Source organism: Oryza sativa, chromosome 6 (genome assembly GCF_034140825.1).
Source record: "Oryza sativa Japonica Group chromosome 6, ASM3414082v1".
NCBI lineage: Eukaryota > Viridiplantae > Streptophyta > Magnoliopsida > Poales > Poaceae > Oryza > Oryza sativa.
Genome location: NC_089040.1, coordinates 25646882 through 25716013, shown reverse-complemented (window position 1 = coordinate 25716013; position 69132 = coordinate 25646882). Strand labels below are relative to the sequence as shown.

The following is a 69132-nucleotide window of genomic DNA, read 5'->3' as shown; positions in this document are numbered from 1 at the left end:
TTTTCACATACACTACATATTTTTTTGTACTTAATTATTTTATTTCACTAACAGTAGTAATTGCACTTCATTATTATACTACTTTAATTATTTTATTTCCAATGCTTATACTTGCTTAATTATTTTATTTCACTTCTAGTGGGTGCTTCACTTAATTATTTTATTTGACTATTTCATAAGCAATATACTATTGATCATTAAGAACATATTAGAGTCATATAGATAACAGACATGTAGACATAAACTACGTACATAAATTACAAAAATAATCCTTCCTCATGGTCGACACGTGCATATTGAACTTCATCTTCTTCTTCCTCCTCTTCTAGAGGTATTTCTTGACCTATGCCGTGGACGTGCTGGTTGTAATCATCCTCGTCTGCAATGTTGTCCAATCCAACAATTCTCCTTTTCCCTTCACGAACAACATGTAGTTTCTTGTTACACGGGTCAACTATGTAGAACACTTGAACAACTTGTTTGGCGAGAACGAACGGTTCATCCTTGTACGCGTTGTTAGCCAAGTTGACAGTGGTGAAACCTTCATTGTCAACTTTTACATTGCGAAGATCGACCCATCGACAACGAAACAACGGGACTTTGAACTTCAAGTAATCTAGCTCCAATATTTGCTCAACTTTACCATAGTATTGATCACGACGACCACCGTCACTAGCAGCCTCGATGCGTAACCCACTGTTCTGCACTGTGCATTTGCTGTCTTGCTTTACCGTGTGAAAGGTGTATCCATTTATGTCATATCTTTGCCAGGTGGTGGCACTCCATTCAGGACCCTGTGACAACCACTGAAGTGTTTCACTAGACAAGTTCTGCAACCTGGCAATTCGGTTCTTCAGCCACTCGTTGAAAGAAGACATGTGCTTATTCCTGACCCAACTCTCTGATCGGCCTGGGTTCTCTTGTCGGATAACTGCAAGGTGTTCGTCAACGTACGGCACCACCTCAGTCATATGCTGTAGTACCGTAAAATGAGCTTTATCGTACACCTTCCGATCCAACCTAATAGTCTTTCTTCCAACAGTACCAACACCGTCAAGCCTCCCTTCGTGATGAGATCGTGGTAATCCAATTGAAGATGTTTCTGACATGTAGTCCACACAAAATTCGATGGCCTCTTCGGTGGTGTAACTCTCGATGATACTCCCCTCGGGGTGTGAACGGTTCCGTACATAACCCTTAAGGATCCCTAGGTACCTTTCGCAAGGATACATCTGCGTCATGAATGCTGGACCACAGCACTTTGTTTGCCTCACAAGGTGCACCGGAAGATGTTCCATTATGTCAAAGAAAGTTGGAGGAAAGTACATCTCAAGATGACATAGGGTTCTCACAAGTTCTGCCTGTAGTTCATCTAGTCCCTCGGGATCAATGATCTTCTGGCCGATTGCATGGAAGAAGGAACACAACCGCTGGATCGTGTGTCGCACCTTAGGAGGCAAAATATTCCTTATTGCAACGGGCAACAGCTGTGTGATAAGAACGTGGCAATCATGCGACTTCATTCCAACCAACTTAAGATCTTGCAGTGAAACGAGCCTACTGATTCTTGATGAGTAACCAGATGGAACCTTTATACCACTCAAACATATTAGCAAATCAATCTTCTCTTCTTTTGAGAGAGTGTAGCAGGCTGGAGGAAGGTAAACCCTGCCGGATTCCGTGGTTATGGGATGTAGCTCCGACCGAACACCCATATCTTCCAGATCTCGTCGGGCGTTGAGACCATCCTTTGTAGTACCTGGGTTAAGCAGTAATCCCATTAAACTCTCGCATACATTCTTCTCGACATGCATTAAATCTATGCAGTGGCGAACTTCAAGATCCTTCCAGTATGGTAGTCTCCAAAATATTGACTTCTTTTTCCACATGCTCCTCTCTTTTGTCTTTTGTTTTTCCACATGCTCCTCTGTTTTTTCCTTCGATGTGCTCTTCTCTTTTCGCTTTCCAACTTTCCTCTTTTTTCCAAACTCGTTGGTTATTCCCATCACTAAGTTGTGCACCTCTGTCCCTGTTAGCTCTGTCGGGGGTCCGGCTGTATCTCTGTGTCCACTGAAATTCTTTCTCATATTCCTATACGGGTGATACCTTGGGAGAAATCTCCTGTAACCCATGTAGACCGTCTTGTGTGAATGCTTCAACCATTTGCTTCTTGTTTCCTCCATACACTCCGAACACGCCCATTTCCCTTTCACAGTTTGGCCAGAAAGGTTGCCAAGGGCCGGATAATCGTTGATGGTACAAAACAGCATCGCATGGAGGTTGAAATACTCTTGTGCATATGCGTCCTATGTTCGTGTGCCCTCATTCCATAGCCTTTCGAAGTCATCGATTATCGGTTCAAGGAACACATCGATATCGTTGCCAGGTTGTCTCGGTCCTTGAATGAGCATGGCAAGCATAATGTACTTTCTTTTGAAACACAACCAGGGAGAAAGGTTATAGTTAACAAGCAGAACTGGCCATGTACTGTGACGACTGCTCAAATCACCAAAAGGATTAATGCCGTCCGTACACATTGCGAAACGCATGTTTCTTGGGTCATTTGAGAATTCCTGGTAAATCCTATCGATTGTCCTCCACTGGACTGAATCTGCTAGGTGCCTCAGCATAGTATCGACTTTCCGTTCTTCGGCATGCCAGCGCACAAGCTTAGCTTGTTCCTTGTTCGCAAACATTCTCTTCATGCGCTCCGCAATTGGGAGATACCACACCACCTTTGCTGGGCCTCCCCTCTTTGACTTACTTCCTTCACCTTCACTCTTTGCTCGTTTGTATCTTGATGCCCCACAGATAGGGCAGACATCCAAGTCAGTGTATTCCTTGTAATACAAAATGCAGTCGTTCGGACATGCATGAATTCTTCTGACCTCCAGGCCCAACGGACATAATACTTGCTTCGCTTCATATGTCGTCTGAGGTAAATTGTTCCCCTCTGGCAACAGATCCTTTAACAACTCAAGGAGTTCTGTAAAACTCTTGTCCGACCAGCCATTACTAGCCTTAAGCTTCATGAGTTCCAACACGCATGACAACTTGCTATGCTTCGACTTGCATCCATCATACAACGGCATCTGGCAATCTTCCACCAACTTACTAAACTTCTCATAATCTCTGTCGTTGTCCTCTGCGTCTTCAATGTCATGCAACATTGTAGATAGACATTGAGTGTCCAAATCTATGGTCTCTCCACCTAAAGGAGAAGGTACGAACATGCCTTCTCGAGCTGCGGCGGTGTTCTCTACATCCTGATCCAACACTTCTTCAGCTGCGACATCAGGCGCCTCTTGCTCTCCATGCTTGGTCTAGCAGGTATATTTCTTCATGAATCCATTCATTATCAAATGAGCATGCACTTCATCCTTGTCTTCGATCATCTGTTCATTCTTACAGTCTCTACATGGGCACAACATGTGCATGCTCATCCTACTTTTTCTGTCATTATCCGGAAATGTGACAAATTCAGTGACCCCCTCTCTATACTCGGTAGACGAACGATGCGCATAGTACATCCATCTACGATCCATCTGAAATCAACAACATACGAAGAAAAATAAATGATGATCGATATGTTGAGAATGAATGGAGAATAATGTATTTTTTACCTTGAATTTTAGCAAAAAAATCGCCCCCTTGCCCTCCCAACCGATTTGTGAACAGTACAATGGTCGGGATGGAAAGCAGTTGGCAGTTTGGGGGTATTTATAGACCCAACACACCTCAAACGAGTTAGATAAAAAAAGCCCGTCAAAGGTATTGCTCATACCTTTGACGGGCTTCTATTCAACGGCCCGTCACTGGTATCCGCTCACCTGTGACGGGCCAGAAATGAAAGCCGTCACAGGTGGCGGCCCATCACCTCTGACGGCTTCTAATGTATCGGCCCGTCACAGGTGAGGGGATACCAGTGACGGGTTGGAAGCAAAACTCGTCACTGGTATACCTCTGACGGGTTTTCCTTTCGGCCCGTCACAGGTGAGGGGATACCTGTGACGGTCCGCGGCCGGATGGCTCACCGGTGACGTTATCCCGTCTGACCCGTCAGAGGTAATGGTCACTAGTGACCAAATCGTTTGCCCGTCACAGGTATCCCGTCAGAGGTGTGAGGATCTGGCGTAGTGCGGCTCGACAAGACAGATAAAACCGCGACAACAATGGCCGAAGAAATAGATTAAAGTAATCAAAGGTCATCACGATAATTAAGCTCCTACGGAATGGCGAGTGGGATTAGAATAGTAATAAATCCCAGCAAATGGTAGCCGACAGTGTTTCCTTTTCTGGATGTTGACCCTGATCCTGATCGATGATGCAATTAGCAGAGAAGATTAAGCCCAACTTGCTCGGAACGCCTCCCTGCTGGCTTCTGGCTTTTGGATATGATCCTCGATCGATCCGGCCATCTCGTCACGTCAAGAGACTAAGGCCATGTTTAGAAGAGCTTGTCCCAGCTACAGCTTTTCTTAAAAGCTGCTTCTGCTAGAAGCTGCCCTAAACAGTCTACAGCTTCTAAGAATCTGTAGTTACATATTATGAAAAATGAACTAAGAAATAAGAAATCAGAAGCTGGAGAAGTTGGGTTTCAGAGTTTTTCCAGATTCTCAGAAGCTGGCTACCAAACAGCTGCTTCTCAGAATTTAAAGTTCCCCAAACAGGCCCTAAGAGAGTATGGGCGGCTCCTTCATGTCAGCTTCGTCTCATAGATTGATAGAGTAGCTTTCATGTACAATTATGTTACTAGTAATTTCGCTGTTATTATAAGACGAGACGAGACGACTTGGAAAAGAGGAGCCAGCATGACGAATGGATTTTACTATTATATATCACTTCTCTTCCCGGTGATCAAGGACGAGATGGTGGAGTACGTGCAAGCGCACGTATCCAAGAGCACACGCGATAGGCAAGTGAGACCAATTGACATTTGTTAAAAGGTGTACTTGTTTTATTCTTTTATTTAGTTGCCAATTACTATAAAATGAATCATGTAACTTCTTTCTTTTAGAAACACAGTACAAACACATACGCTCGTAACATGCGCATATATCTCTGGAAGATTGTGCCGGTATATCTTGAGATTGACGAGCGTCTCGCTGTATACCGGTACGTCGTTTACCACTGAAAATAATGTGAGGACTTGAACTTGGATGGGATGGTTCCACCACAATAAATCTTACCAATTATGCTATACTCACTTCGCATGAATCATGTAACTAAAGCAATGAAAATAAGAATTTCAACTCATTTAAAAAAGAGAGAAAAAAAATAAGACTTTTAGCATATCCAATAATCAGTTAATCGCTATTTTACTTATGACGTCGTTGACTTTTCACATAATATTTGAGCATTCATTTTATTTAAAATTTTAGTATAAATATGTAAAAGTATATGTTAGGCATCAAAAATAATAGTCTTCTCTTTTATTTATATTTACATAAAGTTCACTTTTCACTCCGTTATATTTCTACTCAGGTTCAGTTTTTCAACCAAACAACAAAATCAGGCATGCAAGACCAAAAAAAATCATCACAAATTTTCTACCGCACAGGCACGTATTTTCCTTGGTATGATCCATCGGGATCTTGGTGATGAAAGGAAAAACTTTGGCTAGGGTCTACGGTGGATTGAGGGCGGAAAGGGAGAAGAACGACATTGCTTGCAAAAGGAACTCCAATAAATCTCGTAAATAGGTCTTATAAACCACGAAGTGATGGTTCATATTTCGAGAAAGCCGGAGAAATTTTCTACATAAATTTAGCGGTTTCCTATCTATGAGGGCTGTTTTTTTTTTACCTCAATCCAAATTCAAAACTTGCCAATGTTGCGACCTATGGTCGAGGAGAACTTGTTCAAGGATTACAAGCCTTCTCTAATTCTCGAGTGATCAAATATCCCAGCAAAGTTAACTTTCTCGAATTATATAGCCGGGAACGTTGTTTCCATCATTTGCATTGAGATCAGGGACTACTATCAATGTTTCAAATTAGGTATATTTTTTATACTTGGGTTCGTAATCTCCTAAAATACCGTATACCTATATACGAAGGAGTGTTCAAATATAGGAATGTAGCAGATAATAAACAAAACTCCTTCCGGATCGTAGATCCATAGAAGAAAGTCAATAGCTAGTTGTTGGATAGTTCTCGACGAGTATTAGTTGGAAGGCTAGATTAATTAGCTAGCTTGCTCCACCACTGTAATATGTGAGACATTTTAAAGCTATATATATAAACTAAATTAAGGATATTATTTATCTTGTTGGTCTAAATTGGTAAAGAAATCCCTTATTTTCACTTACTTTACCACAATCTCATGTATACTTTCGTACCCGCATTTCTCATGCTATACTAATAATGTAGTCGGGTACATCCAATCAACAATGTATACGTTATATCAAAATCAAAAATCAACAGAGTTATCTATTGGTAAAATGAAGCAAGTATACGCGAGCAACGCACGAGGGCGAAGAATCCTCTACCAAAATTATTAGTGCAAGTAAAACTTAGAAAATTTGCATGCCAACGGCTAAAGCCGAAACAGAAACGTGCAACAACCAGGCTGTCCGGAGACAGACGGTGAGAAATCCATCCCAACCGCCCGCCGCTAGCGCCGTACGATGCCTCGTCCGCGGCTCTCGCTGGCGCGCAACGCTGGATCAGCAGTAATCAAGCGCCGAGCATCACCAATGATCCTCCTATTTCACCCCAAAACCAATTTTGAAGGATTTAAGGCCGAGTTTAATTTCAATTTTTTCTTTCAAACTTTCAACTTTTCCATCACATCCAAACTTTCCTATACACATAAACTTTCAACTTTTCCATCACATCGTTTTAATTTCAACCAAACTTTCAATTTTAACGTGAACTAAACACAGATCCCTTAATTACTGCCTTGCATGGATTATCCGCTTTGTTGCTATGCAGGATATTCGCTCTGTTGCTAGGCATGGCGTGGCTTCAGGGAGAAGCGCAAGGAGATAGCGCGCCATTAACGGAGGAGAAGGGAAATTCTGTTGGTAGTTTAACAGAAAAATTCAATTTTAGTTTTTAGGATAAAATTTAAGATTTGCTTCGTTCCAATAAAAAATATCTTCAGGTACCGGGACCTCACACAAACAAATCATTTTCAATTATTGGATGAGCATTGTTAGATCAAATGATTGAAAAGGATTCTACCCAGCTAGATCCAACGATCGAAAATAATTTACGGACTATCGCAAAATATGCAGGGGCTATGCTATTTTGCTATACTATCCCCAACCCTATAATTTTGGATTTCTGGAAAAAAAAATGGCTCCATTCCCGACTCGTTCCCAATCCGCGGATATCCACTCTCCACAAGTCGAGAATTCCACGGATTTGAGGGTGAGCTCGGGGGGTCATCAGCAGTAACGGCGTTTGGAAGGATTGAAAAATCATATTTCGAGCCCACATGCATTTCACTTTTAAGAGGAGAAATATGTAGCGCAAATCATATGTATTGTGAAAACCTAAAAAGTATTGTTTGATCTAAAAATAGACATATGGGATTTGTCCACGTTACCTAGAGTAAAAATTTTACTCCCAGATTCAACTATGAGTACAAATTTTATTGAGTAAAATTTTTACTCCTGATAACGTAGACAAATCGCATACATTCATTTATGGATCCAACAATAGTTTTCATATTTTCACTATATATGTGGTTTGCAATATATGTTTTCCCCTTATAAGAAATCAGTTTTAGACATATGTTGGAAAGATAAATATTTTCACACTTCAAATTTTGCTTATGATTTCTGAAAACAAAATTGTGGAGATTGATTTTAGGATATCTCTCGGTGATGCCCTATCCGGTTTAGCGGAGCTTAAAATTTTCTAGTGAAAATTAGGTTGCGTAGCTAGCTTTGGAAATCTGAAAAAGCCAATTCCTCAGTTTAGTACTTCTAGTTTTATTTTTTGGCTTCTGTCATCTGGATTCTACACTTACAATTTTTTTAAAGTTTATGTGAGAATTTATCATGTTTAGAGAAGGTACAACTGGCTAAAAGTTCTCTTAAATATGGCCTTAGTTACACGGCTCCAAAGCAGTGGTTCAATCTTCAACTTGAAAATATTTTTTTCTCTCCACGATCAACTTGTTGCGTCATAGTTCATATGTGCACGTATATACGCTGTGAGCCTATCGATGTATGTATTTACTTGTAGTAATAATAATCAACAACAAAGTCCAAAGGGCATGTGTGTGATATATGTATGCTCTAGGGATAAAATATGAGCATGCTAGTTATGTTAGCATGTGTCACAACTTGATTATATGTTAATTAATTAATCACCTGAAGAGGCAACTATATGATCCATACCCACATGGCAATCAAGGTGCTAGCTACCTAGCTATCAGCTAAGTACATGATAGTAGTGCAAAGCAACACCAAACATCTCTCTTGCTAAACTACTCTCAACTTACATAATACTATAAGAGAAAAAATTAATTAATTAACCATATACCACCCTTACTGTCGACATGCACCTAATTCAGGATACTGCCCTGGCCTAGCTAAAGGTCGACATGTATCTAATTCTAAAACCTTGGCATCCTTGTCGACGCTGGAGTTATGAACAGTTTTAAATTTTGAGAAGGGTATCTGCCTTTTTTTGTACGTATCCTCTTGGTGCTATACACATTTCATTGTCATTGTCATTGTCATGTTCATCTCTCCTCTCTCGCCCAAAAAAACCTTTAAAACACTAATAGTTTTCTTCACCCTATCATACTCAATTTGCCACTTGCAAGTTGCTCAACTCCTTGAAATTTAATCTCCTTTCTTTTTCCTTTGCTTCTCCAACCATATATACCCCCCCTAAAGTCCAAACACCCAAATCCTCATCTCCTCTCTTAGCTAAGATTGTTTGACAAAATAATCTCTAGCTTCTACATCACATCATATCACTTCCCTCTCTCAATCTTTTTCTCTCCTATCCTCTCCTCACACTAGCTTAGCTTAGCTTAGCTAGCTACCATCGTCTTCTTCGTCTTCGGCGAGATATGGGTGAGTGCAGCTACAACAGCATGAGCCCATCGACGCCGCTGCCGCCGCCGCCATCGGCGGCGGCGGCGAAGAAGGGCTCGCCGGAGGCGGCGGCGGCGCACAAGGAGAGGCCCAAGATAAGGATCATCCACATCATTGCGCCAGAGATCATCAAGACCGACGTCGCCAACTTCCGGGACCTCGTGCAGCGCCTCACCGGCAAGCAGCAGCAGCAGCAGCAAGAATCGGCAGAAACGACGTTGCCGCCGCCATCGCCGGTGGCGGTGCTCGACGAAAAGAAGGAGAAGGTCACCACCAAGAAGAGGCCGGCGCCGGCGGAGGACGAGAGCATGATGAGGAAGAAGAAGAAGAAGAAGATCAAGTGCGAGGTGAAGGTGGAGGAAGGCCATGGATTTGGCTACGATCATCCCGATCACACCGACCTGTGGATGGATCTGAATCCGGGAGGGTTCTTGAGCTTCTTGGAGGAGGAGGACGTGTTCCAAGGCATGGCTGCCGACCTGTTCCAATCGCCTCTTGGTTCATCGAGGATGGATTTCGTTGGTGAAATGTACGCATCTTAATTAGTATTTGGGATTAGAGGTTCAATTTCCTTTTGGTTTACTTTGTGAGAATTTTTGCATTTTGGTTGAGAGGTTTGGATGGTCTTCAAAAAAGAAAAAGAGAGAGAGAGAGAGAGAGAGAGAAGGGGATAAACACAATGGTGATGATGGTTAAGTAAGTATTGCACCCATGGTTGCAATAATTGGTGATGTGTATGCAAGGGTTATTGGTGGGATATTTATAGAAGGAATGATCAAATTTGGGTGCTTAAATCTGTCTGCAGGTCTCTCAAATGTAAATATGTAATTGTTCTTTCGCATATGGAGCTCTCCCTCTTGATCACCATTTTTAAGCTTGTTTTCAGAATGGAAATTGTACTCATCCCTTCCATGGCTGGCAGTTGAAAATATTGTCTCCGTTGCACAACATGGATCTCCATGATCTTCCATTTGTTCGATCTTGCACAAGAAATGTGCAGAGAAATGTGGTTTGTTTGAAGCCACCAATTATTTTTGTCTCGCTTTCAGAGTTTCACTGAACACGGAAAAAGGATGGTATGATTAAGTGTTTGTTTAAGTTTACTAATTGCAAAGGGATGTGAACAACAGGTGTCTATGACCATGAACAGCTGGAAATTAATTACCTTCATGAGACTAACACTAGATTTTTTATAGTACTCTTGTATGTGAAGTTTTTTTCTTTTTTATGGATGAGTGTTGGCCTTCACATTTGCAGAGGTGTGTAAGTAAGCTGGCAGAAAACGACACTTACATAGGTTATTAATCTTGCTTGGTTATATAATAAGCATTCTATGTCCTGTAATCTTAAACAAGATCTAGTTGTTCTTTTGATATTCATCACTCAATTTGGAAGATCTATATAGTATTGATACAAGATTTATATATACTTTTTTCAGATGAAAAAGACAAATGGCAGTGCTAAAGGCTATATATAAACTCAGTAATCAAAGGTTTTGGATGGAGAAATTGGCTTTATCTCAAACAATAGCTACAAGCTAACAAAATTCTTCCTTTTCCACATGATTGACTTTCTGTTAATTATCACCAGAAGAAAAAAAATCCTAGGTTGTTGTCAATAACAGTGACCTACCTTTGGTATCATTTTCTTCCTTTAATTGCTTGGAAGAAATTGCTCTCTGCATTTACTAAATTGGTGCCCACATTACACTTCTCTGAAAGAATTGAACTCATCATCATGCACCACTGTCTGCATAGTATGGTATCTCTCTATCTCTCATCTACCAGCCTTTTTCATGGCTTTAATTCTTCAATCAGTTGTGGTGCTAGATTCATGCATCCCCTGCAAGAGGCTAAGAACAGCACATGTATTTCTTCAGATTTTTTTTAATTATAATTGGTGAGGTATACTTCTGCATCCACTCCATTATCCATGTCCCTCCAAGATGTTGGATATCCATCTCCATCCTGCCTCTCAGAAAGTCCAAATGTACATTGCAACTATTGTAGCCAAAAAAGAACTTTTGGGTGGGAGGTGTTTCTTCGTTTTCTTAGTACAGTTGTCACCTCACAACTAACAAACAAAAAGGTTGGCCTTAAAAATTTGCAAGTGGATATTTTCTTTGGCAAGTTTCTAAGTCAGATACTTCTTTTATATAATAAAGTCAGATACATAGGATCCTAAAGTAAGTTGCTCCCAATCGTAAAGTAGGATTTTCTGAACATTTTTAGAGCAACTACTTCTTCTTTTCTTTTGCGAAAAAGGAGCAATTACTTCCTTACAATTGATGACCTTGTTGCCTTACCATTCAGCAATTGCACATCAAATGGACTATCATGTTCTTATCCATTCTTCTTCTTGTTTTGATGATATTTTGTTTTGCTTGCTTTCTGGATATGAGATCATGTGAGCTATATATGGGACAGAAAATGATTGTCGAAACTACCAAGTATTGATTAAAACTACTCATTTAGGGAAGATGGAAGATTAACAAAGAAAACTATATGATAAATAAATTAAACCAACGGTATTTTAAATTACCTAATTAGTAATTGGTTGAAAACTAGTCTTGATTGGAGCACCCCAAGTTGGTGTCCTTTGAGGCTGTACCAACGGCCAACCACTGCATCCTGTCCTGATCTGCTGTGCTAATTGCTATCGAAAGATATGCTAACTTTGTTTTTTTATTGCTAATGCTTCTCTTACATTGGTTGGGTCCATGCCCATCAATGCGAAGTTTTAGAAAAATAACAACAATTATTCAAACCCTCGTGCTCTCAAACTGTGACGTCATGCAGTCGACATCAGCAAAGGACAATACCCTTGACATCCAGTGGACATGAACACAACGATACGCACAGTGCACTAGAAATAAAATAAGCACTACATTATCAATTATTGTATACTATCGTTTGTTTCTTAGCAACGAGAGGTGTGACTTGTGAATAGTAATCCCTCCGTTTCATACTACATAAGTCGTTTGACTTTTTTTAATCAAACTTCTTTTAGTTTGACAAGTTTGTAGAAATATTTAGTAACGTTTTCAATACAAAACAAACATATTATCAAAATATACTCAATGTTAAATCTAATGAAACTAATTTGATGTTATAAATATTGCTAATTTTTTTTATAAATTTGATCATGCCTAGATAACTTTGACTAAGAAAAAACTTGAACGACTTCTAATATGAAAAGTATAGAGTAGAGAACAAGTAGCAACAAGAAATTACGAAAAGGAAAGTTAAAATTACCACATATGGTAGAAAACCTCGTGCACTTGTGAATGCTTCATCTCATTGTTTTTGTCTTGAAAATATCTTCTTTTAAAAAAGTCTTATTGCGTTAGTCTTCAAAACTAAAAACTCATCGTTTTACTTTTAGAGAACTCTGAAAAGGATAGAGGGAGAGAAAACCAGAGACCAAGGGAAGACGACTAGCAACGAAAACAGGACAAAATACCGGGATCAAAGAAGCCTGTTTCTTTTCTCTCAGCTCATTGACCAGCATTGTCAACCACTAATTAATCATGCAAATGTGTGTGCACTATTTAGTACTGCTAATTAAATTACTACCCAAGTTGGTTGCCACTGGGACAGTGACAACCCCTTTCTCTGAATTTCTTTATTTCTTTCTCTGATCCTTCCTCCTGGATTCCTTCCATCCAACTAGATGCAGGCCACCACACCACACACCCAAACCGCCTTCCAGTCGGCTTCGATCCCGGTCAGGTGAGCTTTCCGGTTTCCGGTAGCTTCCGGCGGCGGCGGCGGCCGGACGACGGCGACCGTCTTCAATGTCTCCGGTCACCATCGGTGATTGAGGCAGCAACTTGTGCAAGAAAACGAGAGAGAAAGTCTGGCATTGGAGAGTGAGGCCGTGTGGCGTTTGCAAGGTGGTGATAGATTGACAGGGCACCTAACTGGGGTTAATAAACTGATAAGTGTGGCTAATTGCAGAGAAAAGAAACATTGGTTGTTGGTTGCAAGTGCACGTGGTGTGGTTGTGGCTTTTGTGTGCACATTCCTCTGCTCTTGCGTGTGTGGTGCCTAGAAGGATACATATATAATTACTATGAAATTGAAGGCTATGGATTGGAGTACTATGGTGGATTGATTATTAATCAAATCTGTGATGGAAGATGATCGTAAGTTGTATTTCACATGGATGCTTGTTGGCATATGTTTAGTTGATGGAGGAAACATGGTGTGCTTGTGCTGTTGTATGTGAAGCATTTCGGAAGATGGATTTTTGTTGTTTCGATTACTTAGAAGACACGCTTATACGAATGTGTTCTTTTATCACATGCTAAAGAGACAAAGGCCAACACAACAAACCCCCTAACCTCTACGATGATATTCCGATGAGAACAAAACGGTGTTTGTTGTCACAAGAATCGGAGACCAAAAACTGATGGCTCGGAAGCAACACGACGGCAAGAAACAATGTAATCAAACTAGTTGTCACACACACGAACGGAAGCACGCAAAGCTATTATTTTCCAAATGGAGACATGATTGAGCAGTATGGTATATGCATGTTAATGAAACAGTAGCTTGTACGCTTGCAGAGCCTTGAATTTGATTGTGTGCACATCTAGCTAATGGCAAACAAAATGGACCATGGAAGATTTACTGAAACTCTGCAGCAAGAATAGTCTCAGAAACAGGACGTGTGTAATCTGGATTCTGGACAACCAGCGTACTGCTATATGTTTGGTTTCCACAAAAGAATTGAATTACAAGGCAGATGTCTCACGTATACACATACCGAATGAAAAGGGGTATAACAGCTAATCAAGCACCCCAAAAGTTTTGTCCCTCTATCAAAGGAATGCCTATAGTACATCAAGGTAATCAAGCAGTGCCGATGTTACATCAAGGCACAGCTGCCTGTTCTCAGGTGACGAACTCTGTGATTTGCACACTTGATCTAACACAAGTTTGTTCTCGCTTTATGTGTTCCGGATCTCCCATGTATTTTAGAGGTATGGAACTGGCCAGCTGTGCAAAGTGAACTACAGAGAATACTCGTCGAAGCTCATCGGAAGCAAAACTGGTAGGGGTTTTGAAAAGAACAGCAGAACCTTGTATGCACATCTGAGCTTGAAGGCAACAGGGTAAGATATTCAGATCCCCAATGTTCATCAACTAAAGAAATAAAACTACCATAGCAGTTGGTTGAATATTGGTACAAAAATAGATGAATAAGCAAAATAAATAGTTTGATTGAATTATAGATAGGTGCCAAGAGGAAAGAAATTCAGCCTATCAAATTTATACTACTCCATCCTATAACAGCTTATAGTGAGATTACTTTTGCCTTCATTGAAACAATAAAAATTACTTCTGTATTCTTATTTAAAAGAAACTTAGTTTTCCCTTTCCAGCTTCAGGAAACGCCAATTTTGTCCAAAGAAAAGGCATGGCCAGCTGAAAAGGTCTCAGCCAGCAACCGGATTTCTCAGTGATTTCAGTTCAAATTTGGATTCTTTTTGCTAAAATAGGTTTTGTTTATAGATTATATGGAATCTACATTTTAACCTTTAAATCAAATGTATCGCAAAAATATTATTCATGTCACAAAAAGTTCAAAGTTTATTTGAGTGTTTTGGGTGATTATCGATCAGAGACTTCTGCTACCACGGAAACCAGAAATCTCAGTCTCTATTGTGTTCTCTTTCATAACCGAGATGTAAATCCCTAGCAGGACAGGTGAAAAGACAGGCATATGCAAGAAGGCTGCATACCTTCAAGAGTTGAAAAGGTTCCCAACTAAGACAGATCTATCATTTCTTCCATGAATTGCTTGCCTACGCAATGGAGGTGCATAAACAGTTATTGGAAGCACCCAGTCACCCTTCTCTCTTTTCTCGACGAGAAGTGGATGTTCATACCTGCCAAAAGAGAGAAACCAGAATTGCTGATTCAAAACTAACAGCAGCAGACTAGAAAAGATCACCCTTTCCCAGTATGGCAGTACCAGATAATGGTTGAAACAAATTGCTTAACACCAATAATTAGCATAGTTCTGAAGAAACTAATTGTAGCTGTGGTGATTATAGCTTGTGTATTGCTATGCACATCTAAGGACGATGAGCATAAAACATATCTCCTATTTCTATGAAGGAATCATTCTACTATTGATGTAAATTATGGAAACAGCACAGAAGGTACGAAACAACTCGTGGCCTACTTAGCAATCCAACCCTGCGCTGTTAAGAGACACGGTGTCCAAGATAATGCTATCAGGCTACAGCACATAAAATTGTTAATACTGTTACATACCTAGATGAATCAATTCCTTCGGGAGTTGTGAAGAACTCAAATCGAAGAGACCATTGCACAGAAACTTTTGAAGTGGAAAATGACATTGGTCCATCAATTGGAACTGAAAAGAGAAAGCTTGTCTGGTGAAGATCCGCAACAACTTCATAGTGCTCACTGTGTACCTTTGCAGAGAGTCCAGAGAAAAATGAGTGAATCATTAAAATCAATTTGCTGATTTTACAGTGTAAATGACTAAATGTTTTTTAGACCAAAAGGCAAGCAAAGTAACCCTGCTTCCCGTCGAAAGCAAACAGTGTAAGTACATAAAGACAAAAGGTGGTCTTTTTGGTGAAAAAGAAGCTAGCAGAATACACAACATTTGATATTGGCATGTTACTAGAATGCACTAGATTTATCAATAGCAGGTAAAAGTCTAAGACTCAGAGGTGCTTATAGATTCTTGATGGCCATGACTAATATTTTGTGTTTGAGGGCAATTAGCACATGCCCTTTCCTCGACAAATAAAAGTGTTAAGCACATCCCTACTGTTCGAATGGCATTGTCCATCATGCTTATTGTTCCATAGTTACTGTTTGCTGCAATTGCTGTTCATGCACAGGTAGTTTGTTTTTCCAAAGGTTAGGTTATTTTTTCTTTTGGAAGCTTTACTACTAATGTACTCCATGTGTTTTCTAAAGACTATTTCTACATTTCCTAGGTAGAGTCATCACCACAGAAGGGCATTGCACCTTCTTTAGTCGAGCAAAGATGAGTAAACAAGTTCCTAATCCCTAAAGTCCCATTGTGGTCTCCCTTGGCCAGTGATTGTACTCCCGACACTCCTTCCCCACGGTAAAAAGAAAAAAAGAAAAGAAAAGGTAGGGGTCCTTCATTAGAGTAGCTTATCAGCTCTCCCACCTCCTTCCAACAGATGCTTACCCCATATGTTTACACGGGGAAAAAGGATGGAAGCAGTGTCATGAACTAACAACAAAAATTGTGCAGATGTTATTGTTATCTGATTCATGGTCATCCTTGTAGCTAACCAACATAAGATTGGTTTTATGAGGTTGTGAACACTAGTGTGTATGTCAGATCGCATCAGTATATTGTAATTGTATATAAATGGCTGAGGCTTGAGGAAAATAACTACATCATTGGAATCAAAGTAAATACTTTATGTAGGTAAGAACAGAAGTTCAAACTGATTCCGTACAAACTATTAATCGGACTAAAGAATTGCTCAAGCTACACAAATAAACCATTGACCAGATGTTGGTACATAATATCAAAGTGGTCCAGAACACTAGTGCAGAAAATATACCTTGGTTATTGAGGGTGAGCTCCTTCTCGAAGGATGTATTACACGAGGATTAACCGTTTCTGATGTTTCCAAGGTAACAGATACCTGCAAGTACCAAAACATTCCCAATATGAAATCCCACTCCAATACACATTTTACTCAACTCAACCTTTTACCTCTAGGCATCTTCGTGTTCCAGATCCATGAAAGAAGGTGAGTGCTCCACCAATCTGCAATTAGAAGAACTGAGATAATCAGTTATAAGTTTCTAACATTGATAATGCGGTTACACATGTAATCAAATCAGACAATACCATATCACCAAAGTAATAAGTTGAGTCAGAATTCTTTGGTGAGAAGCGAAGCAACACTTGGTCATCTATTCTTATGTTGTACGATCTTCCTCTCATAAAGCCTTCTGCTGCAAAAAATTGTAATGGCAACTTAGTACTGCAAATCAATATTGACTACATGTTATGTAAACCTATAATAAAGAGAATAGCGAGATATAGTAACTCCAGATCTGAAACAGTATGTGAGGATGGCTTACATCCAGCTGGTTCAACATATTTTGGTGTGAGAGGTGGTCCAGCATCATCATTTGAGCGGTCAGGATCTAGAGAAAACATCTGTCCATTTGATGGATGATGATCTGACAGCAAATGATTTAGCTTCCTTTGAGGTGACACCACACCTGCTTGTGCCATTGATCGATTAAATTAAACGACCATCATGAACTAGAATAAGGATATCTTATACAAATGCTCTATCAGAATTTTGTATTTGCAAATGGCAAAATCACGTCAAAGCTGTGGTTTTAGGAATAGCAAAACAAATGCTATGAGATGCACCACAAATATGATCAATTTGTAAAAGGAAAATCCACCGGACATAAATATTACAATCACGAACATTACTAAAAGTATGACAAGAGCTGAAGGGCAGATTAATCACTAGGAAGAGACTGATAAAGAATCACATAGGGAAAAAAAACTTGAGACTATATTTAATATTTCCTTAAGAATATTGTTGATTTGTACCTCTTGAACAATTCAAAAATTCACGTCAAAAAAATAAATACTCCACCTTACCTCCACCATGATCATCTGAAATCTCTGATACTGATAGTCGAGGAATTGGACTATAAGATGGGAAACTGGGGCGTTCTCTAGAATACAATGGTTCACTAGTGGAAAGACGTGATGACAGGGAGTGCATCGACACTGAGCTCCTGAGGGAGCTTTCTGGATTTGCTTTGTTGTAGGAGGAAACAGATGAAACTTCATCCTTTGAACTATCATATCCTTCTTCTAAATCAGTATTATCATTTGCTTTGCTCTGCAAAAACAATTCGATGTGTCAACATAAGTGCAAAGAGCGATAAATCAAGTGCATGTATACTGATGCACGTTAATCGTTAGACTCAATGGTTCAGATGAGGATTACTAGAATTACTTTGTATGCATAGATGCAAAATATCATCTGTTGGAAAATAGTTCAAGATTTATGAATGCTTTCATCTTTTATGCTTAACAAACTATGATGCATTTCTTTGCAAAATGCTGCTGTACTTCATCAAAGTAACGAAAATATTTGCCAACTCATGTAAGAAAATGTGTAAGAAAAGGATCAAGAAATAATTTAGTATTGTGAAATATGGGAGGTGCAAAACAGCTTATATAAGGACCCACCCATTCTGAATCTTCGTCCTTTTCCCTCCAAAATATATCCGGTTGCTCAATTGGGAGTGGAAAGTTCACTGGGACAGGCACAACATGGTCAGCTATGTATCCCAACAGAATAGCAAGCTCAATGAGCATACACACAAAAATGGAGTGGAGTAAGCATCATTAGAAATAAGAACATATGAAATATTATTGTATCATGATTTTTCAGTCAGTACACATTCACAAACAGTTAGTGAAGTTTCAGCACCTCAAGTTGGTAAATACACACCACTGACCTTCTTCATTTAGTAGGTTGCTACTTTTCTGTGAAACACATATCTGCAATGGGACTCGAGCTTCCTGCAATAACCATGTTGATTTTAGTCTTACTCCAAGGTAGAGTATTTACACAATTGCACTTATATGAAATGCCAGAAACACGGATAGGCAAATTCAGATTGAGTTCATGATTATAAAAATAAAATGAAGAGGTGGCATCAGGTGGTTTCCAATACAATAGTAAATTGTAATCATACACAAGCACTGATAACCTCAAATGTAGCTTAAAAAAACACTGACGCAACACTTTAAGAGGTGGTTGCAAAGAGCTAGAAGAACCAACTCTAAACGTGTGTATTTTATCATGCTCTAAGCCTCTAAACTTGTCTGATAAGAAAACTTAACAAGAACAAGAATGAAGACTGAACGCATGAAACTGAAACAAATGTCTTAAGCACAGACAACACAAAAATCATATTGATCCTTGGTAGTCCACATAAATACTAACGTAATGACATTACTACCAAGATATGGGTTTGATACTGAGCTAAAATCGAGCATTTAGGGCCTGCAAAGCCAACACAGACAATCGCACCAACCAAAACCTACTCAAAAGAAATTTAATGCAAGCATTGAGCACATGCATCTATTTTTAACATATCAAATGAGGGCTGCAGGCACAATTTGATGACAACCCACGTATTCAGCGCTTAGGCTGATACGAGAAATACATAGAATTGTAATCTCATTCTAGATTGAGAAAGAACAAGGCACTAAAAGAGACAAATGATATCCTAGTAGTTTTGAATGGTATTTATACCAAACAAGGTACTGCTAATTCTCTACCTAGAATACTTAGATTGAGGATCCAACTTGATGTCTAACTAGCACATCTACTAAGTATGTCCTCAGACAAGTTCTTCAACACAAGTCACAGCTTCAATAGTTGATAGTAACTTCGGCAAAGAACACACAAATTGATCACTAGATCAAAATTTCCACAATTAAGCAGAGATAATGAAAGCTTAAGGAGAACAATTTTAAGGCTGGAATGGACGTACAGAAAACGAGCATGGAACTCACCAATTGAACTGCGGTATTTACAGGGGCAATATTTTGATCTCCATTACCCAATACAATCGATCTTCCAAACAATATACTTTTAACATAATAAATATAGCGGACACTTATACCCCTATATGATGGTGGTAAAATCTTCGGGAGCTCCACACGTACAATGTCTGCAGATAACTTTTAGCTTAGTTAAAATCCTTGATATGGTTCAGATAATTAAATTCCAGATATTACACAGAAATTCTATAAGCATTTCCTTGGAATGAAGCTACAAGAATAAAACTGATGCTTGCCAACAATCCATTACTAATGGAAGAATATAGCAGGTTCATAGAGGAACTAGAACGACTGGTTAGAAAAACTTAAGGAGAATACTGCTTTTAATATTCACTACTCCTTCCATTAACAAAAGGCATGGTATGATTTGGCATGGCCTCCAACATTAAATTTTGAATGTTAGTTTCTTTTAGAATGCATCAGCAAAATTACCAAATTAGCATAATGTGAAAGTATTTTTTAACATGAAGCTTAACGGTATCCCTGGTACGCTACCTACAGATATGTGTTGTTGGACTAATTGTTAGTCAAAAGTTACAAAGTTTGAACCTTCAAATCAATGTGGGCTCTATATTTATCGACAAAGGGAGTATTAACTATGCCAAGAGTGCATATTAGTCACTTCATATATCTGTCTCTTACGGGCTTGTTCGGTTAATCCACATGAGGAATGGATTGGATGGGATTAAAGGGGATTAATTCCACACCTCAATAGGTTTGGAATTATTCCCCTCCAAATCCCCTTGGGGGAGGGATTAACCGAACAAGACCATAATTAGTTCAAGACTGTGAGGTATGTCTAAAATGAAGAATTTTAATCATTCATATTTCCAGAACTATCATGCAATACTAGGAAAAACTGAACTGAAACACACAAATGAAAACCAATTCATTTTTTATGACATTAAACTAGATCAGTCCTTCAAAACAAGAGATGACTTACATGTTTTTGTTTGCCCCGAAGCAATTATAACTTTAGGGATTAGCGAGGGTGCCGAACAATCCAGAAACAAATGTTCACCTACGTATGTAATGACAATATAAAAGAAGATTATCAGGAAGAAATAAAAACAGCAATTAACTGTTTCCAGAGATGATAAAAGAAACTTAAAGGGATGCATAGAGAATTGAACAAGCATGGCGCAAACTTATGAAAGGGACAAAACTACAATTTCTTAACTTAGTTTCTAAAAACCCCATGCATAATGTTCTACTACTATCCAATGAATAGAACATAAACAGAAATGCTAGCTACAACAAATTTGTAGGTTAATTAAACTGACAGCAAATGCAAAATGGCAAATGGATATAAAATCAACAGAGGTGAAGTACATATGATAGATGAAACGTAGTAGCACTGGTACAGTGGCACTGAAGTCAAAGATGGTTACAATCATGTTTGAAGTCGATTGCAAGAGCGTACCTCTCCTTTGCTTAGACCCTGGTAAGGGCTTTGAAACAGAGAACCACTGGCTATCCAACTTCTCAATCCCTTTGATCTCGAACGAGAGCCCATCCACCAAGAGCGAGGGGGCATCCTCACCGGTCTCCGCCGACGCCGCGTCATCCTTCAACCCAGCTGGGGTGCAGATCTCTATAGTCGCGGTGACCGAATCACCGGGTCTGTACACCTCCCTGTCCGTCTGGAGCTTCAATCTCGGGGAGTGCCGCTGCCTGGCCGCCGCGGCATCGGCCTTCCTCTCCTCGAACCACCCGACGCTTCTCAGGAAGGAGAGCCCTTGCGGGATCGGGAGCTTCAGTGACATTTCATCAAACAGGTTGCCTCCGATTCAACGTATATCCCCACCGCCGCATCAACCTCAAAACGAGAACAACAACCCAATCCAATTATCCAAATCCCCCAAGCTAACAAACCGAACGGATTCCCAATCTGTATACACCACGCACGCAGGGCGGCTCATCAATCGAAGTGGCGCGTACGAGCGAGCGCTACAAGAAGAGAATGGGGATTACCTTCGATTCGATTCGAAGTGGGAGGTCGTCGCCTCTCTCTCCGAGCCTGCTCGCCGGCCGGCCGTGCGCGCGAGGGGCCGGGGAGAGGCTCGGGCGGCCGCGGCGAGGAGGAGGCGGGGCCGCGGGGGCTCGTCGGCGGCCGCGCGCGAGACGCACCGCAGATCGGATCGGAAACAGAAGAGGGGAGAGAGAAGAGTAATGGAGTCGAGAGATGCGGGAAAGAGAAGGACGACATTTGGTCACCGGCCGTTTTCCTAAAGTTCGTTTTTGTTTGAAAAAAAAAAAGAGAATTCTAACATTGTTTAAACCATTGAAATCGATGTGAATTACTCCATCCGTTTCACAATGAATATTTTCCACATTAATATTGATGTTAATAAATCTAGCCATATATATCTATCTAGATTCGTTAACATCAATATGAATGTGGGAAATGTTAGAATGATTTGCATCGTGAAATGGAGGAAGTAGAAGGCAAAATGATTGGACATTAGGTTAGCAATAATATAATGCTTAGTGTGGCCAATTTTAAAACAAAGATTGATGATTTGCTACATTGAAGATTGTTCGTTTGATTATGATACCACTTCACGATCATGGCATATGGGACTATCTGATCATGAGGCAAAATGGAAAATAGTTGAAAACTATTTTGTGGAGTGGCAAAATAGCAATCTCCATGTCTTTGGTAAGGTTTGGCTACAAAATGGTAAGACAATTACACAATTGCAATCAAGAGATCCAAAACATTCTTATTAACATATATGTTGAGCAAATCTCTATTATGCACTAGCTCTTAGATGTGATAAATCAGTGACGTCACTTGCAAATCCAAGAGACATTAAACGATTACGTAGTTTAGTAGCTTCTCTTAGATATGTGTAGGGAATACATATCCTCTACATTACTACATGTCTTTAAAAACAAAACATTAGTACATTACCATAGAGACACTCTACAATAATAGATTTTTTTGGGCTATCACAAAACTATCAAAAAAAATATGTAGCATCTTCTCCTAGTGGTGAATGCCACGCTATTGTTTATATAATTGTTGAGTAGGAATCCGCCAAATTTGTTTTGCACCCTTCATGGTTCTCTAAATTAATCTCAAGCATGCCTATAAACGGATTGGGATTCTCCACCATAGAGGTCCTAATATAGTGGATGAACAATCCTAGCTGCTTATCTAATCAAAATCCGTTAGTTAAGATCGTACTACGTAATTAAGGTGCTACAATATGAACTTGTGAATTAGCCCTTGTAGTATAATTATAGTAACAGGGTTACAATTCACCTGAAATTTGTCTTTTTTTTTCTCATAAACTAACTTGAGTTTGGAGTTGAGATTTGGTGAGAATGTATTTTATATCTACACCTATCTCTAGTATTTTTTTCATAAATTTACGAAACTTTTAGGTATGATTTTCACGAGTTTTCAACACTTGGCTCATTTTCACTGGATATGTCCTCTAATTATAATGCCCTTATAATTGCTACAAGCAAAATGGAACCGCTATAGAGTCATATTATTAATTATGCAAATGCAAAACCTATTGTAAGAGTTGTCTATATATCAATCTATATAGGACATGGAAAGATCATATAGAAACGAAACCAAAATTGAGAGTTTTTTGTCAAAAAAAAATGAAGATCTTGATCACACAAAACTAAATTATTCATAGGCTTATAAAATTTACTATTATGTACAAAATTACTGGCTGTGAAGTGGATGCAAATATTTCCGAGGGCATGGTAGAAATAGGAAATGTAGCGTTCTGGAGAGGCAAACAAACCATTGGCAACCTTTTTAGTGATATTTCGAATTTACGGTTAGTCGCAGGGTAACAGACACTTAAGCATACAGTTACAAATGTCACTTCCCACCTTCTTATAGATGTTCATCTGAACCTACAACTTGCTGTTACAGTTACAATAAGACTAAAAAAGGAGCTTTTTTTTTCTTTTCACATTCTTCAAACAAAACACTTGCCGCGTTCAAATAATGCCAGGAATGCCGGATTGTTATTTCTCAAGTACATGCTGGTTGTTATTTCTCATCTACTTCTGAAGAAAGGATCTGGGACTGCTCTGAGCCGCTAGGTATTACTCTGCAAATATACGTGAATAATAACAGTCAGATCAAATTCAGCTTAAGAAATTACAATTCCTGTTTATCTTCAGGATGCCATGAGAATCGGCTATTACAGAAAATCTGAGATAAATCGGGAAAAAAAATGCTGAAACAGAACTTTAGTACCACATGTCCACAATCCCTTATCTAAAACTTCAACGCACGGGTCTTTTGTCTTTCTCGAGTCTTTTCCTGATAACTTTGACATCCAAAGTAATGTGAAGTGCACAGTTGCAGGTATATTTTAGTCTTTGTTAGCACAAACTTTTTGGTTCCACCTACACTACTGGTGCGTGTTGAAACCATAACATTTACAGCTGGTAAATACTAATTACCTAATATTTTACAGCATTTGTCAAACCATGGAAGTTGTGGATAGTCAGTATAATTTGTTAGGTAATAATATGATATTTTTTCAATCTCAAACAAATTATGGTTAGTGTTTTACATGCCTAATGTACAGAATAAATACCGCTATTAGTCATATAAATTATAAAGGGTAGAGGTGCATCCTCTTTGATAGTTAAATCTGTTAGGCAATAGAATATGCCGTCTGTGGATATCCCAGCTGCTATAGATAGCAGATGTAAATCAGGGATTAGCTACTATAGATAGCAGATGTAAATCAAGGGAATTATCCTTGCCTTGTACAGCAGGCCAGCCGGCCCTATATAACAGAAGGCGCCCCCTCCCATTGAGGCGTGGCCAATTGCCCCCTAATCCAATTCTCTACATGGTATCAGAGCTCCGGGTCCCGATCCCCATCTAACCTCGAGATCCTCTCCTCCAGCGCCGCCCCCTTCCTCCCTCCCTCCCCATGGGAACCCAATCGGACCTCCTCTCTGCCACTAGCGGCGCCCTTGGGGCCAATTCTGCCCCCGTGATCTGCCCCTTCGCCACCATCAACATCAAGCTCCACGTCCCCATGACCCTCGAGTTGAAGCCCTCCAACTTCACCAAGTGGTCAACAGCGTTCCAGGCCACGTGTGGGAAGTTCGGGCTGCTGCATCATCTCGCCACCGCCTCCACCTCGCGCCCCACCGACGAGGCCTGGAAACAGGCTGACTTCTGCGTCCGCGGATGGATGTACAGCACCGTCTCCGACGCCGTCCTCAACCTTGCCATGACCGATGACACGCAGACAGCGAGCGTTCTTTGGACGGCCATCGGCGGGGTGTTCCAGGCAAACAAAGCTCCTCGCGCCATCTTCCTGAATCACGAGTTTCACTCGATGACTCAGGGGGACCTGTCCATTGACGCCTACTGCGTTCGCATGAAGGAGAAGGCCGACGAACTGCGCGACGTCGGGCAGCCCGTATCTGAGCCCAACCTCGTCCTCAACCTCCTGCGCGGACTCAACGAGGTCTACTCCGGCGTCGCCGACAACATCGCCGGACAGCAGCCCCTCACCCTCGCCACCGCACGCCATCAGCTCCTCCTCAAGGAGCTGCGGCTGCAAAACGACGAGAAGACGCGTGCTACCGCCGCCCTCCTGGCTGCTGCCTCCTCTAATGGCGGTTTCCAGCAGCCGCAGCAGCAGGGTGGCCGGCGCCCTAACACCAAAAAGGGCGCCCAACAGCCCTTCCCAAACTCCTCCGGCGGCTTCTCCAACAACTCCGGCAGCCCCGGCACCAACAAACGCGTTCCCTGGGGCTTCAATCCCTGGACCGGCGAACGTGTGGCCCCTGGAGAGCGCGTCACCCCCCCTGGACAGCGCCGCCAGGGAGGTTCTGGCGCCCCTGGAGGTCCTGGTGCCCCGGCTGGGCGCAACCAGGGCATCCTCGGGCCTTCCCCGCAGGCCCACACCGCCTTTGCTCCACTCCAGGCGTCCTCCAGCGGCTCCAACACCTCCACCAGCACCTGGGATGCAGCCGGCCTCATCGCTGCCCTGCAGAACATGCAACTGCAGGGCAACTCGCCCTAGGTCGTTGACTCCGGCGCCTCTACGCACATGACGTCCTCGGATGGTATGCTTACCCAACGCCTTCCCCCCTCCATCTCCTCAATAACAGTAGGTAATGGCACTAGTATTCATGTTACGTCTAGAGGTCATTCCATCCTTCCTACACCTACCACAAATTTCGCTCTTAATAATATTCTTGTCGCACCATCCATAGTCCGCAACCTGTTATCCGTTCACCAATTCACTCGCGACAATAGTTGTTCCTTTGAATTTGACGCCCATGGTTTTTCTGTTAAGGATCTCAGGATGGGACGCGTGATTCTCCGCTGTAACTGCGACGGGGACCTATACACCATGCCTCCCTCCACACCTGGCGCCCCACCTCATGCTCTCCTGGCTGCTTCGTCGACTCTGTGGCATCAACGTCTCGGTCATCCAGCCCCCGCCGCATTAGAGCGTCTTAATAAACTTCATGCTGTTTCCTGTCATAAAGTAGACCACTCGCTATGTCACTCATGTCAGATAGGCAAGCATACGCGTCTACCCTTCAGTTCTTCGCATTCCATAACTCATGCACCCTTTGAACTTGTTCACTGTGATGTATGGACTTCCCCCATCAATAGTCTGTCTGGTTTTTCCTATTACCTGGTCTGTTTGGATTCACTCACTACTGTTGGGTTTTTCCGCTCCGAAAAAAATCTGATGCCCACCAACACTTAGTTGAGCTTGCTGCCTTTGCCAAAACACAATTCAGCCTCCCCGTCAAAAGTTTTCAGGCTAATAACGGCACTGAATTCGTAAACACCGCCACCATCAAATTCCTCGCTGCTCAAGGTACTCACCTTCGCCTCTCCTGCCCCTACACATCACCCCAAAATGGCAAGGCTGAACGCATCATCCGCACACTCAACAATTCCATTCGTACCAAGCTCCTCCATGCCTCCCTGCCACCCACATATTGGGCCGAGGGGCTCATGACCGCCTGCTACCTCCATAATAGGCACCCATCCTCCTCCATTCAGCATGAAATTCCCTACACTCGTCTGCACAACCAGCCGCCAACCTATAGCCATCTGCGTGTTTTTGGGTGCCTCTGTTACCCCAACATGCAAGCAACCTCCAAACATAAGCTCGCCCCTCGCTCCACGGCATGCGTCTTCCTCGGATATCCCCCCTCGCACAAAGGTTACCGCTGCCTTGACCTATCGACCCGTCGCATCATCATCTCTCGCCACGTTACATTTGACGAAACCACCTTTCCCTTTTCAGCCACCTTAGCCGCCTCACCCTCCTCCGCTTCCCTAGACTTCCTCCTCGACGACGATATGGTTTCGGTGCCTTGTCCTACTGTTGTTGCAGGTGGGCTTCCATCCTCGACGCCCGTGGTCGCTCCATCCCACTCGGATGTTGAGCAACCGCCCTCAGATGCTGCGGCCTCACACGGATCGCCTTCTTCGACACCGGGCAGGCGCGGTCCCGTGCCCCCGCCTGGACCCAGCGTGGTCCCCTTCCCACGAGTCTACGTCCGCCGCTCCCGTACGGCGTCTACGTCCGAGCCGGCAACTGCCCCAGCAGCCCCTGTGGCTCCTGACGCCCCGGCGCCACCTACGGCGCCCACACCAGCACCGGCGGCATTCCCCGTTCCGGCACCGCCACCGCCGCCACCGCCGCGCGCCACTCGCACCATGACGAACTACCGCAGTGCCCTGGCCGACGCCAACTGGCGTGCCGCGATGATGGATGAGTACCAGGCCCTCGTCGACAACAACACCTGGCAGCTCGTTCCGCGGCCCCCTGGAGCCAACGTCGTGACGGGGAAGTGGATCTTCCGGCACAAGTTTCATGCCGATGGGTCCCTCGCCCGCCACAAGGCTCGCTGGGTTGTCCGCGGCTTCTCCCAGCGCGAGGGCGTCGACTACGACGAGACCTTCAGCCCGGTTGTCAAACCGGCCACCATTCGGTCTGTACTCACCATCGCCGCGTCCCGCGCCTGGCCCATTCACCAGCTGGACGTGAAGAACGCCTTTCTTCACGGCCACCTCGAGGAGACCGTCTACTGCCAGCAGCCGCCAGGATTCATCGACCCTGGCGCCCCAGAGCATGTCTGCCGACTGCAGAAGTCCTTGTATGGACTGAAGCAGGCTCCGCGGGCCTGGTACCAGCGCTTCGCCACCTTCGTCCGGAAGCTCGGCTTCGTCGCCTCCACCTCCGACACGTCCCTTTTCATTTTACGAGAGGGGACGAGTCTCGCCTACCTACTGCTGTACGTCGACGACATCGTTCTCACCGCCTCGTCCTCGGCCCTCCTACAGCGCATCATGACTCGGCTGAGCTCCGAGTTCGCCATGACAGACCTTGGCGCTCTTCACCACTTCCTCGGCATCGCTGTCACGCGCTCCTCCGATGGTCTCTTCCTCTCCCAGCGACAGTACGCCGTCGAGCTTCTCCAGCGCGCGGGCATGGCTGAGTGTCATCCGACATCGACACCTGTTGACACTCACGCCAAGCTATCCGCGACCGACGGGGATCTACTGTCAGAAAAGGATGCATCTGAGTACAGGAGCTTGGCGGGAGCTCTCCAGTACCTGACGCTGACTCGTCCTGATCTGGCATACGCTGTTCAGCAAGTGTGCCTCTTCATGCACGCCCCACGCGAGCCTCACCGTGCGCTCATCAAGCGCATCCTACGCTTCGTCCAGGGGACTCTCTCCTCGGGTCTTCACATTGGCACCGGGTCTGTCGACAAACTGACTGCCTACTCTGATGCTGACTGGGCAGGATGCCCAGACTCTCGACGATCCACCTCTGGCTTCTGCGTCTATCTCGGCGACACTCTGGTTTCCTGGTCTTCCAAGCGCCAGACCACGGTGTCCCGCTCCAGCGCCGAGGCAGAGTATCGGGCTGTGGCTCACGTTGTGGCTGAGTGCTGCTGGCTTCGACAGTTACTCCAGGAGCTCCACATCCAGCTGCCCTCCGCCACCGTTGTCTTCTGCGACAATGTCAGCGCCGTCTACATGACGACCAACCCCGTCCACCACAAGCGAACGAAGCACATCGAGATCGACATTCACTTCGTCCGCGACAAGGTGGCCCTTGGTGAGATTCGGGTTCTCCATGTGCCCTCCTCTCACCAGTTCGCCGACATCATGACTAAAGGGCTTCCGACAGCACTCTTTCGAGAATTTCGATCCAGCCTTTGCGTCCGGGAGCCTCCCGCTGCGACTGCGGGCGGGTGTTAGGCAATAGAATATGCCGTCTGTGGACATCCCAGCTGCTATAGATAGCAGATGTAAATCAGGGATTAGCTACTATAGATAGCAGATGTAAATCAAGGGAATTATCCTTGCCTTGTACAGCAGGCCAGCCGGCCCTATATAACAGAAGGCGCCCCCTCCCATTGAGGCGTGGCCAATTGCCCCCTAATCCAATTCTCTACAAAATCTCCCATATTTGAATCAAGCATCATGACTAAAAAGCTATTCATCATTCTAATTTGTTAAACCCAATCTAACCTTTATATGACATATTGCCTTCTAATCCAATCTCCAGGGTTTGATCATATTTTGTGCTCTTCAGCTGTATAACTCCAATCTCAAATATTGTGAAGATGCCAAAGAACTAAAGTCAACATTATTTTGGGAAACTCAACACAATTGGCACTGCCACTCAATGTTTATGGCCAAATCTTGGAGCTGAAAGCCTGACACCCACCTTTTAACAACTCCATTATTGATTATATCAGTACTCAATACCTAAATTTGTTAATTTGAACTTCTTCCCTTCTAACTTGATGATCCTGATACTCTAGCTTTACTATGCCTAGTGAAATGTTGCACCCTTCACGATATGACCTAAAAAAAGGTCTGTTGTTCTGGTAATGCTAGGTCTAGCGTATTACCAGGAACTACCAGGATAGTTAGAAGCTATTTCCTTTGTTTCACATTACAAGACCTTTTGGGTTTTGAATAGATGCTTGCATGGATCTATGTATGTGCTTCATATATGTGTCCATATTCATATGGAAGTCAGTGAATCTATACGAGGGATGGAGAGGCTAAAATGTCTTATAATGTGGAATGGGAACGAAGGGAATAGCAACTAGCACGGCATCAGCACACTAAAAAAAATTGAACCTGCCACACCAGATCCCAATCAAACGAGGCTTAGACCAGGGAAAATCTATGATAAAAAGGTCCATCAAAAGGATCAATTTGAGCATCGGATTGCAGCATTTACCTTAAACACAAAGGAAAGCTAGCTTGTAGTAGAAATCAAGTAAGTAAATTATTAGTACCTAAATGAAGGTCATGAGTCCGGCAAGAGCCGGGCCTGGTCCTTGTGCTGCAGCGCCGCCTCGTCCTGCAGCCGCTGCTGCGCCTCCTCCTTCCCCTTGGCGACCATGCTCATGTGCGCCTCGTACTTGCGCAGCCTCTCCTCCATCTTCGCCTGCACATAGCACCAAAAAAAGCAGTAGCGAGGTGAGCTTCCCCCCGGGAGAGAAACGCGCGCGGGGAGGAAAGCGACGGGGGGCAGGGGCAGGGGCAGCGAGCGTACCTTGTGGGAGGTCTCGAGGCGGTGCATGACGTAGAAGCCGAGCGCGCCGCCGAGGATGGTCCCGGTCATCACCCGCACGCACGCCCACCGCCGCGATCCCGGTGGCGCCATCTCCCACCAAACCTTCCGCCGCCGAGAGAGGAGAGAATACGAAGGGAGATGTTGCTGCCGCAGTGGCAGTGGTGCGTGGTTGGGCCAGATGACCCGGGCCGAAATCTGAAGTTGTCCTAATATGTAGACAAAACCGAAACGATACCGAATCCCGATCCGTGAGTTAGAGCAGGTAGAATAGTAGACTATAAGCTAGCTATAAACATATTTTAAGAAGATAAAAGAAGAGAGAAGAGCAGTGGGCTATAGATTTGTAGCTAGCTGCAGCACGGACTCCAAGATGTAACATGTGTATGACATGTGAGACCAGGAATTATAAAAGTGTAGTGTATGTTTATAGGTACAATTGGCTATTAAATTGACTATAGATGATTTGGAGCTAGTAGTTGATTATACTATTAAACTTGCTCTTATAGTATCTTATGGTACTACGAACTCACAAACCGAAATGATACCGATTCGATTTATAGTATCCAAATTTTCATAGTATGTTGATTTTACTATTTATTTTCACAGAATCCTACGAAATATGATAGTATCCCGACTCCACGATCCTTAGGATCTTATAAAATATTGTTTACAATAAGAAGAATTAAAAAAAATAATGTGAATAAGTATGCTCAAGTTTACATAAAAACTAATTAAATTTATCAAAACCAATATGACATGTTTTAACTTTTACAACATACTAGCAAAGTGCATGTGCATTGCAAGGGAAGAAAATGTGTGATCCAAATATCTATGCATGACATCATGAGAATGAAAACGGTCACGATAACATTTATTCGGATTTTTCTTTCAATTTGTAGAATTTAACTATTTAGTGATGACTTCAATTCAACACTAACAAAAATTAGAAAATTTATTTTTTTATATATAGCTATAAATATGGATGTTTGAAAACAATATCACTTTAACAGAAGAGGACTCGGTACTGTCTCGTTCATCCAACTTGCCCTCCTCGATTGATGGGAGAACCAGGCACCTCCCTAAGGCCTTATTCGGTTCCTTGGGTTCCAATCCCCAAGGGGAACCTATCCAGGGAGGGATTGAGTGAATCCCTCCCATATCACTCAATCCCTTTGGGGGTTTGAATCCCTTGCATGTTCCTAATCCCTCTCCTAAATCCCCATGTTCATTTTGACTGGGAATAAACAGCTTGGCTACAATCCCACAATTACGGGCCCAATCTAGTGACTGGCTAAATAAATAGTACCTGCTGTGATTGTTTCCAAGTCCGGCATAATTTTCTACCAAATTTTCATTCAAAATCAGTTGAAATTCAGAAGTTTCTGCCAAATGTTAATTCAAAATCAGAAATACCTTCCGGCAGCAATTGGTAATTCAGTTTTTCTTAGAATACCAGACCCTGCAAGTTCCGTAATTCAAACTGCATCCTAAAAAGAATTAGAAACAGGCGAGTAGCTTCAGATCAAGCTCAGCTCAACAGGGAAAATAATACAAATGAGGATGAAATTGTTCAGAAAATTCCCATTGGTAATCATGTGCCCAAGCCAAACTGACATAGCGATACACGGTTATCCCATAGTCTTTCAAAGGACAAAGTACCATGCATACAGATCACACGACCACAGATTTGTTGACATTTTAAAAAGATGATAAACCAGGCTGATAACATCAGCTTGTACCGTCGGAATACAAACATGTATCTGATATAGAGTATTTCATTATTGTAACTGAATGAGATAGTCCAAAAAATAAGCTTAGATAAAGACAAAAATATCTTTTACTTGAGAATCTGAGCATTGAATCTGAGGCAGACTGCTAGGATTCAGAGATGAAGCTATCAGATGATTAGTCACCATGCACAAATGCGGCACGATAAAAATACACACAAGGGTATAGCAAGAGTTTGAACTTCAGAAAGTCAATAAGCAAAGGGAGAGCATTTTGAGTGGTTTCTATCAGAGCATGATCCTAAGCTCTAATCCAATGTCTTCCGATTCCAGTTCAAGGGTAGAGAGCATTATTCCAAAGAATAAAAAAACAATGTATAAGATTTGTTCACATATTATATGCATGGTATGCGAAATAAAGTAACATCCTAGGGTGAACAGATACTAGTATTAGTAACAATTCAAATTAAGCATACAAAATTACTATATCCAAGAAATGGTATTCTCATGTGAAAGAACAGCAAGCAGTTATATATCTTCAAGCAGCAAGAAATGGTATAGTTTCATAGTTACCTTCTTGGTCACTATATCTTTTTGTTACAAAAAAGAAAGTTGTAGTGCTGATTCAGTTAAAATATAACAGGGGGTAAAAATGAGGGAAAACCTAATATGAGAAAAGGAACTAGTTTGCACAAGAGAAGCAATTAAGATATAGTTACAACACTATTATACTGTGCCAATTCCAACTGTTATAGGTTTATGTGGATGGTACCTAAAACAAAGTGTGTATCAGACTATCAGCGAACCACATTGAACGAATGATCTTGAAAAATTCTGGTTGCCATAATTGTTTGGCATTTTTTTAACATACTGAATAAGCACAAGCTAGAACTTAAAAAAATGCTGCAAGCGCCAGATGTGCAACTCCAGGAAAAAATGATATCGATTGATTTTTTTTCTCTTTGAAACCAGGTGTTGATTATTAACTCAATACGAAAGCTGCAAAGCAGCGGACTGCAGCAATTCTTGAACTTGTTCGATAGCACGAGCAAACAAAGAAAAACTTATAAACTTGTTGCTGGATTTAACCACTGAAATCTGAATAGGATGGCCTTGGCGTTTCTTGCAAAGGCACAGTCTTCACAATTGCATTTCCACGACTGCCCAGCATAAACGACGCAATAAGTAGGAAAAGATTTAAGATTCAGAGAAGAGAGGAGTGTGAATAGCATCAAGGCTGAATCTTTGAAACCGATGAACACGATTTACACGCGAATCTGCAGAGCCTAGAAGGCCAGAGAATGTAGCAGCGGGTTAGATCTGTGGCTCGCGATCAGACGATGGTGCAGGAGTAACCGGGGTGGTCGTCGACGGCGACGTAGTAGGGCCGGCACGCCCTGCAGCACTTCGTCAGCTCGGCGCACTTCTTCTTCTTCTCCGAGGGCGTCACGGCGGTGGCGCCGTTAGTGAGGGCGATGGGCGGCGGCGGCGGCGGTGGCGGCGGAGTGGATGCGCTACGACCGGGAGCGAGATGGCGGCGACGACGGGAAAGGGAGAAGAGAAGGAAACCTAACCCTAGATTTGGAAGAGGAGGGGAGAGGGGGAAAGGCAGCGTGCTCACCGGAGAGAAGGTGGCGGCCGGAGGAGAGAGCCGTGCCGTCGCCGTCGCGTCTTCGTTGCGCCGCCTCCTCCTCTCGCGGCTTGTTTGGAAACTCCAGGGAGGGGACTGGATTTTACGCGAGGGAATTAATGATGGGATTAAAATGGGGATTTAATTTTTAATCTCAATATCAATATCTTGTTTGTTTGGTAGGGGTGATGGAAATTGTTAGGGAGTTTAGTTGGAGATTAGATCATTAATAAAAACGGATAGCTGATATTTGCTTAGACAAAGTAAAGGGGAATTCCCTCCCAATTACCTTCCCCTGCCAGGTATTGAAAAGGAGGGAGTTCCTTCCATAATTCCCCATCACCATCCCACTAAAATGCGCCCAGGTATTAAAAAAGAGGGAGTTCCTTTCTCAATTCCCCATCACCATCCCACCAAAATTAACATATCTCTCAACCAAACAAAACAATTAATAGCCTCATCCCTCTAAACTCTCAATCCCTCTTAAAAACTCCATGCAACCAAACGGTCTGTTGTAGAAATTTTCCACGCCCTACGAGGAGTAGATTCTTTCCCGGGCCTAGAGAAAGGGAAACCTCGTGGTGGGCCAGGCTAAAATCCACACTAGAGCTTAACCGAAGGAAAAAGTACATCGAATGTCTCTCAACTTGTCATTGAGTTAAAAAAAACCACAAAACCGGATACAACACATCCTCCAACTTACATAACCAGAGCAAATTAGATCCCTTAGCGGTTTTTGACTCTATTTTTGTCCGATGTGGTAGCTAACTCTGCGTGGGACCCACGTGGGCCCCACGTTTCAGCATATTCTTCCTCTCACCTCTCTTCCATCTCCACGGTCGGCGGGTGCAAGCGAGTGGTGGAACAGCGCGTGGGCGGGCGTCAGCGGCGGGGGAAGTAGCTGCACGGGGGACGGCTGGTGGGCGCAAGCTGCAGGGGAGGAGCTGCGTGCAGGCGGCGTGCGAGCGGGCGCCGGCAGTGGGGAAAGCAGCGGCACGGGCGGCGCCGCTTCGCTGCCTTCTCCATCCTCCTCGAGTTCGTCCTTTCTCGCCCTGCCCTTGCACCGACGGCCATTCTCGCCTTCGCTGCCTCCAGCGACATCCCCGTGGCATAGACATCCGGATGGACACGGTGGCTGGAGGCCATCTCGCCGTAGAAGCGGACGATGTCTTCTGTGGCGGCGGAGGCGGGCGGTAGCGGAACAACGCAAAGGAGATGGGCAGCACCAGCGCAAAGGAGATGAGGTGCTCGTGTCGATGCATCGATGTGGCACCCGCAGCTCCTCCCCTCGCCGCCGGCGCTCCGCTCCTCCCCCCCGGGCAGCGTCACCGCCATCACCGTTGCCACGTTGGTGCCTCGCACTGCTGACCTTGAGAAGAGAGTGAGAGAGAGACAAGGAAGGGAGAGGAGGGGAAAAGAGAGAGGAGGCTGACGTGGCCACGCTGATATGTGGGGCCCACGTGGGTCCCATGCTGACTCGGCCGCCACGTCGGACAAAACCAGGGTCAAAACCACCGAAGGACCTAAAGCGAACGGTTTTGTTAGTTGAGGGACGCACGGTATCTGGTTTGCGGTTGGGGGACGATTTTGTAACTCGATGACAAGTTGAGGGACCTTCGGTGTACTTTTTCCTTAACCGAACGCACAATTTCGTATGGCCGGGATTGTTTCCTCGCCAAGGTGATCCACAGAGATTGGGCCCCGATCGCGGCCGTTCCTGGCCCAACCGAACAAGCCTTAAAGAAGAAGAACTACAGCGAGGGCAAGGGAAAGGGCCGGGAGTTGAAAACTACTGTATGATTTAATGTAGTTATCAATTTCGTTCATTTGCTTGAATTGGACAGATAAGGGCCTATTCAGTTGGTAAAATAAAAATTTTTAGTTGTTACATTGGACATTTGGCCGGATATCGAAAGAGATTTTCGGACATGAATGAAAAGCTAATTTCATAACTCGCCTGGAAACCACGTGACAATCTTTTGAGCCTAATTAATTCGTGATTAGCCTAATGACGGATTAATTAGGTTTAAAAGATTCGTCTCGCGATTTACCTACAAACTATATAATTAGTTTTTTATTCATATTTAATACTTTATACATGTATCAAATATTCGATGTGATGTTTTTAAGAAAAGTTTTTGGAAATAAACAAGGCCTAAAATTACTCCACAAAGTCACAGCACTCTCTGACTTTACAGGATCCAAATCCTCCTCGAGGATGGAACGAAACGAAGTGATTAGGCCGCTTAATCAAATCGATTAAGCAAACCACTTCCCTTCCGCGACGCGGCGGCGACTCCGGCGACGCGACATCGGCGATGCTCCTCGTCGACGGCGAGCCCGTCTCCGCCTCCGCCTCCCCCACCTTCGGCTCCTCCCGCGGGGTGCGCCTACTTGGTTGTTGGAGGGATTTCTTCCCACCCCGTCTCTCACCCTCCCGATTCTTGCAGGGGAGCGGCGGGAGGGAGCTGGTGGCGGCGCTCATGGGGAACCCCGGGCTCCGCGCCGCATCGGAGAGGCTCAGGGCGGAGCCGGAGAGGCGGATCTCGTCGGGGCCAGAGGAGGATGATGCGGACGCCGCGGCGGCGGCGGCGCCGAGGCACGTGTACGTGTTCCAGCGGGAGTTCGCCACGGTTGATCCGGCGCGCGTCGAGGTGCGTGCGTGATGCCCGGGATTTCACCTCGCTGTAGTAGGTTCAGGCCTCGCGGTTTGATTGGGTAGTGTCGTAGAGATGGGGGGGGGGGGCACTCAGCGATTAATTCCGGCGTTTTGATGATGAATTGTTTGAGTTAGTTGTTGCTTAGCAGTAGCGCCATGAAATGCTTGCTGTCAATATGGATTTTGTTTCACTAGAGGGGATCATGGGTTGCTTTCAATATAAATGCTGGGCATTTGACATGGAGTGAAGCTCTCAGTAGTTTACGCATGATTTAGCTTGGAAGCAAAGGTGAGGCCTTCTGGGAACGAAGGATAAGGGCATAAGGCCCTTCTGGAATGCGGGAATTTTTCCCGATTCTCGTACGAAATTAACTGATTCCTGTGAAATTCCTGCGACAAACCTTGAAACTACTGCATTCTAACCGAAGCTTAAAGTTGCGGTCCTTATGTTTGGAGGTTTGTTTGGGGACATTGTAGGCAGTAGCTGTAGGTGGTAAACTTAGTACTAGGCTACCAGCAGAAGTTTCTTTATGCGATTTCTATGTAGCTAACGAACTACCAAGTCCGTTGTGCTGTTTAAGTGTTTATTAGTTGACTTTGTTAGTGACCATAAAAGGACTGTTGACATCTTTGAGTTGAAAATGTTCTGAATAAGGATATAAGTTGTCTTCGACTGGAAATGCCGATTTGTGATAACTCCAATCCATATTAAAGTTCCATTTGGCTTAGAGTCTGTTCATCGACTGTTGCTGTTACAGTCCCTTGAACATTTTGATGGAATTTTTTCCTTATTTCACTTGGGTCTTTTGCATGTCTGTTGCTAAAAGTTAAATTATTATTCCTGGACCATTCGATGTCAGTATATTGCACTTTATATGTTAATCCATTCTTTTGCATCTGTAGTTAGTGGGCACAGATGAGGTGACTACATGCGTGGGTGTAGTAATTCGCAACAACAAGACTGGAATGTAAGTGAAAAAGGAAGTGAGCATTTAAGCTGAACCTGTAAGGCTTTTGGTTTCTTGTGTAATTTAGTACTCTTATTTATCTTTTCCATCACTTGATGATACCTCTTTCTGGTATTCTTAACTAATTTCAGGACCTCCATTAGCCACATGGACTTCCCAAAAATTGTGGAGGGAGGGCTCAAACAGATGTTAGAATTACTTGGTGATGACAATGCACCGTTTGATGTTTGTATCTTTACCCCCTTTGCCCTCCAAACATAGAATACGCACCCTTGGTGAATGGTGATATTCTTACTACCATTTGACTACAGGTTCACCTGATTGGTGGCTTTGATGATGTTTCTACAAAGGTTGAATTTCAGAGCGTACTGTGTGGTTAAACTTCCTTTAATTTTTGTTAGCATGATACCTATAGGATCATGTAATTTACTATATTTTGCACCGCAGGTTGTACATTCTGCTGGAAGGAAGCACATCAAACAGGAAGGGTATTCCTATCCACTATGTTGCAGGATACTTGAGGTGTTGTATAAGTCCCGGCAGCAATTCCATCTTCGTACATTTTGTGTCCTTGGGAGCAATACCACAACTGATTCATACGGGAATACACGGCCAATAATCGGTGGATTTGTGGTTAGTGTTTTCTCTGCATCTACTACAGCATTTATTCGTAGTTTTGCTTCCAGTTGACTCCACATCCATAAGAAAAGAAGAGCATAAAAAAAATGTCTTTGTCCACAAGGAACGAACCTTAAATGTTAATCCAAACTGATATGCTATTACTTATTATATGTGCATAATGTTTTAATACTGAAACTCTTGTGCAACATTGCATGGATCAGGTGCAGAGTGAAATTATTCATACATTTAACTGCTTTTACACTATTTATTTGAAAATATTTCTCACATACATACCCACATATTGTCTTCAGGTGGAGACCTCATCTGGGGCTGTTAATCCAGCAAGCTTTGAAATGAATTCAAGGTGTCCAGATGAAATAGTTAGGAGAATTCGTGTGAGCGTTTCTTCTTATGATCCAAATTGGCAAGGAAGGCTACTAGAGACTTATGATACTCACAGTGATGCTTTTGAAATTGCACCTGCCTGCTGGTGTGTATCTTAAAACATTTCCATCCAATTTACGAAGGAAAGAGTTTATTCCACAACCTCAATTCTTCTGAAAGTCTAGAAATCAACTCCCTCAAATTCTTAACACCATCACTTTACCCGCAGTAGTTTGGGTAACTGAAAATATGTGATCAATTTGTTGTTATAATGGGAATTTTGATAGCTCTAATTATTGCTTAAAATAACGGTAATCATGTGTCATATTTTCTGTTCATTAGCGAATCAAACCCTGTACAGGACTACAAGAAAATTCCTTCCTTTCAGCTGTGTTAAAAAATGGTACCTCCCAATCATGCAATAGTTTTTTTTTTAAAGTCCGTCAACCATGCAATAGTAACTCAGAAATATTGTGATACATCACATGTGCATAGGAACACACACTATTACAATTCAAAATACTAGCACATGCATACTTTTCTGGGTAATCACTTAATTGATGATCCTATATGCTCTATCGATATCTTGTTCTGCTCGTATAGGATGCCGGATTGGGCTGAAATGGCATCATCACTTAACCAGCTATCGGACTCTGAGGTCTTGTTGCAGTGCTCCACCTCTCCAGCTGCCGAGCCACCACATTTTGTGGAAAATGAGAGAAGGTTTGTGCCCATATTTTTCTACAAATTAAACCTGTCATCCTGACAGATGAGAGACTGATGTGGTTTAAGCTTTTCTTTATACCATCTTGATGTAGGATATGGAGATACTTGATTGAAAATCCATATTGGCAAGACACATTTCCGAAATACAAGCCTCGGGTCTTCCATAGGACCAGTGATGGAAGGTGGTCACGTTACTCAATAGTATCATCCAGCTAACATTGGTGCTCTCTCTACATGCGGAACAAGGGGATATATACTTCATATATAATCTCTCCTTTGTTAGAACCTGTGATAGATTGTGGTGTGGCAACACAGGATTTCTTCTGAACAGCGGGCATCAATCCCAGTCGATTCTAGATTTCTTTCTCCTGTGAGTTGTCCCATGTAATCATCCTTGGAAGGTGAATGAGGAATTATTCAGATTTTCCCCGTAGACGCACAGAAGTCTCAAGTTGATGTATTAGCACAGAACCTGTGTTAGGATTGTTGATTGATAGGCAACATGGATGATGGCATTCCGTTCTCGTCTCATATGCTCCGACCATTGTTACTTGGTATTTTCTGAAGGGAACATTTTTCATTTTGGCAGTTGTGCATCCTTTCCTTGTTCTGTACGGTGCAAATAGTAGGTGATTCATGCGATACCTGGCGTGTTCGTTCCCGCAAGTATTTACGTTGCCTCTTTTTTACCAGGTGTCTGTGTGCTGTGGGCCAATGTCGTTTTCACTGCACGCTGCTCCTCGGACGTAATTGTGCCTCCTCTGCATCTACACAGCGTTTTGCCATCTCCACCGTTTGATGAGTGGGTCTGTTGCTACGTGGGAAGGCATGTTGTACACGGTTGGTGCATAACAGCCTGTGAAAATCGGCCGGATGTTGCAGCCAAGAGAGATTTTCCCCCTCCAAATGAGAGAGATTTCTTCCCCGCAACACCTTGGTGCGCATGGTCTATGGTGGACCCTGTGGTTAAGCGCTTCTTATCCTTTTGGTCCGGCGTGCACCGAGACCACCGTTACAAGGGTTTCAAACATATCTTCTTGGGATTCATATGGTTATGTGGACATGTTCCATTGTATGGTTATATGGTAGATGGATGAAAAACAATAGGTTCTTGGTGCACTAGGATCGTGTGTGGGTATAGCTAGCCTACTGCTCAGCAAATTAGCGCTTAACAACAACCCCTCTTTTTCAGCGTATGCTATGATTTATCTCCCTACTTTTCCCTTTCTTCAGTTTCTTAGGTATGATGCCTCGCAAAAATAATTGGAGAGGAAAATATAAAAGAAAGAGCAAAGCAGCAAATAGCAACCTAGTGCTGCGTTGTAGTTCGTGGCACTTTAGCTGCCGAACAACAGAGAAAATCACTTGCTTATAAGGATTTGAGGCTAGCCAAGAGAGTTTGGACTTTTTGCGCGAAGCGAGAATGGAAGTGCAGTGCGTTGAGTGTAGGTGTGGTCCAAGTAGATGAGTTAGGCCCGATAATGTTTTCGGGTCCTGTGTATTACATTTGGCTTATGAGACAACCAACGACCATGAAGATATCTCGGTAGGTGTGGTCCAACTAGATGAGTTGGCCCAATATCGTTTTTGAGCCTTGGGCATTACATTTCGTGTGTGAGACAACCAACGACCATGGAAATACCTGGGTAGCTCTGCCTCTATGCATGCTACCTGTATCTTTGTTTGCCAATTCTAAGTTACCCCATGCGTCTTACAAAGATGCTGCCTCTGGATGTGCGGTTGCCTCCGCCTAGGAATCAAGCTTGACACAACAAGTTTTAACAATTTTTCTTGGTGCTTGTCGCCGACGAGATTCGTTCGTCAATTTATTGTTTTTTGTTAAGGTAGCAGGTCGTCTTGACTTAGCTGGCACCCATCTATGCTCCCCTTGGTCCGTGGTCTCTGTGATCCCCTTTCGACAAATCGTCTTGATGTGCTGCTCTCCTCCGCTATCTTCCACGTCAGCTCTCCCTAGCCCCAAATCCGCTCCCGACAAGATAATACTATTTAGTTTTTGGCTTTAAGTTGCTTTCTATGTGCCTTTTTATTGCTATTTTTATTGTATTTGGTTTGCTTGGAAATTGGGAGTTGGTATGTGAGCAGCCATATATGGACAAAGCCCATGTTTTTCCTCTGAGAAAATCAAACAGTGATGCCTTCTTGCTGGAGAGATTTATTAACTCTGATTAAATAAACCGGAACTTTGCCTAAAATTATCACCTTTGCTACTAATCACAGAGTTGATCTATACACCGCTCATTTTGTATAGCCATTGATTCACCTTGATTTATTCTTCGCTTTGTCTCCTGTTTCTTTAGTAGAAGCAGCAACTAGGGGCGGAGCTACGGTGAGCAAGGGGCAGGCACACGGTTCCAAAGATTATTTTATCTATAGTAATTCTATGTTTATCAATTGTGCATCCTCCCTCAGTTCAGTTAAGTATACTGTAGAAATTGTTACCTCTCTAGAAGTTCGAAATCGTTTTCCTTTTTTTTTTAAAGAAGTTACCCTGTCACTCAGAGCAAGAGAACACCCAAAAGATGGGAAAGGCTGGGTCGAGCACGAATGTCGAGGCGGTCCCAACGGCTCCTCGTACCGTCCCGACCCGATTTAACCTAACCCACCACCACTCGCCCTCCGGTTCGCTCGTCGCCTCGCGTCTCGTCTCCTGTTCGGCTCGACTCCACCCGCCGCGAGAGAGAGAGAGAGAGGGAGGGAGCAAACCCTATCTAGGGTTTTGCCCGCCCACCGCCCTCGCCGTCGACGCCATGGAAGCCGGAGGAGGCAAGCGGGCCGCCCCGGAGGGCACCAACGGCGCCGCCAAGCGCGCGAGAGGTGAGCCTCTTCGTGGTTTCCTTCTTCTTCTTGTTTTTTTTCCCTTTTCTTGGTTGCTGGCTCTTCCATTGGAAGGATGGCTGGTTCCTAGGGTTTCTCCAGCCGGCTACCTTGTTGGGGGGCTCGGATTCTCGGCGGCGCTCCGGCTTGGTTTTGAGCTGGGTGGTGATTGGTGAAGACGGGAGACGAAGATTTGGGGGGTGTTGGGATTGGGGAGCTTGTGGCCGCCTTAAGCCTTTCATGTTTTTTTTTCTTGTTTTGTTCGTTTGGAGATGATGACGGAAGGCTCGCCACTATTTTTTTAAAATTTATTTTTGGCAATATTTCGCAAAGAGATCTAGAAACGCGATTGGTGACCTAGTGGACCTGCTAAATATGTGAACGGATCTAGCTGCTCGTCGAATTTTCTTGAGTGAGTTGAAAGAGATGTCCGATTTCTCAAGGCGTTAATTTGAAAGTGAAACTCATTAAGCTCTGGATACTGGACATTATTGTATTGTACCATTTACCTTTTTTTTTTCTTTCTGAGAAGGTAATGCTCAGTGGATTTTGAAATGATTAATGTGTACATGTTGTTTATATACATGCCATGTTTTAGTAAAAATCAACGCTATTAACCGGCGGAAATAATAAATTTGGTGTAACAGCATCGGAGTCGTCTCAAGTGGGTGTAGGAAGCAAATTGAAGCCATGCACCAAATTTTTCAGGTTCTAATCTAACTTAAAATGAACTATCACCTGTTTACACATGCTATTCTGCACTTTGCTGTGGTTTTGCCTTAAATAATTATAATTTGTTATTTTGCTAAGAAATTGTTGTTGAGGGGTAACAAATGGGTTAAGTAAGATTTTTCTACAGGTTTCCATTGTGTATAATGGATAACATAGCAGCTATATGTAAAACTCCATTTCTGATGAACAATCAAATCTATCTGTTACACTGTGGTACCATATCACCTGCAGCAATCAAGATAATAGTATTAAACGTTCCATATGGGATTGCAATTGACTTGCCATTATGGAATTATACTACTTACTAAATGATAACATTCAGTGTAGCAGCTTATTTTCAGTACACGCACAGTGTGTTTACCTTGAATTTGAACTTGGAGAGATGTTTTTCTTTTTATATTCTACTATTGATTGATCATGTGTTTTAGTTATCACATCGATATAAGCTACTCCTTCTGCTACACTCCTGAGTTGCAAAAGATGTTCTTATTATATACAATTGTGAATGAATCATGCAGTAAAGTGATAATGTGTTGTCATGTTCATATAAGTAAAGTAGCTATAAGACAATAGGGAAATAACTTCTTTGACAAACTAAAATTCTATTATTTTTTTTAAAAAAAATGGTGACACACTGATAGGCAAATTATTCTGTGTTGCTGTATGCCTTTATTAATATGTATGCTATATTTACTGTTTACCACAGTATATGTTTGCTTCTGTATTAATATGTTCAGTTTCATGTGATGCTACGAGTGCTTCTTAATAATTAGATAGTATTCACCATCAAGCTTTGACCACTGGTAAATCTAGATTGATCCCATTGAAAATAACTTTGTAGATTTACTTAACCTGTGAAAATAATTTTACAGATAAGATATCCACATAATGATTATAGATGTGTTTTGTACGTCAATTATTAATGTTTAATGTCATTTATATGAATCAAAAGAGAGAGGTGGTTTCATCTATTTTGTGTTGTTTACTCGTATCTGTTAGCAGTGACCTAATAAGGTTCCATCTTCAGCTAAATATAACATTACTTGTTTCATCCATATTGGGTCACTGTAATTTTCCTTTCGTACACATTTGGTCGCTGTAATTTTATTCCTTAAATGATGTTTTCTTTGTGCAGTACTTCTGGCTGTCCTTTTGGTTCAAGTTGTCATTTTCTCCATAACTTCCCTGGTGGCTACCAGGCTGCTGCAAAGATGACCAGCCATGGTGGGACAGCTGTTGCAGCTCCTCCTGGAAGAATGCCTTTAGGACCTGGTGCTCCTAATGGGCCACCTACATCCAGCGTGAAAACTCGCATGTGTAACAAGTACAACACTGCAGAAGGATGTAAATGGGGTAGCAAGTGTCATTTTGCTCATGGAGAGAGGGAGCTTGGAAAGCCGATGCTGCTGGACAACTCAATGCCACATCCAATGGGATCAATGCCGTTTGAGGCTCCACCAATGCCTGGCCCGGACATCGTTCCTCCCTCAACCTTTGGTGCCTCAGCCACAGCAAAGATCAGTGTTGATGCATCCCTGGCTGGCGGTATCATTGGGAAGGGTGGAACCAACACAAAGCATATATCCCGGATGACTGGGGCCAAGCTAGCCATCCGGGATAACGAGTCCAACCCCAACCTCAAGAATATCGAGCTTGAGGGTACATTTGACCAGATCAAACATGCTAGTGCTATGGTCACGGAGCTAATCGTCCGCATCAGTGGTAATGCCCCTCCAGCCAAGAACCCGGGCAGGGGGTCGCATGCTGGGGGGCCTGGAAGCAACTTCAAGACCAAGCTGTGTGAGAACTTCAACAAAGGCTCCTGCACGTTTGGAGACAGGTGTCATTTCGCCCATGGTGAAAGTGAGCTGCGCAAGCCGCCGGCTGCTGCTTGAGACATGCGTGTCGTGGCTTGGACTAGACGGCCAGCATACCTGAGCTCCAAATATGAAAACGATTGCACACAAGGTGAAAATGATATGTGCATTGTTGCTGCTTCTGCAGCATGAGATATTTTGTCATGGGAGGAAACTGGATGTAATCTGGGAGGAAATAGATAACAGGGAATTTCGGTGTCTTTGATTTGTAGAATTACCTTGGAGTTTTTCCCTCGGCGCTTCAGTCAAATTTTGTAATGCTTCGAATGCACTATATAACCTAGCAAAACTACAATGATTCCATTTACTTGGGTGCTTTCTGATGCTTCCACCGGTTTGTTGATCTTGTTTTGCCCATTGGCATTATATTTCATAATGAACCAGAATTTGAGTGGCACCAAGTCAGTACAGGTTTAGAGCTGATATGAATCAGTTTTCCATGGAGTAAAGTACTACTCCAACTTGGTACCACTGATTCCGCTCCTCCGGAGCCAAGATGTAACAACACCTAGACCAAGAACACTACTTATCAGAACGCTATTCCTATATAAAAAAAACAAATATCTACTGCCAAACACTACCTTTATAACTTGACTTCAATTTATCTGTAAAATAGCGTCGTCCAGTTCATACACACTGGCCTAAATAACCAAAAGACCTTAAAACATTCAGCGCCACACGCCCAACGATCCAAAAACTGACACGGGCCGTGCAATGCCGCTAAGCCGTTTCATCATTTCCTAACAAGACATCCCAATGCTAAGCTAAGCTGATTGGCTTCTCTACCTACATAAAAGGCTTTCCCTCCTCCTCTACACGCCCCCCCCCCTCCTACCACTACCACTACCACCATGGCCACTGCCCTCTACTCCAAGTCGCCGTCGTCATCGTCGTCGTCCTGGAAGAGGCGCCTGCGCTTCGACGCCAGCTGAGACACCTGCGCGTCCATGGCCGACCTCTTCTCCTCCATGGTGGCCGCCTCCTCCTTCATGTCGTGCATGACCAGGCCTCGGTTCCTGCAGAGCTTCCTGATCGCCGTGCTGTGTGCAGGGGCTGCAGGCGTCTCGGTCTCAGGGCCTTCATTCGCTCCTCCGGTGGTGGTGGTGGTGGTGGTGGTGCTGGAGCCGTGCGTGCCGACTTGTGGAGCCGGAGGCCTGTGCTGCATCAGCTCCTCGCCGTCGACGACCATGTCTTTCATGAGCTGGGAACAAACGTGAAACAGGAAGGTTAGAATAGATTGTGTTACAAGTATTAACAGTTATGCTGCTGATATATCAAACGTAGATGTCAGATTGGGTTACATTTCTAGTAGACATGCTAGTTCAAAGTCACTAAGGAGTAAGGATAAAGAAGATTAATTGAAGTTGTATATTATAGTTGGCTAGTTACCACTGTAGATTTTGCTTACATCACCGCTGTACTAGTTTAGCATGTTTGATCATCTAACAAAGGTTTTTTTTAATACTTTTTAGCAAACTTGTCAGTTTGTCATACAACAAAAGTAATCGATATTGCACATACTCTGCAAAACAGGATGTACAGTAGCAAATGTTAATTAGCTAAGTATTCCAGGTTATGATTGTTGAGATGGTACCTTCCAATCCTTGAAATCGAATCTGAATACAAAATGATTGTATACTACTTTTCCTGAGGTTATGGCACTAGCAGCAGGGGCATTTCTTGGATCTGCAGTAAACATAATAACATCAGTTGCGCTATGTAAAAAACATATTTGCAGCAACAAAAAGAGTGACCAAGTAATGGAAGCCCTTACAGACAAGATGATGGTCCTCATCATTGACACTGATTTCCACCCTGCCATCTTTCACTAGGAATGACAAGGCAAAGATATTCTCCACCGTTTGGGCAAAAGACTTCCTGTTTAAAACAAGGTTTTCCAGCCTAGCATTTTTCTTCTTTCTCAGGACATCAAATATGACAGACATGTTCCTGTCAGTATCCGTCTTTGCTGCATTTGATGAATCTGGGAGCTGCACATTAAGGGGGGAACAAATCAACACATTGCTAGAAGTTGACAAGCTAATTGCCTTCATGTGAAGTCATTCCTAGAACCGAAAATCATCTAATTGCAAATCAAAATTGATCTTACAACAAGAAAATGCAGATTACAAAAAAATTGCGCGTCCATTGTGCAAATCATCGTACAAGAGTTCTATAATAAGGCAATTTACTAGTCCTACTGACACATTACATGCAAGCATATAGCAAAAGTATTGAGGAACATTATTTAGTATGTAGTAACTGCTGTTAGTATAAATATGATGTATCAAGCACAACTCTGTTCAGTAAAGTATGAGCAAGATATGGCAACCTGTTCAGGGCATTCACTTCCACGAGGCTTAGCCGTCCTCTTTCTACACACACGAACCCTCCGTGGCAACACTTCTGTATTCATTGGACCAACCCTATCATGATAAGATTATAATAATCACGAAATCAGACTACTTCAGGTCTTCAGCAATGCAACTCTAAATCAGCAAACATACGAGAAGCTAAAAAAAGCAGTTGATCTGCATTTACATTGTGGAGCATCCAGGCACGGCCATGAAAATCCGAGAAGTGTAGAGGCCTACATCGAGCCAGCGCAACGAGGCAGCCTCATCATCATCCCTCCTCTTCTCTCCAAACTTCTTCAGCATTCCGGAAACGAAATCAGAGGGCGTGATCCCCAGAGCTGAATGCGTCCTTACTGATGCCACCAGACTGGTGGCGATGCCAAGCAAGGCTTCCGCATCGGCGATCTGCTCCCTAGGCCTCTGAACTGCAGCACGAGAGACACCATCGATCAGTTTGCGATTTTGCCAATAGCATCAGTAATCAGTACATTTCAAAAAAAATGCGAAAAAATGGACACAGTTTTCGTTCACTATAACTGAACATTAATATTACCAAAGAGCAAGTTTCCTTTGTATCTAGTAATACATTTTCAAATTTTAGCCGAATGCTTTCTTAACAAAAAGTGTGGAAAACAAATTGCACGAACAACATTGAAATTCAAACTCGTTTGCGCCATCCTAACTAGATTACACGCCGTCCAATCACACCAGATTTACCGACTAAAGAAAAACTGAAACCTCCAAACTTCTTGGGTGCGCGAGTGAGTGATCATTCATACCAAGCCTGTGGAGATCCTCCACCTGCGTGAAGACTGCACGGAACTTCACCGAATCCGCCCTCGCCATGTCATCCTTGTCATCTGCACGCACAAACACAAAAATAAAATCCCCAACACCGAACTCCAAAATCAAAATGCCATCCGAAACACAATTCCCTCCAAGCCGAGAACGAACCCCATCCAAAACCGACGCGATCGCCGACACAGAAACACCACACCCACCCCACCCCCACCCCCACCCCCTTACCGCTGATGCGGCTCTTCACGGCGAGGTACCGCGACCGCAGCAGCCGCCGGTCGTCCGTCGCCTGGCTAAGGTCCGGCGCCGGCGTCCCCGGCGTCACAGGCTCGCCCCCGCGCCCCTCCGCCTCCACCGCCGCGGCCATCCGCTGCGTGCCCTAGGTTTTCTCGAACCTTCCAGAAGACGAAGCAGCGGGCGAGTTGGAGAGGAGAGGAGAGATTTTGGTGTGCGATGGAAGGAACCGAGGGAAGAGGAGGGGGTTGGGTATTTGAAGCCGAACCACCCGCTCCGCCAAAAAACCACACCCGGTCTCACCGACGCGTGGGCCCCACACCGGGTGGGCCCACGTGTCAGTGAGGCGTATGTGGGGCGGGGGAGGCCTCTCTCGCTTCGGTTTTGAAAAGGGTGGGAACCGAAGAATGAATTTTCGCCGGGGGGGGGTTGTGGATTTTACGATTCGATGGTGGGTGGACGCGGTGCACGTGAGCCTCTCTCGCGTCACGTCCGATGTGGGGCCATGGTGTCAGTGGGAGAAAGGGCTGTGGACTTGGTCTATTCGGAAAATTGCCGCGCGCTTCTCGCGAGAGGGATGGGGGATTGGGGGGTTCCCGCTCGGCTCCGCGACCGATAGTGTTTGTACGCTTAGCAGCGTTCGAGAGGGTGAGAGGGTGAGTTTGTTTGATTCGTTTTTCTTATGTATGTTTTCCAAACTTGTGTTTTTTGTAAAAATTTTCTATAGGAAAGTTGCTTTAAAAAATCATATTAATTTATTTTTGAAATTTAAAATAGTTAATACTCAATTAATCATGAGCTAATAGCTCACCTCGTTTTGCGTATCTTCCCAATCTTCTCAATTCCCTCTCCTCAAACACACCCTTTGTATTGGTTGAGTTTTACCGCTGGTTGCTTTTGGCGCCCGCGGTAAAATTTTCGGCCGAAGCAAAATTTTCGACGAGTTTTTGCCGCCTATTGTCTATTGAAAGGGTGAAAAACAGCGTGAATTGAGGTGAATCCTACTAATTCCTTTCACAGATAACGTGGGAACTTTCTATAGGTGTTGGTGGCCTTGTGGGCCTAAAGGCGCTACGAGCCCAATTACAATGGCGCATATGTTTTTGGAGGAATAAGTCTACTTTGCCTCCTCCCTATCTTGTGTCTGGTTGAATCATTTCCCTCAACCGTAAAATTAGGTATGCATCCTTGTTTTTTAAAACCAATAAAAATCAACTCTCCCGATGATTTAGAAAGTGGGAAAATAAACTTATTCCTTTTTCTTGATTTTACATGTGAGTTAGTGAGGATTGCCTCCGCAACGGCCTTTGGTAATCGAAGATTGTTCGGTGGGGTTAACTTTGTCGACAAAAACCAATGGAAAACATGGGATTTTGAGGTTTCAATGCAAGACGGTACTCCCTCCATCTATTTTTTATAGGCATATTTTCAAATCTGAAAAAATTATTTTTGATAGGCATATTTTAATCCAACAACTTATCATCTTAATGACTTTCTCAGATTTAATGCGTGACTCTCCATTCTTCCACATAAGATCAGCTACATGAGCATCGAAAAATATAAATATTAATGAATCGCTTGTTTAAGAGGAATGACTATTAGCATGTTTAAATAGATGATAAGTAGAATTATTTATTCTTGGTCTGTGTGCCAAGATAAAATATGACTATCAAGAGTAGATGGAGGGAGTAACACTTGGTATATTTCAAGTAAAATTTTAAATGGTTTTCAAGAATTCAAATTTGAAATAGTAGATTTGATTGGAATCAAACCAGGAGAAGGATGATAATCTTTGATACAAGTAGGAGAAACAGATACCCTTGATGACGTGGTCTTCATGTATTTAAGATAGAATTTTCAGTAAAATTTGCAGTTGCGTGCTTGGTTTTCGTCTCATTAGCGTGGGTTGCATGGTTCAAAAATATTCACCGCTTAAGCTCTGTACGGCCCTGTTTAGATCGCACCTACTCCACATCAAACGTTTGAATACCTATCACATCAAACGTTTGAACACTTGCATAAAATATTAAATATAGGCTAAAAAATAACTAATTGCACATATTGCGACTAATTTGCGAGACAAATCTTTTAAGCCTAATTGCTCCATGATTTGATAATATTGTGCTACAATAAACATTTGCTAATGATGGATTAATTAGGCTTAATAAATTCATATCGCGGTTTACTGACGGATTCTGTAATTAGTTTTTTTATTAGTACCCGAACACCACATGCAACACTCTATATAATACCCGATGTGGCACGTCAAAACTTTACACCCTTAAATCTAAACACCTCTACGTGAAACAACATATGAAAAGAAAGTGTGCACTACTCTCTCCGTCCCAAAGTCCTGAAATATAAAGAGTTTTAGTTGAACGAGACACATTCTAGTACTATGATGTGTTCCATTCAACTAAAAATCTTTATATTTTAGGATGGAGTAGGATGGAGAGGGTACTTTATATGAAAAGAAAAAAAATTAAACGGTATAAGAATCTATCGAAATAGCATGGATTACAAAATCTTAGTCATAATCCTCAAATTTTCCAAGACTTTACCATAAAAGCGTGGTGGAGTATCAATCACATCAATACAAGCTACTACTATAATGATTTGTAATAATTATTAAAGAGTACAAATAAGCATATCAACTATTAGAAAACAGATTTTAAAAAATTATAAGAAACTCACTTGTAAAAAGGTTTTTACAAGAGTCACTAACATTTAGAAGTTCAGAAAAACTTGTGTATTAATCTGTTTCATCAGAAATGGAAGGGCGCACCTAAGATTATCGAAACCAGATTTTCTTGACTTCTTGCTTAATACTCAAAAGTTAATTTACATTTTTATTTCTAACATAATGATCCACCAAACGAGCTATTCTCTCCACCCAAAATATAATAAGTTTTAGCTATGAATCTGATTGTCTAAATTCATAACTAAACATCATTATATTTTAAAACGGAGATAGTACTGTATTACGTGGACACTATTAAATCATAGCATATCAGTTATATATTAGATACACGTACATATCCATAGTTAAATATTATTTTAGATAATGGATAAAATTTGATCTCTATATCACATATGGATATAGATAGCTAAAATATATGCATCCAGCCAACAGCTCCATCGCCAAAAACTCCGTGGCATTTGTCATTGCTGATGCATGGTGTCGTTAAGTTGCCATAATGCATCCGCCAACTCCCTTGGCCGTGTTTAGTTGTTTTGGTAAAAAAAATTAACGTATATAGACACATATTTAAAACATTAAACGTAGACTAATAACAAAACAAATTATAGATTCCGTTTGTAAACTGCGAGACGAATCTATTAAGCCTAATTAATCTATCATTAGTAAATGTTTACTGTAGCACCACATTGTCAAATCATGACGTAATTACGCTAAAAAGATTCGTCTCACAGTTTATATACAAACTATGTAATTGGTTTTTTTATCCACATATAATGCTCCATGCATGTGTTCAAATATTTGATGTGACGAAAAGATTGGAGGTTCGAGGAAACTAATCACAGCCAAGTTGTTGAAAACTGCTAGGGAGGCCAGATATGGTCATAGGCCATTGGACCTAGCCATCGCCATCGCAGTCAACCATGCGTCCATGCCTACAAATCCAACGTTGTCATCGGAGTCCTCGCGGCTCTTTCCCTATCCATAGTCAAATATAGAAATTTCTGATATAGGATAAAGCAAATCGACGAATAATTTGAGACGGCCAGGGAGAGTAATTTTCACAGCATTGTAACACGCGCTCGCCCAGCTATCGTTTTCTCCCCTTCCTCCTCCCCTTCTTTTCCTATTACAGTACACCAAAAAAAAATTTTAAAAAAAAATTAGAAAAATTTATGTATAAAAAATTTGAATTCAAATTCAAATTTGAATCGGTTATGTAAACTTTTGACTTATAAACTTTGGATCTATAAACTTTAGGTGTATAAACTTTAGATGTATAGAAATACTATATATAAAAAATATTTGAATTCAAATTCAAATTTGAATCGGATATAATTCAAATTCAAATTTGAATCGGGTATATAAATTTTAGGTCTATAAACTTTAGGTGTATAAACTTTAGATGTATAGAAATACTATATATGAAAAATATTTGAATTCAAATTTGAATCGGATATTTGAATTCAAATTCAAATTTGAATCAGATATAATTCAAATTCAAATTTGAATCGGATATATAAACTTTAGGTCTATAAACTTTAGATGTATAGAAATACTATATATATAAAAGATATTTGAATTCAAATTCAAATTTGAATCGGATATATAAACTTTTGACTTATAAACTTTTGGTCTCTAAACTTTAGATGTGTAAACGTGAGGTGTATAAACTTTAGATGCATAAATTTACTAAAATAGTAAAGTAATGTGGTGTTAAAAAAAAGAAAACAGGTGGAGGGAGGGGTTGCACCCGATCGCTCTGGGCGATCCCTCGCTCTTCCGTTGTAACACGGTCAAATTCAAAGTTTCCATCTAGCTCGTGCTGCCTGTAGCTGCTGCGTGCTTTTCATTAGTGATGAGGAGATTCGGGATTTTCCATTTCGTATCAAAAGAAAGAGATCTTTTGCCGGACCAATATCTCCAGCGAGATTCGACGGGCCCGCTGCCGTGGAACATATTTCTACTCGTAATTTTAAACTTCGTTTCGTTGCTGGTCAGTCGGTCAGCCAAACTCGAAGTGACAAAATCAGGAGGTAAACGCAACCAACGTGACACCTTCCGCCGCGCGCGCGCGCGCCGTTTCGTCACGATCGACCTCCCCCACTGAAAAAAGAACACATGAATGACAAAATATCCATCTTTATATGCTATTATCCGAAGAAAAACTTCATATATTGTCAATATCATAGGATCTGTTTCGTTTAATGTTGTCAGGGTTATAGATACCACATAACTAATAGTAGTTGACTAAATCTCAGCAGGACCCACCACATACCATGTCCTATACGGAAACAATCTGCGGATATAGGAGGAGTTCCGGATAAAGAAAGATAACCAGAGTTATACAACGGAACCACGAGGACTACTCGGATTGTATCCATATTGGTTTCCCTAGTTCTACTTAGACAAGGAGATACTTATGGGTATAAATACAAGACCCCCTAGGAGGAGAGGGAACAATCAACGCCCACTATGAGAGACACCCACAATCGACAGAACCACCACAATCTACGGAACAACAGAAGCCACAACATACAAGCCAACATACGCCAAGACAAGACGCCGGATATCGACTTCAGGGATAAGCACGGCTAGTCCTTACGGTGTCTCCGGATACTGTCAGAAGAGACGAAAGCGTTATCTTTGATCTCGCTGGGCACGAACTCGAGGAGGAAGACTACCCTGTTGTCGATTACGAGTCAGACCTTCAGACCGCCATGTCGACAACAGTTAGATAGGTGTTGACGAAAAAAATCGAACACACCGGTCTGGGAGATCTGCTTAGCTCTAGTGCAGGTCCAAATATGATGAGATGCGGGCGTGCCAGTCAGTTTGATCCTGCAACTGATAAGATATGCAAATAGTAGATCAAAACAGCCAATCGGCTGACAAGCCGATGGAGTAGTTACAGCCGATAGCCGAAAATAGCCGATGCCGATACCAGCCGATAGTGATAGGGTTTAAGCAATCGGCTATATGTCCAATGTAGATAATGATATAAAGGCAATCGGCTGATGATGATGTAATAAAATAACAATATAATCCAATATAAACCAATCGGCTAGCAATGATATGATAAATAAGCATCGATCCGAAGGTTAAAGCACACATCGGCTGGAGGTCCGATGTCATGAAATCTACAAGATTAGATTAAACAATGAAACATTTGTTGTCATCGGCTAAATCCAACTTATATGTATATGCAATCCTCATGAGCCGATTCAACGTCCAGATAACTCACCGGCTGAAACCCCGATGAAACCCTTATTGGCAATCAAGAAGCAGGCTAGAGATTATAGTTCTAAGCACGACTTAGTAAATCAAACTTAACTGATGCAGCACTAAGTATGAAAAGAAACATAATATCTAGACAATCAAGCCGTTGACTGATTTTTAGGGTGGTAGATGTCTGAGCTAATCTAATCTAGCAACGCGATTTAGCCGATATCGGCAGAAACCCTAAAACGAGAAGCAGCCGATAGAGCTAAATTGATATGCTAAGACTAGATTAATAGAGACATATGATAAATAGGTAGGGTTATTACCTGATAATTCAGGGGCCCGAACCTGTATAAAAATCCCTGTCTCCGTCTCTTTTACCTCAGTCTCACGTATATCCTAGCACCGACGATTCCCATACCATGAAAATACCGGAATCGCGACATCAAACGTCGACAGTGGGGCGCCAGGTAGGGCAACAACAAGCTACTCGATGACTTCGGCTGTGGAGAGATTTAACCCAATATCTTCTGACGAGATCGGAACCATCGTCGCCAACAATGCCATCTATCGAGATCAACTAAGTTTTCGAGATGTCGCCGCCATCGAGTCTCTGTTGTGTGGTTTCCAAACCATCTTCTCGTCGACTACAAGGGAAAGTGCTCCTCGTGTCGGCCCTACGCTGGTTCTCGAGATACAGACATACGGCTGGAGGACAGCGCGCCAGCCGCCCTTGTATCTGCCAGCGTTCAGGAGGACATCAGCACGCCAAAGAAAGAAGTCGGCATCGAGCACCATGCAGATCACCGTGCGCCCAGATCCTGCCTATGAGTCACCGAGCCGGACGCGGTAGCCAACAGATGTCTCTATACAGCACTTGTTGGCAAAAACCAGGATAAACACCCGTGTACGTGACCAGGGGCACGTGAAGGAACGATACATGCACGTGGCTTCTTATCTACATGTTGGTTTTGATGCTCACACTTCAAAAAAAGAGGTAATCAGTAGATTGGTTATTAAAAATTGATCTACTAATTTTTAAGATATATCCAGTATATGTCTACAAAGGTACGCAATATTTTATCTGCAATTTATCGTACCTATTTTCAGATCATACAATATTGTCATCGATAATGTGTTATGTTTACCTAGAGCATGTTTTTTTATATAATATCTGTTGCGCGAGTGTCCCCGATGTTAAATCGACTACGGTTTAACGCTGGGGGCTCGTTCTATTTTCTTCCGTATAAATCATGCTTGTTTACGGTCTACATAATACCTGATATTTACATCTGCTCGTTATATCCTGATAATACTAGAAGATCCATGCAGTTTTTTTGACTACATACTCGATATTCTCTGCTATATATCTTGTCTTCTAGAAAATATTTTTCAGGAACAATTGAGCACTCGAATAGGTTGTGGTCAAGTACACCGCGTTATCGAGAATGATCTCGACAAATGCAGAGTCGTCGCACCCAACCTACCAACGAAGACCGACGACCTATCTCATAGCACCAGCCATGGCTGGACTATTTGAGAAAAGGTTATTAACGGATAATTCCTCGTGAACGTTGTCTGCTTAATCACCCGACATGATTGCGAACGGACATCCGGATATGCTACAAGTTGGGTGTGTGAGTCATGCTGGCCACATGAGATGCACATGTAATAAACCAACTCTAGTGCTTCCATCGGTGTTCGAGAGATGATTCTACATGTTCGCTGGTCCTCGAACCAGTACGTAGCAATCCCTCGCACCGCAACCTCAGATGGTCGAGGTACGACTACAGCAATAACGCAGCAGTCCTCGCACCACGACTTCAAATGATCGAGAGACACCTACTCACTGGTTCTCAACCAGTCACTCGTAGCGATCTCTCGTACATTTACTTCTAGTGGTTGAGTTATGACTACTACCTGGTTCTTGACCAGAGGTGTAGCGATTCTCCCATTACCTCTACTTCAACAAAGTTGATATCAGGAACACAATATCGCCAAGTGTTTTACCCAGAGATCCCTTACCACAAAAGACACTTGGCGTTGAAACCTATCCTAATGTCCCTTTACGTCGTCTTGACAAAGCCTCTGAGGAACCTAAGGGAACTTCGGCTGGGGACACCCAGAGCAGATAAGGCTTTGTCGGATCCTTCAGAGACGAAAGACCATGTAAGATCTGGTCGTGTAAGAGTTCTCGCCGTGCGTATTAACCAAGCCGTGTAATCGGAAATTGGGTTTTCCAACTTCACGGCTGGGGGCTAGGATCAGTGCTTGTTCAACCGAGGCAGGTCAAAGGTCCAAGAGCCTTATCTTCCGAGAACGATTCTCCGACAACAAGGCTGAGGGCTAGGGAGAGTGTATAACTCAACAAACTGACTGATCGAAGTCGATAAAAGAGTAGACGCTCATATACAAAACATTGGTCTGTAAGTTTAATTCATCTTCAGTTTTCCATACATATTATAACATGTCACCCAGTGAGAACCCTTTCGCTCGGGGGCTATTTCTATCTAATATTCTTTTCTGAGTATTGATTTCAGGAAAATTCTGTTTGACATTATTGAAGACCGCATGTCTCTATGGTTCTACACCAAGATCAACTAAGGCGAGTACGACAAATGTTGACAAGGCTCCGTCGCAGACTCTGCGCCTTCTCGATCACTCGAGAACGGTTGGTGGATATCGACAAGGAATACGGAATGAAGAGATGGTGTATCCGCCGAGATAAAGCTGATAAAGGAAGTCTAACGTTATCTCTGAACTCACCGAGAACGGTCACATGAGCTTGATAACAGTTCCTCCAAGGTCTGCGCGCGGTTGAGAATATGAATTCGTTCATTTGCATTGAAGTCGGGGGCTACTGTCAGAGTTATGGATACCACATACCTAATAGTAGTTGACTAAATCTCGGCAGGACCCACCACATATCATGTCCTATACGGAAACAACCTGCGGATATAGGAGGAGTTCCGGATAAGGAAAGACAACCAGAGTTCTACATGTGAACGACAATGACTACTCGGATTGTATCCATATTGGTTTCCCTAGTTCTACTTGGAGAAGGGAACACTTATAGGTATAAATACAAGACCCCCTAGGAGGAGAGGGGACAATCTACACCCACCATGGGAGACACCCACGATCGACAGAACCATCACAATCTATGGAACAACAGAAGCCACAACATACAAGCCAACATACGCCAAGACAAGACGCCGGATATCGACTTCAGGGATAAGCACGGCTAGTCCCTACGGTGTCTCCGGATATTGTCAGGAGAGACGAAAGCGTTATCTCTGATCTCGCCGGGCACGAACTCGAGGAGGAAGACTACCCTGTTGTCGACTACGAGTCAGACCTTCAGACCGCCATGTCGACAACAGTTAGATAGGCTATCCCAAATATTGTATTGGTGTGATTATGGTGAATAAGAGCAATACCGGCTTCGGCCAACAGGATGTAGGGTTATTACCTGATAATTCAGGGGCCCGAACCTGTATAAAAATCCCTGTCTCCGTCTCTTTTACCTCAGTCTCACGTATATCCTAGCACCGACGATCCCCATACCATGCAAATACCGGAATCACGACATCAAACGTCGACAAATGTGTCTTTTAGGAGAGCTTTAGTTAGATAAAATCTTGTTTATTGGCATGATTTGTGTGCTTCTATTATACATATTCAGTTGAATCTTTCTTCTGATTGCTTTAGATGGAATAATCATCAGAATGACATGTTTTCGGTTAGGTCAATGTATCTAGCTCTAATTAATAATGGTTATGTTGAGAGGAATAAAAGTATTTGAAAGCTTAAGATGCCACTTAAGATTAAGATATTTATATGGTACTTGCTTAAAGGTTGTGTTAACCAAGGACAATTTGGCGAGAAAGAATTGGAATGGTAGTTTAAAATATTGTTTCTGTATGAAGAATGAGACTATTCAACACATCTTCATGGATTGTCATTATGCAATGTTCATATGGAGAGCAGTTCACTTCTCTTTTGGTCTTAATCTTCCTGTTAGCATATCTCATATTTTTTATGGTTGGCTTTTGGGGTTGACAAGAGAAAGAGTAAACTGATTCTTGTAGGAGCCTCTGCCATTTGTTGGGCTCCGTGGTTGAGTATGAATGATATGGTTTTTGACAAATCACCATCTATTTCATATATGCAAGTAATTTTCAGAACAACATATTAGCTCTGGTTTTGGGCACAGTTACAAAGGTGTGATGAATATGGAGAGTTTTTAAAAGTTGCATGTCGTAAGCTGGAGACGATGGTTATGCAACTTTTTGCCAACTATGGATGGAGATTCACAAATAGTCTTAAATAAATGTGTTCTCCTTATCTTGGTTTGCTTTGTTTTTTTTTATCTATTTTGGTTGGTGTGTTCTATTTAATTGGGATTACACTTTTTCTAGAGTGCTAGATTGTAATAATTAGCTGTAACTCTTTTGAGCACAGGCCGGGATGTTTCATTCTATTATCTTAAAATATAAATGACAAAATAAATAAATAAATAAAACACGTAAAATAGAGAATTTGTACCCTCGAAACAATGTAGGAAAAACAAAACACAGGATATTGGAACAAATAAATTGGCTAAATGTTGAAATCTTATTAAACAAATAGTAGGAATATAAACTATAATTTTGATCGATATATGGCGCAATTTCTGATCGTTTGGACTTACTGAAGGAAAGAAAACAAAATTTAGATGGTTTCGAAACAGAAATAGGAGTAAACAAATTTCTATTATGTGTTTGGCGATGAGCCCAGGCGTGTGCCCGGGGTTGCTGGGTGGTGTTTCCACTCTAACTCCATTCACATTAATGGTCGACTCTATTGAATTTATTTTTACTGGACGTGCATTTTTTCATTAGTTATTGCAATATACTGAAAAAGGTACCAGTAATTTAGAAGAAAGGATGCTTTCTTACCATATGGTCCCAACGCTATTTTTAAATATAATAATTAAATTGGGATAGAGAGAGTATTTGCTAATACGCGCCACAATTATTAAGTACTACATCCGTCCTAACACTTTTATCTCTGAATCTGAACATAAAACATCTAGATTTACAGACAGAAATGATTGTTTTTGGATGGAGCGGCATCTAATAGTTACTGTAGATGACATGCACAATTGAATGAGTTAATTGTGATTCTAGCGATTCTCACGCCGACCACGGAAACAAAGCGAGGCAAAAAAGAGAGGTTTCAAACTAAGACACGTAACAATGTGTCAATGTCTGCTGCTAAAAGAAAAAAAAAGGTTAACGAAGTGGAAGAGAAGAAAAAAAAGCAGACGGGATAAACAAAAAAAAAAGTGGGTCATTAGCATTTAGCAGGAGAACGTTCCGTCCTTCTCTTCCATTTCGTGCTGCATTGCTCGATCTTTTTATATTCTTTCCTTTTCTTTTCTTTTTTTTTTTGGCTCGTGCGGTTTTACCCTTTCCTTGGGCACGTGTGAGTCGCGAGACGGACGCAGGCGGCGCTGGCGTTTCATCGGTTCATCCAAGCCGCCTAGAAAGCTGGAAGCTGGAAGGCCCGTACTGTACGGCCGTCACGAGGGGCTGCCACGTGGGCCCCACACGTGGCGGGGGGTGTGGGGTCCACGTGCTATAGCGACAACGGTGGCTTTCGGCGGTGGTGGAGGTGGACGCGGTGGACCGCAGGCGTTGCAATGCAAAGCAGCCGCGAAAAGTCAGCACTACGCGTATTATGCAGTTACCCACCTGAGTTTGTCGTGTTTTTCTGAATGTAGACAGCTTCTCGTTGGGTGATCGTATGGTAGACAGCCTTGCACGAACCACGTGCACAGTATAACCTACTCCCTCCGTCCTATAAAAAAACCAACCTAGTACTTAGCTTTATATTTGTTTTTTTGGACAGAGAGAGTACCACTATTCCTCTGACACATGTTTAGAATTAGGCTTGATTAAGTTCCCAACTTTTTCTTCAAACTTCTAACTTTTTCATCACATCCAAACTTTTCTACACACATAAACTTTTAACTTTTCCATCACATCGTTTCAATTTCAATCAAACTTTCAATTTTAGTATGAAGTAAACACACCCTTATTGTACGTGGTAGAGAAGGAGTTTTTAAAAAGTTGGTGTTTTTGGAAGGAGGGAGTAAAAAAGAAAATGATATGGCAAGCTTGAACAGTTAAGAAAAATCCTGCAAACTCAAGGACACAAGTGAAAAAAGCGAGCGATAAGAAAAAGCAGAAATTCTATATATCTGCAAGGAATTAATGCTACCCAAAAAATTCCCTATGTTTTCTGCCTTCCTATCTTTCATTCAATCCTGTGTTTAGGCTGGAGCTATCTCATTCCCACCACGGCACCACCTCTCCAACAACTCATCTGCGTTTCATCCCATTTTCGAGAAGTTATTTTGCGTTCATTTCTATGTTCGACACAAATTTATACGCTTATATTTAACACCCAAATTCCCAAATCTCGTCCTTTTCCATTTTCGACACAATTTTACGTTTATATTTGGCACCCAAAATTTCAAATCGTGCATTTGTTCATTTTCAAACAGTGCCAAAATTAGACCAGACAAATCACGGCCGCCCCCAACCTCAGTACAGTACATAACCTCAGAAAAGGGAATCAATCAACCCACCCATCGATAAAAGCCGCCCCAAAACGGGCAACACCTCGACGGCGCCATCGCCACCATCACCCACCTCCTCTCCTCCCCTTCCCTTCCCCGCGAGCTCCAACGCCCACAAACCCTCACCCTCCCGCAAAAACCCTAATCCCACCTCCTCCTCCTCCCCCCATGGCGGCCAAGGCGGCGGCGCTCTCCTCCTCCCCGTTCGTCTCCTCCCGCCGCCTCTCCTCCCCCGCGGCGTCTCTCCGCGCCCGCACGCCGGTGAGTGAGCGGGGTGATTCGATGTCGATTGGCGCGCGAGGGCGCGGTTTGTGATTTTTGGTTTTTGTTTTTGTGTGTGCGTAGAGGTGCGTGATGGGGAGCGAGCAGGTGAGGGTGGTGGTGGAGGAGGAAGGGAAGACGAAGAAGAGGATGGGGGTGGCGGAGCCGAGGAGCGCGCCCCCCGCGGTGTGGACGCCGCGGGCGCCCGCGCAGGAGGCGAGGCTCGCCGCGCTGCGCACCGATGGGCGGGATTCCAGGTTGAAGATCTTCTCCGGCACGGCCAATCGCCCCCTCGCGCAGGTTGCTTTTTGCCCCTGTTACTGTTACATACTCCTAGTAAAATTCATGAACCAGAGTTTTTTTTTGTTTCATCTCCAATTTTATAAGGGAGTACAGCTTTGTACGGTCTCTTGTTTTGTATGCGATTGGCTGGGATAATTTGATAATTGCATAATTGTATTTGAGTTTGGCTCGGCTGCACCTTTTGTGCTATGGATTGGTATGTGTGTTATCCACGATGGATATGAAGGCGACCTTTTTGGACCTTAGTTCTGAAAATTTTGTTTTTGTTTTTTTGTTTCGTTTTGCAGGAAATTGCTTCTTACTTGGGTGTAGACCTGGGTAAGGTCCTCATCAAGCGTTTTGCCGATGGGGAAATCTACGTGCAGCTGCAGGAGAGTGTGAGGGGTTGCGATGTGTTCTTGGTGCAGCCCACCTGCTCCCCTGTTAATGAAAACCTTATGGAGCTTTTTGTCATGATCGACGCATGTCGGCGGGCGTCGGCGAGGTCTATTACTGTTGTCATTCCATACTTTGGGTATGCCAGAGCTGACAGAAAGGTATGTATAAACTCTTAATTGATGGCTGTTGCGGTATGCCAAGTGTGTTTGTACTGATCATCATGCAATTTCATTTTTACTGGATATCTTCTTCCCTTATCGTGGTAGCTAATTTGTTACTGTCCCATTTCTAGTGGATGTAACCCTTTTCCTTGTCTAAGATTTTTGCTATTGTGGTGTACTTAAATTTATTACACACTGACACTGCTGGTACTAAAGGGGGTCAAAATTAACGTTCAGATGATACTACAGAAGCCATTAAGCACGCAGATTGGTGGTGATAGTGTTTATTATGCTTTTTACAAATCCTGACAAGAAAAGCATAATTACAGAAATCAGAATATGACCATATCTTCTACCTGTTTACTTGCTACAAGCACCTTTTCTCTGCCATTTTCTGTTATCTCTGCTTCAGCAATGTGCTCGCTGGACCCCTTATGGATTTTCCCTTCCAAACATTAGCAATTCCTTTTGCTTTATTATGTTGGCTGAATCTGTTGAACACTATTTGCAATGTTTCATGACCACTGTTTCTCCCTCATGTGAATGCACTTTTGTTTTCATGAACTAAGTTGATTCTTTTGTAGTGTAGGCTCAAGGACGTGAGGCCATTACTGCCAAACTTTCTGCTAATTTACTTACAGAAGCTGGGAGTGATCGTGTAATTGTATGTGATATTCATTCCACTCAAGCATTGGGATACTTCGATATTCCTGTGGATCATATACATGGACAGGTACTCTTAACAGACCAAGATATGTTCCTTTTATTACCTAAATGCTGTTTTCAGTTGTACGCAATTTTCTTAGCTGGATCTGAGTTGGCAGCAAAGTAACGATTGAATCTTTGTTATATGTAGCCTGTGATTCTGGATTACCTTGCCAGTAAGACAATATCTAAGGATCTTGTGGTGGTTTCTCCTGATGTGGGTGGTGTTGTCAGAGCACGTGCATTTGCTAAGAAATTATCTGATGCCCCTTTAGCTATCGTTGATAAGAGAAGACAGGGTCACAACATGTCAGAGGTTGGAACAAGTTTCCTTGAATTTGATCTACTCCAATTTTGAAGTTACACCTACACATTTCATCTCTGCTGCATAGGCTGAAAGTAGGATAAAAAGCAACTTTTCTGATTACCCGACAATTAATTAATACAGTTAGATGCTTTACTGAACCCAGCCATCCTCTTATTGATTTTGCCATGATTTTTGGGCAACTACTTGCAATTCATGGTTCACAACTTAGATGTATGAGGCTGCTAAATAGTAATCTGGAATTTCCTATTGCTGGCCATCTGCAGGTCATGCACTTAATTGGTGATGTGAAGGGTAAGGTCGCCATCATGGTTGATGATATGATAGACACAGCAGGTTAGCATCTTTTCATAATGGTAAGATTCTGCATATTTTGTAGTGCGCTCGTTCAATTATTAATCTCATTTTTTTCTTTTAATACATCCCAGGAACAATTACTAGTGCAGCTGCTTTGTTAAAACAGGAGGGAGCAGAGGCTGTCTATGCTTGTAGCACACATGCTGTCTTCAGGTTTGGCAGTTGGTTTATTGTAACATCCATGATCCATGTAATAGTATTGATTCATTGGCTTGTTGCGAAGGAACCATGTTATGGCATGATTAGGCAGATTGGCTTTATGTTTGATCAATATAAAAATGACAGGGTAGAGCAATAATTTTACTAGATTCCACTTGAGCACACCAATCACTTAGTGCTAGTAAGTGGGAGTCTGGAAAAGAGGTTGGCTTTAATCTAGTTGAGTGCGGATCTGGTTCTTGTTGACTCTATTTCATTAGTAGTCATGAATCTGTGCCACACATATCAGCATATGTTTTTCTGGCTATTTTGATTTAGGAAGGGACCTCAAGTCCTCAATTGAAGTCTTGAATTTTATTAGCATCAACATGCATGATGTCTTTTTACATGGTACCGCACAGTAATTTGACTTCAAAATAATAGCAGGATGTGTTGCCACTTACTTCATTTGCAAAAATTGTTGTCCTTTTGTATTCCTGCACTATTTTGTAGGCATAAAAGTAAGTCGTTTACCACACCTACTTTTTCCCACTAGCACTGTCTTTGCAGCCCTCCTGCGATTGAAAGGCTCTCTGGAGGCATCTTTGAGGAAGTTATTGTGACAAACTCCATTCTGCTGCCAGAGCACAAATGCTTCCCCCAGTTGACAGTGCTCTCAATGGCGAACCTTGTGGCAGAAACAATCTGGCATGTTCATCGCGATGGCTCTGTGAGCAGCATATTTCAATAGCGGCGGATGCTATGGCTACCGCGATGCCACATTTGTGTGGTGTGGAGAAGGCACCTGATGGTTGTGCCCATCTGCGTAGGAATCAATTTTGGTGACAAGACTAAATAAGGTTGTAGTGCCGTGTAGGCATCACACATGTATCGTGTGATCAATTTTGTTCTTGCACCCACTAAATAGTGTTTTCCTGTTAACTCGACGCAGGATATCCATTGTATCAAGTATAAGAGAATCAGTCTCGTGCAGTTCTTTCATCCTTTAGCAACTGTTGAGGGACAAGGAAAAGATTTGTGCTGTTCACTGATATATTGGAAGTAATGCAAATGATGCTTAGCTCTGACGAAGAAGTGTTGCCAGTTTTATGTTGAAACTGCCTTTTGTGACTCCAAACTTGTATTTGCTTCTGGTAATTATGAATTTTACAATTACTCATGAGGCAATTTTACTATGCTAAAACTTTTAGTATAGTAAGAATCCCGTTTGTTCTAGAGTTCCATATCTACATCTGAGACACATTCTCTCCCCTTAACCAAGGAGGCATCTGACGCTCTTCCTGGCTACAATCAACCAAGGGGACATATGACGCTCTTACCTACAACCAAGGAGGCATCTGATGCTCCTACCTATGGAGGCGTCGTCATCCTTGCCTCAGAAGCTCAACTATAAGTTGGTGTTCCGGAAGCCACCACCCTTAGCTATAAGTTAAAACGCCTCTCCTTCATATAATACTTTGTACCTCTGCTTTCTGGACGATGATCAACCTGAATTCTGGAAACAATTGCCCTCAGCTACAAGTTGAATTCCTCGTGCCTCTCTTTCCTACTGAACCTTGCTACTCTTCAGCCGATGATTAATTTCCTTGATTACTAGATCTTACTTTCATTTCTTTCGTCTCCTAGAGTTTTATGAATCATCTCCCTTCCTTGACATGGCATAGATGATCCCTGCTATTTATCGGCAAAGTAGTAGAGTGGTGGTACAATGCCATTAACTCACAACAGACTGGTAGTACTGGTATGGATGCTTTGGCCTCTTGAGTAAAGAAATTAAGCCGGTGAGCGTGCAATTTCATCGAGTTGCTTGTCCGTTTGCAAGTTTGCAATTCCCTTTTTCATTTTTTTTATAAATAAATTAGATGAAAATTGTTTTTGTTTTCTTTCTTTCTTTTCCCGAGTACAAGTCAAACACACGCTACAGCCATACCCATGCACCTACGTGTCCACTGCCACTAGGGAGGTTTGCAATTCCACACTTTAATTTCTATATAGGCCCTGTTTGGATCCGGAGAGCTATTAAATAGCCCTCCGGAATCTTGCTATTTAGGAGTATTAAACGTAGATTACTGACAAAACCCATTCCATAACCCCTAGGCTATTTTGCGAGACAAATCTAACGAGGTATATTAATCCATGATTTGTTACAGTGATGCTACAGTAATTAGCCGCTAATCATGGATTAATATACATAATTAGATTCGTCTAGCAAAATAGCCTAGGGGTTATGGAATCGATTTTGTCGTTAATCTACGTTTAATACTTCTAAATAGCAAGATTCCAGAGGGATATTTAATAGCCCAGAGGATCTAAACAAGGCCATAGAATGGGTATGATCCTATGGGTATGGCCAGATAGCAAAGGAACCCCATAATCCAAGACCCGATAGGTTTTTATCTTATTATTAGTCACATACGGTCTAATTCTTGTTCCTATGAGTTTATTATTGGACAAAAATCCTTATCCGTCGAGTAGGTGGGTATGGGTTTATTCTTTAACCACCTGTACCCATTAATCCATGGGTAAAAAGAGCCCGTATGCGTAACATGATGTTTACTTCATTTTAAATGTTAACATATGGTTTAATTCTAGCACGATTTGTTTACTAGTCATATATGGTCTAATTTTGGTATGGTTTGTTTACTTGCTTTCGAATGTTAATGTTAAAATCAAGGTTACATAATATAATATTGATTGTTGCCATCGTAATTGTTTGATTATTGTGCAAAATTACAAGTGCTCTAAGTTAGTGTAGTGGGTATGAGTACCTAATGGGTATCCATTACCTGCACGGGTGTGGGTATGGGGAGAATTTTGCACCTGCGAGCAGATCATGGGGGTGGGTATGGGGTAAGAAAATCCGGTGGTATAGATCTGTTGCCATCTAATTTAGTGGATAAGAAAAATGATACATGTTGGTCCGACATGCATAAATGACTTATAATTTGCACATAGTTGCTCTTCTTTATAATAAATCATCTCCAATCTAAAAAAATCTAGTTGAATTTGACAACTTTTCTCAATGTGAAGATGGGTTAAAAAATGTTGGGTATGATGTTTTATTGTTTTATACCCATCTAATTGGTATGGATGAAATGAGTAAAAATGTATTACCCTCTCAACACCAAAATTCAAATGAGTAATTCATCTTTATCCACAACCCTCCTAAATAGTACGAGTATGGGTAATTGATACCCAGTGGCCGGCCTACCCACATAGGTGCATCTTGGATTCCTGGCAAGTTGGGACATCTCTTCTTGAGTAACAAGTTAGAAAAAAGACTAAGTTCTGGGTGATTTGGCCACCCAAGCTTTGTTAAAACGGGAAGGGGGCAGAGGCTATCTATGCCCTGTAGCTAGGGTTCACAATCCGAATACTAGATTAAAAACCGCTCATGAGCAATATCTTCGGATTTTGCATAAGCCGTTGATATACCAATAAAAATCGATTAAACCTAGACAAATCTTGTAATAAATCAAAATTCACTTTGACTTTTTGAACTTAACAAAAAGACAAACAATTTGTGTTTTTGACCTGGTCTGGACTATACAGTTTTGTGAAATCCAGGCCGGTTTTTACTTGGATTATAGCACTCATGCTGCCTTCATGTTTGGCAGTAAATTTATTGTAACATCTATGTGAAAATATTGGAGCAGTTGACTTGTTGGAAGGAACCATGTAGTATGATGTGCCATTCTTGCAAGACCATCTGGCAAACTAAAGGTTCTTTGATTTAAAGGAAAAACAATAGGAATTTTTTTAGGATTTCCTGTATGGTTCTTTGAAAAAAAAAGATTGAATAAGAAACTCGTAAGGAATGCCTTGACCTCTGAAAGCTTTGGAGAAATTTTATCATGAGGTCCAACACTCCAACTTCATGGAAAATTTTCTATGAATATTTATTTCTCCTCAAATTCTAGCGTTTTTCTAGTAGTCTTAACAAATGTCTATTCATGTATTTTCCTATGTTCTGCAATCTTTTATTTTGCCTGTCAAAATTCTATGTTTTCCTATTCCTCCTTTTTTTGAATCCCACGATTCATCAAAGGAGCCCCAAGGCATGTTTGGCTATACGTTTGATCAAGATAAGGGCTTCTTTGGAACTCAGAATTGAAAAAAAAATAGAGAAATAGGAAAAACACATGATTTGGATGGGTATGGAATACATGATTGCAAATTAGAGGATTTTGAAAGGATAGGATTCAACCATTTTTTCAAAGGTCTTCCTATGAATTTTTCACATAAGATTAAAATTCTCCAAGATTCCTAGGTTTTTCCTACAAATCAAAGTGAACCTAAAAATAACATGGTAGAGTAATAATTATACTATATTCCACTTGAGCACATCAACACAACTACTTAGTGCTAGTAAGTGGGAGAGATGGTGTTTGCTTTTGATCTAGTTGAGTGTGGATCTAGTTCTTGCGTTCTTGGTGAGTTCATTTAGTTATTAGCTTTGTTTTAATTCAGGAACGCACATGTTCAAACGCACATGCACAATATCTTTTTATTTGGTACTGCACAGTAATTTGACTTCAAAAAGATAGCAGGATGTGTTGCTACTTACATCACTTTCAACAGTTATGGTCCTTTCGAATTCTTGTGTCTCAAACAACCCAATCTGAAATTCGCTCATATGAAGATTTAAACTCAGAACATTAGGGTGCTATTCAGATCACTACAATCACTAGGCTACATGCCTTTCGCTTGAGGAAATTATTGTGATAAACTCCATTCTGCTACTAGAGCACAAATGCTTTCCTCTACACACAGTTCTCTCATCAATGCCGAACCTTGTAGCAGAAATAATCTGGCATGCTCATCGCGATGACTCTGTGAGCAGCATATTTCAATAGCAGTACGTCATGCCATGGCTACGCGGAGCCACGTTTGTGTGGTAGATAGAGAAGGCACCAAATAAGGTTTCGATAGGCAACACAGTATATCCATTGCAGTGTTCTAAAAATCGGCCCTAGGCGCCGCCTAGGCGCCCATTAGGCGCTAGGCGCCGGGTAGCCGCCGCGATTAGGCATTCAATGGTGCATTAGGCGGTTAAATTACTTAGGTAGTGTTTTATTGCTATTTTAGTGTTATATAGTCTAATTTCTATGCAATATGCCTACTAATTTCTTGAATTTAACTATTTGACCCGACCTAGGCGCCCGCTAGGCGCCGCCTAGGCGGGGCCTAGGCGCCAATTAGGCGCTAGGCGCCCCCTATCCGCCCAACTAGCGCCTAGCGCCTTCTTGAACCATGATCCATTGTATCAAGTATAGGAAAACGACTGTATGCAACTGTGGAGGGGCAATAATGGATTACCTCATCAGAAGATGTGAGTGTTGTTCTCTTGTACGTTCAAACAAATAGCATGGAGCTTAGCTCTAACGAAAAGGTGTTGCAAGATACTAGTCCATCTGTTTCATATTATAAGGTGCTTTGATTTTTTTATATAAAAATATAAAAATCTTTATAGAACCAAATTAATTTTATTAAGTCTAACATTGGTTATATTTTCACAGTTTCTTCGTTTTATGTTGAGAATATTGCCTTATTTTTCTATAAACTTAATCAAAGCTATAGAAGTTTAACTTAGAAAAAAAATCAAAACGACTAATAATATGAAATGAAACGAAGGTAGTACTGAGCCTGTATTTGCTTTGGTAATTATGAATTTTATAGTGCTGCAGGAGATAGTTTAAGTATGGTAAGAACCATGAAAAATGATTGTTCTATAGGCCCATAGCTTCCGAACTCACCGCACTTCAATACCATTTTTCTTGGACTGCTATGAAGGAATATGTGTCGCACTGGCACCATCCTCCTCGATCAGTGAGATCTTATGTTTAAAAACTATACTTAAAATTTGCTTTCATCTGGTTCTCCTGCCTGTTCTATACCAAGGTGTCATACTAAATTCTGGAAACAATTAACCTTAGCTATAAGTTGAATTCCTAGTGCCCCTCTTTCCTACATAACTTTACTATTTGGATGATAATTATTTCGACAATCACTCGATCTTCCCATCACTCCATCTCCTACAATATACAATAGTATGAGGTATCTTTCTTCCTTCCTTGACATGAATGTATG

The 69132-nt window shown here is 42.3% G+C and overlaps 8 protein-coding genes across 19 annotated transcripts; 5 read left to right on the top strand and 3 right to left on the bottom strand.

Annotated features, from left to right (window-relative positions):
- The first annotated feature begins 8763 nt into the window (after window positions 1-8763).
- Window positions 8764-9928, top strand: LOC4341540 (VQ motif-containing protein 18). Its single transcript, XM_015786007.3, has one exon. The coding sequence runs from the start codon at window positions 9037-9039 to the stop codon at window positions 9601-9603; it is 567 nt and encodes a 188-aa protein (XP_015641493.1). The 5' UTR covers window positions 8764-9036; the 3' UTR covers window positions 9604-9928.
- Window positions 9929-13677: 3749 nt separating this feature from the next.
- LOC4341539 (uncharacterized) lies at window positions 13678-21891 on the bottom strand. Of its 3 annotated transcripts, none has more exons than XR_010742053.1 (14): window positions 21686-21891; window positions 21135-21602; window positions 20655-20732; window positions 19664-19821; window positions 18598-18661; window positions 18326-18393; window positions 17726-17972; window positions 17185-17328; window positions 16949-17055; window positions 16811-16864; window positions 16656-16739; window positions 15349-15504; window positions 14811-14957; window positions 13678-14160 (listed from the first exon to the last, which is right to left on the bottom strand). XR_010742053.1 is itself a non-coding variant. In XM_015788705.3 (14 exons), the coding sequence occupies exons 2-13, from the start codon at window positions 21475-21477 to the stop codon at window positions 14813-14815; spliced, it is 1656 nt and encodes a 551-aa protein (XP_015644191.1). In that variant the 5' UTR covers window positions 21478-21602; window positions 21686-21891; the 3' UTR covers window positions 13678-14160; window positions 14811-14812. The 3 variants fall into 3 exon arrangements, 2 of the variants coding, with proteins under 2 accessions (XP_015644191.1, XP_015644192.1); XM_015788705.3 differs by having other exon boundaries at window positions 15349-15512; XM_015788706.3 differs by having other exon boundaries at window positions 15349-15512; window positions 21135-21530.
- A 1592-nt stretch (window positions 21892-23483) lies between these two features.
- LOC4341538 (uncharacterized) lies at window positions 23484-33740 on the bottom strand. Of its 2 annotated transcripts, XM_066311679.1 has the most exons (5): window positions 33646-33740; window positions 31711-31784; window positions 30277-30503; window positions 30017-30168; window positions 23484-23796 (listed from the first exon to the last, which is right to left on the bottom strand). In XM_066311679.1, the coding sequence occupies exons 3-4, from the start codon at window positions 30385-30387 to the stop codon at window positions 30028-30030; spliced, it is 252 nt and encodes an 83-aa protein (XP_066167776.1). In that variant the 5' UTR covers window positions 30388-30503; window positions 31711-31784; window positions 33646-33740; the 3' UTR covers window positions 23484-23796; window positions 30017-30027. The 2 variants fall into 2 exon arrangements, with proteins under 2 accessions (XP_066167776.1, XP_015644356.1); XM_015788870.3 differs by lacking the exon at window positions 31711-31784.
- On the top strand, window positions 23812-26366 carry LOC136356962 (uncharacterized). The gene is made up of 2 exons (XM_066311678.1): window positions 23812-25786; window positions 26020-26366. The coding sequence occupies exon 1, from the start codon at window positions 24637-24639 to the stop codon at window positions 25741-25743; it is 1107 nt and encodes a 368-aa protein (XP_066167775.1). The 5' UTR covers window positions 23812-24636; the 3' UTR covers window positions 25744-25786; window positions 26020-26366.
- Window positions 33741-35889: 2149 nt separating the features above from the next.
- LOC9266522 (protein N-terminal asparagine amidohydrolase) lies at window positions 35890-39543 on the top strand. Of its 3 annotated transcripts, none has more exons than XR_010741985.1 (9): window positions 35890-36038; window positions 36105-36308; window positions 37217-37281; window positions 37413-37506; window positions 37593-37631; window positions 37729-37914; window positions 38214-38297; window positions 38890-39009; window positions 39105-39543. XR_010741985.1 is itself a non-coding variant. In XM_015785414.3 (9 exons), exons 1-9 carry the CDS (start codon window positions 35973-35975, stop codon window positions 39226-39228), a joined length of 1077 nt encoding a protein of 358 aa, XP_015640900.1. In that variant the 5' UTR covers window positions 35890-35972; the 3' UTR covers window positions 39229-39543. The 3 variants fall into 3 exon arrangements, 2 of the variants coding, with proteins under 2 accessions (XP_015640900.1, XP_015640899.1); XM_015785414.3 differs by having other exon boundaries at window positions 38214-38392; XM_015785413.3 differs by having other exon boundaries at window positions 35890-36308; window positions 38214-38392.
- Window positions 39544-41651: 2108 nt separating this feature from the next.
- LOC4341537 (zinc finger CCCH domain-containing protein 44-like) lies at window positions 41652-44855 on the top strand. Of its 2 annotated transcripts, NM_001421649.1 has the most exons (3): window positions 41652-41847; window positions 42495-42555; window positions 43715-44855. In NM_001421649.1, exons 1-3 carry the CDS (start codon window positions 41781-41783, stop codon window positions 44472-44474), a joined length of 888 nt encoding a protein of 295 aa, NP_001408578.1. In that variant the 5' UTR covers window positions 41652-41780; the 3' UTR covers window positions 44475-44855. The 2 variants fall into 2 exon arrangements, with proteins under 2 accessions (NP_001408578.1, XP_066167265.1); XM_066311168.1 differs by lacking the exon at window positions 42495-42555 and having other exon boundaries at window positions 43715-44785.
- Window positions 44856-45021: 166 nt separating this feature from the next.
- On the bottom strand, window positions 45022-48066 carry LOC4341536 (non-structural maintenance of chromosomes element 4 homolog A). The gene is made up of 7 exons (XM_015785582.3): window positions 47840-48066; window positions 47593-47673; window positions 46998-47238; window positions 46789-46882; window positions 46231-46447; window positions 46051-46142; window positions 45022-45657 (listed from the first exon to the last, which is right to left on the bottom strand). The coding sequence occupies exons 1-7, from the start codon at window positions 47976-47978 to the stop codon at window positions 45322-45324; spliced, it is 1200 nt and encodes a 399-aa protein (XP_015641068.1). The 5' UTR covers window positions 47979-48066; the 3' UTR covers window positions 45022-45321.
- Window positions 48067-60046: 11980 nt separating this feature from the next.
- Window positions 60047-64198, top strand: LOC4341535 (ribose-phosphate pyrophosphokinase 2, chloroplastic-like). Of its 6 annotated transcripts, none has more exons than NR_175314.1 (9): window positions 60047-60654; window positions 60739-60954; window positions 61245-61493; window positions 62086-62229; window positions 62353-62517; window positions 62793-62862; window positions 62955-63036; window positions 63592-63881; window positions 63974-64198. NR_175314.1 is itself a non-coding variant. In NM_001402880.1 (8 exons), the coding sequence occupies exons 1-8, from the start codon at window positions 60562-60564 to the stop codon at window positions 63770-63772; spliced, it is 1200 nt and encodes a 399-aa protein (NP_001389809.1). In that variant the 5' UTR covers window positions 60047-60561; the 3' UTR covers window positions 63773-64198. The 6 variants fall into 6 exon arrangements, 3 of the variants coding, with proteins under 3 accessions (NP_001389809.1, NP_001389810.1, XP_015644181.1); XR_001547006.3 differs by having other exon boundaries at window positions 60401-60654; window positions 63578-63881; window positions 63974-64109; NR_175315.1 differs by having other exon boundaries at window positions 62955-63881.
- Window positions 64199-69132: the final 4934 nt, after the last annotated feature.

Bases quoted from the DNA above. Each gene is read 5' to 3' on its own strand.
- LOC4341540 (XM_015786007.3), top strand. From the start codon at position 9,037: ATGGGTGAGTGCAGCTACAACAGCATGAGCCCATCGACGCCGCTGCCG.
- LOC4341539 (XM_015788705.3), bottom strand. From the start codon at position 21,477: ATGTCACTGAAGCTCCCGATCCCGCAAGGGCTCTCCTTCCTGAGAAGC. The intron at 15,513-16,655 runs GTATATTTTCTG...CTCTCTGCAAAG, and splicing joins GCTCACCCTCAATAACCAAG to GTACACAGTGAGCACTATGA. The intron at 14,958-15,348 runs GTATGTAACAGT...CTCTTTTGGCAG, and splicing joins GAAGGAATTGATTCATCTAG to GTATGAACATCCACTTCTCG.
- LOC136356962 (XM_066311678.1), top strand. From the start codon at position 24,637: ATGGGAACCCAATCGGACCTCCTCTCTGCCACTAGCGGCGCCCTTGGG.
- LOC4341538 (XM_066311679.1), bottom strand. From the start codon at position 30,387: ATGGCGCCACCGGGATCGCGGCGGTGGGCGTGCGTGCGGGTGATGACC. The intron at 30,169-30,276 runs GTACGCTCGCTG...TGCTATGTGCAG, and splicing joins GCCTCGAGACCTCCCACAAG to GCGAAGATGGAGGAGAGGCT.
- LOC9266522 (XM_015785413.3), top strand. From the start codon at position 35,973: ATGCTCCTCGTCGACGGCGAGCCCGTCTCCGCCTCCGCCTCCCCCACC. The intron at 36,309-37,216 runs GTGCGTGCGTGA...TTGCATCTGTAG, and splicing joins TTGATCCGGCGCGCGTCGAG to TTAGTGGGCACAGATGAGGT. The intron at 37,915-38,213 runs GTTAGTGTTTTC...TATTGTCTTCAG, and splicing joins CAATAATCGGTGGATTTGTG to GTGGAGACCTCATCTGGGGC.
- LOC4341537 (NM_001421649.1), top strand. From the start codon at position 41,781: ATGGAAGCCGGAGGAGGCAAGCGGGCCGCCCCGGAGGGCACCAACGGC. The intron at 41,848-42,494 runs GTGAGCCTCTTC...TTGGTGTAACAG, and splicing joins CGCCGCCAAGCGCGCGAGAG to CATCGGAGTCGTCTCAAGTG. The intron at 42,556-43,714 runs GTTCTAATCTAA...TTCTTTGTGCAG, and splicing joins CCATGCACCAAATTTTTCAG to TACTTCTGGCTGTCCTTTTG.
- LOC4341536 (XM_015785582.3), bottom strand. From the start codon at position 47,978: ATGGCCGCGGCGGTGGAGGCGGAGGGGCGCGGGGGCGAGCCTGTGACG. The intron at 46,883-46,997 runs GTAAATGCAGAT...TTATCATGATAG, and splicing joins GTGCCTGGATGCTCCACAAT to GGTTGGTCCAATGAATACAG. The intron at 46,448-46,788 runs GTTGCCATATCT...CTTAATGTGCAG, and splicing joins GAAGTGAATGCCCTGAACAG to CTCCCAGATTCATCAAATGC.
- LOC4341535 (NM_001402880.1), top strand. From the start codon at position 60,562: ATGGCGGCCAAGGCGGCGGCGCTCTCCTCCTCCCCGTTCGTCTCCTCC. The intron at 62,230-62,352 runs GTACTCTTAACA...TGTTATATGTAG, and splicing joins TGGATCATATACATGGACAG to CCTGTGATTCTGGATTACCT. The intron at 62,518-62,792 runs GTTGGAACAAGT...GGCCATCTGCAG, and splicing joins AGGGTCACAACATGTCAGAG to GTCATGCACTTAATTGGTGA.